Raw genomic sequence first — 72,089 nt, forward strand, 5'->3', positions numbered from 1 at the left:
ATTGTTTGGAGAATATAGAATTTATGCTCAAAATGTTTTTGCAATAAAAATAAGTGTCCCAACAAAAATGCTCTCTTATAGAGAATATTCAAGGAATGAAAGAAATAGAGTTGGGAGAGTATAAAGATTTTTGCCCCAAAGAAAAGAGTCTCGCAATAAAAAATATTTTGGGGGAACTTCGATTGACAAGAGATTAAAAATAATTTAGAAAAAAATATTTGCTAATCAAAGTTACTGATCAAAGTAGATGAGAGGGTATTTATAGTTTTTCTCATAAATATGACCATTGGAGACCTATTGGAGACTTTGGAAAGTTTAATTAAAATTTAATCCCAATTACCGCAGTTAATTTTAATGAACCCAAGAGGTTCAGTCTCCTGAACACTCACAAAGAGTAAAAGTGAATTCTTGGGTTCGGTTGACCGTGGGCAACGATCGGTCGGCTGAGTCAGGCGATTTTTCAAAGTTTCATGGTTTCGGTCGACCGAGTTGTTTTTGAATAACAAGTTCGGTTGCTCGAGGATAGTGGAAAAGTCAATGATTAGGGTTCGGTCGACCGTGAAAGTTATGTTCATTTTGGTTCGGTCGCCCGAGGATTCAGTCAACTATTTGACTTTTTGGACTACAGTGTGTTCAGTCGACCGAGCTGATTATAACTAGAGGGGTTCAATCGACCGGACTTTTAAATCAAGCCCAAAAATCTAACGTTTTTGTAAGCCATAATTTTTTATCTTAATTTATTTCTAAACCTTTTGTATAGTTTTAGTCTTTTTAGAAAAAAAGTTTGTCTTTGAAGAGTAAGATCTCCTAAGGTCAGTCTATGGCTATCTGAGTGTTCAAACACATCATGTAGATGCATGCATAATTACAAATAAGATAATAATAAAAATTTAAATGCAATTACAATACAAAACATGTCTTATTCTTTTTACTCTTCTTTTCATGGAATACGCCAGTATGATATGAGTTTTAAGTCCTTTATGGATTTCATCTTTCTATTTTGTGTGTGCATTTTGAATTGTAAACCTATTCAAAACACTAGGCACACAAGCAAAATTGTTGTAATTAGTATTATAATTTTATTTAATTGTTGTAATTGGTTTGAGGTTTGCAATGACCATATGGACTAAATGTTCACAAGCAAAATTTTCTTTTATACATAAACTTAATAAAATGCTCATAATACCTTGTGAGCTTACTCTACTTTTTTGCTAATTGCTTAAATATTTAGGACTTGTTTGGTGCCGTTGCTATTTTATACTTTCTGTTTTTTATTTTTATTTTTTGATAGTGAAAAAATAAATTATAAAAATATGTTTGTTTCTATTGTTAGTTTTTTTTTTTGTTTTTTTGTTGTTGTCGGTTTTCAATTATTTACAAAAAACTAAAAATTAAATTTTATGATTTTCAGTTGTTTGGACAACCTGTTGCCAAAAATTTTAATATCTAGAAATAGTTTTTTTGGATTAAATTATTCATTTTATTCACTTTTTAATTAAAATTAAAATTAAAATTAAATGATTGTATGAATTTAAATATAATTAAAAAACTATACATAAATTTCAAAAATAATAATAAAGTCAATTACAAAATACTTTTATTATTTTTCAATTATCATGTCTAATAAAATTTGTATTGTAAAGTAAAATTTAAAAGTAGAACAATTAAGTAAAACAATTCTAATAAATTTTATTTATATTATAATAATTTTCTTAATGTGTATTATTTGTAATTTTATTATTCTAGTAATAAATTTATAATATTTTGATTTAAAGATAACAATGAGTATTTTTTAATTAAGTTTTTAATTTGTATTAATTTGTATAGTTGTTGATTTCTAATTTTAGTTTCTATTTCTGATTTTTTTATTTTCATTTATATTTCCTTGTAATGTATATTAAAATATATATATATATATATATATATATTAAAAAAAAAAAAAAAACTCTTACATGGTTGTGACTTTCTAGCAGATTATCATAGGACGCAAGGTATCATAGGAGATTAGTAGGCGCAGACATAACAGCGTTACCAAACACCATCGCACCTCCTTGCTCTCCTCTGACTTCTACTCGTCCGGCTCTTCGATTTTCCAGGGGCTGGCAGATTCCCACGCGATGTAAATTACAATAGCGGTTAGGGTTTTCTTGGAGCGTTTTGGTAGACATGGATTTCGAGAGTAAGAGGATTCAACTGCTGCTTTCTGTTATTGGCATCATAATTCTCAGCTTCACAGGTATCTTTCTTTGTTATTACTATATCTGAATTTTAGTTTTCTGTTTATTCTGTGAATTTGATGTATAGAAGTAGAACTCAATTTCGGAAATCACGTAAAAGCATGCTCATCCTTCCAGTTTTTTGAGTGAATTTGTGGCTAGAGGCTCCTTCTTGGACGTGGGTGATAACTTCATTTCTCAATTACAGAACTACGTAAGTAAGATCAAGATGATAAATCGAATACAATTCCGTTTCTTATATGAAATCTTCCCCCGCCAACAAGTAACTACCATACCTACCACATTCCAAATAACTGATATTCCAATTGATTGTAACCAGCTTCCTTCTTTATTAGGGAGAACCAGTATCAGTTCCCACCCATGCAAAGTGGCGCTTCTCCACAAGTGAAAATTCAGGAAAATGAAATTTGAAATTGGCAACATATTCCCCAGTTGCCTCTCGTCGAGAAAGTCCAGCCCATGTGATTGAGATCTAAGAAGCAGTGTTGAATAAATTAATAGCAGCAAATGTGTTTTATTTTCTGCTTAGTTTGTAGGAGTTAGCTAGCATGATGTTAGTGGTGCCTAGAAATTGTTTACCATGATGTTAGTGGTGCCTAGGAATTGTTTAGCATGATGTTAGTGGTGCCTAGGAGTTGTTTAGCATGATGTTAGTGGCGCCTGTGCCTGAGTTGTTTAGCAAGATGTTAGTGGTAGCATGATGTTAGTGGTGCCTATTTTTGTGCTTGTAACCGTTTGTTTTTAGCCTATATAATAACCATTTCCTTATTAATGAAGTAGTAGAGTTTTCAATCCAACTTTGTTTCCCCTTGTTTTTAAATTTATTGTTTTCTTCTTCCATTTTACATCAATGGTATTTGAGCCAAGTTAGAGTTCTCCAATGGCTTCTAAAACCTTTGTGCAGCCAGCCATTCCATGCTTTGATGGTCACTATGACCATTGAAGCATGCTCATGGAAAATTTTTTGAGGTCCAAAGAATATTGGATAGTTGTTATTTCTGGAATAGCAGAATCACCAGAAGGTGTTGTGCTGACAGATGCACAGAAGGTGGAGCTTGCAGGACAGAAGTTGAAGGATCTCAAAGCAAAGAATTATCATGTCCATTGATGAATTGCAGAATTCTTTGTTGGTTCATGAGCAGAAAATGAATCGGCAAGACAAGGAGGAGCAAGCGTCACAAGCCTCGGCATCAAAAGGAGGAGGTCATGGACGAGGAAGAGGTAGAGGCGGCAATGATGGTAGACACTCAAATAAGAAATTTGAAGATTATGATTCTCAAGGGAGAGGAAAAGGCCATGACAACAATAGCAATCATTCAACGCCTACCAAGTCAAAGTTAGTAGACAAATCAAGAGTTGAATGCTACAGGTGTCACAAGTTTGGCCACTACAAGTTAGAGTGCCATACTAATCTAAGGAGAGATGGTGGAAAGCATTCAAATTTTGCTCAGAAGGAAGAAGAAGTGTCTTTGTTGATGGTTTGTCACGTGAAAAAGGAAACCCACCAAAAATTCTTGTGGTACTTAGACACTGGCTGCAGCAACTATATGAGTGGAGAGAAGTCTGTATTCTCTGAATTGGATGAAGCTTTTTGTGATGTTGTGAAGTTCGGTGATGGCTCTACAGTCTCTGTTATGGGAAAGGGAAAGGTAGCAATTCAAACCAACAAAAATTCTATTTAAACTATTTCTAACGTTCTCTTTGTTCCAGATTTGAGAACAAACCTACTCAGTGTTGGTCAGCTACAAGAAAAAGGATATGGAATCTCTATAAAAAATGGAGTCTGTAGAATTGAAGATGAGAAGTTGGGCTTGATAGCTCATGTCAACATGACATTCAACCGAATGTTTCCATTGTATCTCCATGACACCACTCACTTATGTCTTTCTGCAAGATTGGGAGAGAAGGAATGGCTATGGCATTTTCTCTATAGGCATCTTAGCTTTGGTGGGTTGAAGACTTTACAATAGAAGAATATGGTGACAAGTCTTCCTCAAATTATAGCTCCTTCTGAAGTTTGTGAAGAATGCGTTGTTAGCAAACAACACCCTAATCAATTCCCACAAGGGAAATCATGGAGGGCGAAGGCTACACTGGAGCTTGTTCATTCCAACATTTGCGGGCCAATAACTCCATGCTCTAAAGTAGGTAAGAGATATATACTTACTTTCATTGATGATTTTAGTCATAAAAGTTGGGTTTATTTTTTGCAAAAGAAGTTTGAAGCCTTTCTAGCCTTTAAAAGCTATAAAGTGCTGGTTGAGAAAGAAGTTGGTAGTCCTATAAAAATTCTTCGCACAGATAGTGTTGGAGAATATAACTCACATGAATTTGCAAGTTTGTGTGAGACTCATGGAATCAAGAGGCAGCTTACAACAGCTTATATGCCCCAACAAAATGGCATTTTTGAAAGGAAGAATCGTACTATTCTAAATATGGTGCGAAGTCTTTTAATAAGGAGCTGTATTCCGAAGAGCTTTTGGCCTGAAGCAGTTAACTGGAGCATTCATATATTAAATAGAAGTCCCACACTTGCTGTTCAAAATAAGATGCCAGACAGAGGAAGCATGGAGCAGACGGAAACCAGCTATTGATCGCTTCAGAATTTTTGGGTGTGTTGCATATGCCCATATTCCAGATCAAAAGAGAAGAAGCTGGATGACAAGGGAGAAAAATGTATTTTTATTGGTATAAGTGATCAGTCAAAAGCTTATAAGCTTTACAATCCTAACACTAAGAAAATACTTATCAGTCGAGACGTTGTTTTTGATGAAGATCAAATCTGGGAATGGAGCAAAAATGTAGTTGGAGAGCCAATTCCAACTAGTTTTGATGGAGAAGATGGTGATGAAGCAAACCAGCCGCAACAACACCTTGCTCCAGCAACTGATACATTTGAGAATCCTCAAAATGAAACTCCTGCAGCCTCTGAAGTCACTCTAACAACACTAAAAGCAGCACCTGAATCACGTTCTCATCGTGTTCGAAGGAGGGCAGCATGGATTTCAGATTATGAGGTAACTGAAGTTGATCAATCTGAAGACCAAATCACTCATTTTGCTCTATTTTCAAATTGTGATCCAATAGTGTTTGAAAGTGCTGTCGAAGAATCAAAATGGCAGAAGGCTATGGATGCTGAAATTGCAGCCATCGAAAAGAATGACACTTGGGAGTTATCTGATCTTTCAGAAGGGCGCAAAACAATTGGCGTGAAGTGGGTTTACAAGACAAAACTGAAGGAGAATGGTGAAGTAGACAAGTACAAGGCACGCTTGGTGGTCAAGGGCTATAAGCAAGAGTGCGGTGTTGATTATAAAGAAGTCTTTGCTTCAATTGCAAGACATGACGCAATCAGATTGGTGATTGCATTAGCAACTCAGAACTCATGGCCTATCTTTTAGTTGGACATGAAGTCGGCGTTCCTCCATGGAGATTTGAAGGAATTGGTATTTATCGATCAACCTCCTGGTTATGCGAAATCTGGAGATGAGCATAAAGTGTATAGACTAAAGAAGGCTCTATATGGATTAAAACAAGCCCTACGAATGTCCTTATAAACATACACTTTTTATAAAAGTTGAGGATGGAGGGAAAATGCTCATTGTTTGCTTATATGTAGATGATCTAATCTATAATGGAAGTAATACAGCCATGTTTGGAAGCTTTAAGAAATCCATGATGGCTGAATTTGAAATGTCTGATCTTGGCACGATGCATTACTTTCTTGGCATAGAAGTGTTGCAGTCTTCTACCGGCATTCTTATTTCTCAAAAGAAATATGTGGGAGAAATCTTGGACAGGTTTTAGATGAAGGATTGTAATCCTGTGAATACACCATCTGAGTTTGGTTTGAAGCTAAACAAAGATGATGGAGGAAAGAAGGTTAACAGTACTCTTTACAAGCAGATTGTGGGGAGCTTAATGTATTTGACTCCAACAAGGCTTGATATAATGCATGTTGTAAGTGTCATTAGTAGATACATGGAGTATCCAACAGAGATTCATCTTTTGGCTGCAAAAAGAATTCTTAGGTACTTGCAAGGTACTAAGGAGTTTGGGTTGTTCTTTAAAAAGGGAGAAAAGTCAGATTTGTTTGGCTTTACAGATAGTGATTATGCAGGAGATTCTGATGATCATAAAAGCACATTTGGGTATGTTTTCATGTTGGGAACATTAGCTATTTCATGGTCATCAAAGAAGCAATCGTCACTTTGTCAACCATTGAAGCTGAATTTGTTGCAGCAGCAGCGTGTGCTTGTTAAGCTATTTGGCTGAAGAAGATTCTTGAAGAGCTGCAGTTCAAAGAAGATGGGCCTACTATCATTTACTGTGACAACAGTTCAGCAATAAAGCTCTTAAAGAATCCTGTTCTACATGGTCGAACATATAGATGTGAAGTATCATTTCTTGAGAGATCTCACAAATGATGGAGTTATTAATCTGGTTTACTGCAGAAATGAAGACCAGATTGCTGATATTCTAACAAAGCCGCTCAAATTTCCAGCATTTCAGAAGCTCAGGGAGTTACTTGGTGTTTGCAGTTCAAAGGACTTTATCTGAGGGATGACGCTTTAAAGTTTAAGTCTTATTAAACTGATGTTATGTATGGAACATTAGTTTAAGGGAGGGTTTGTTGAATAAATTAATAGCAGCAAATGTGTTTTATTTTCTGCATAGTTTGTAGGAGTTAGTGTCAGCATGATGTTAGTGGTGCCTAGAAGTTGTTTAGCATGATGTTAGTGGTGCTTAGGAGTTGTTTAGCATGATGTTAGTGGTGCCTAAAAGTTGTTTAGCATGATGTTAGTGGTGCCTAGGAATTGTTTAGCATGATGTTAGTGGTGCCTATTTTTGTGCTTGTAACCGTTTGTTTTTAGCCTATATAATGGCCATTTCCTTATCAATAAAGTAGTAGTGTTTTCAATCCAACTTTGTTTCCCCTTGTTTTTAAATTTATCGTTTTCTTCTTCCATTTTACATCAAGCACCTTGGTTGCCCCATTTTACCATTTTTCTAGAAAAAACTGATTCTAATGTCAGAGGAATTGAGGATATAACATTTTATGTGGAGGTGTGATAGAATTGCTGGGCTATGCGGAAGTAGCTTTCTGGCTAAACCTTTAAAAGGTGGGAAACATGACACGCCGATTGTGTATGAGCAGCCGGAATTGGAAGCATAGTAAATCTGTTAGCTGCTGGGCTAATTTTGCCCTTGATTTGGATTAGCCCATAATATTTGAAAACTAATTTTTGAGAAGATAATGCACAAAGCTTATACCACTTTTAAGGCTGCCTTCACTTAAACCCAATCATCAAATTTGCACTCTCTTGATACATTTGCATTTTGTTTCCATTGGGATTTTCTAAGGTGATTTTCAACAACACCACCGTTACCTCTTTATCTTGTAATTCTTGATCCTGCTTCAAGGGAATGTAATCTTAATTGCTGTACCAAAAATGGTGTTATACAACTATTCTACCAATGGGATCATTTAACCCATTAACAGGTTTGCCATGTGTCATATGCCTTAGGAAGCATGTTCCAAGGCATCTATTTAGAACCTTTGACAGGCTATCAATTTGAGGATGGCAAAGCTGATGATAAATGCAAAGGTACTCCATATAGCTTGAATGGATGTTCCTAGAGTTTCTTAAGATAAAGATAGGATCCCTATCGCTTACATTACTTGAAGTAAGCCATGGAACTTGTAAACCTGCTTCATGTAAGCCTGTGCAACTGAATGTGTTGTATATGGATTTAGGCAGACCCATTAATGCCATCAATATTGATATCATAAAAAAATGATTGTGGCATAGGATGATGTTGTAGCAATCCAAGAGAAACAACATTCTACTTTTTATGTATTTTTCAGATTTGTCACTCTCCTAAAAATGGTTTGATGTCATGCTTCTCAAGTCTTTTCCAATAGAAAATGGATGAAATTCATTTAGTATCTACTTCTACCCAGAATGCCCTCCAATTGTACTTTTGTTGTACACTTTAATGATTTGTTGTTGTAGGGTGTCACAGACGTGGAGTTCTTGATGGCTAAAAAGGAATCACCCTTGCCAAAATCCTCCTGAAGTGTCAAGGAGTCATGCCCGTGCTGCGACAAGATTACACCAAATTTAGCCTAGTCGTACTAATCCTTATCCAAGGAAACACCGAAGTGTCTAACCTAGTGGTCAAGTATCACGACCCAAAGACCCTTGAACCAACTAAGGTCATCAGTAAGGAACCTAGACTGGAATAGTAAGGGACATTCTACTAGTAATGAGGGTAACTCTCATCCCCTCAGCACTACCAGGGTCTTAGATGATATCGTCCAACTATATAGCTGGCGAGTAAGAAGAACATACGCCCAAACATCCGAGCTAGAGAGACTTGCACGATCCCATTCCCAAATGGATCGTTCGTGGGGCTCCCAATCCCACACAAAAGTTCAGGATTCCCCTAAAGGATGTTAAGAGCTTGCCCCTGAGTGCTCCTTAAGTTTGCTCACTTAGTACCCATTAGGATACTAGAGGAGGTAGGACGCACACTTGGTGTTTCTCCAAGAATCATTCTTCGAAATATTCTCAGTCACATACGAGTATCATTAGGGATTTAATGATCATACATCTTAGATTCGAGAACACCACAATCAAAACTTTCCGGACTAGCCACAACGTCACATGGACATATTGAAATCATCTCTATGACAGCCGCATAGTCGCATCTAGTTAATTGACCATACCTCCAAGTCAATAATTATTCACCAAAACCATGTGTTAGGGTCGTAGAACTTTAAGGCCCTAACGTTTTCCCCTACTCAGTCTATCAATGTCCTTGTTGATAAACATACACGAACCAAGTCTCAGCAATACTTGTTGAACTCCAACATAAGAGGCTTCAACCAACCCCAAACTAAAACTATTCACAGTAGACAATCTTGTCTGTGATCCCATGGTAGACTTGATCCCAAACTGACCTGAAGTTGCTCGTGGCACACATCTTTGAACACAAGGTCTTCAACTAAACTCAAACCAAACCCAAATGCAGATTTCTTTGAACCACACACAGTTCTCTGAATCAATCCAAGACTTCTAACGTCCAAGGTCACAGTTCAACCACAAGCTAGCTGCCAACTAGCTTACCAAAATGTTCTTTAGATTAACACATTTCTATTACTCAAACTCTTGATCCTTCATATAGATACGTATTACAACCTTGTCTCTCAAAACCAGACTCTTTACTAGAGTTCCAAAGAGTGTTTACCCACACCAATTCACACAGGCAAACCACTTGCCGAATCTCAGTTGAGCACACGGGGCAACCAACCCAAAATCACATATGATCTAGGTTCTAAGATAACCCAATCCTTATACCCTGTACAATACCATCTTCTATCGATCAATACCCTCTCAAGGTCATATACCAACCTTACCATCCAAGAATAAATCCCATCTCAGAGGTTCTCCCAGTCAATACAGACACTGCTTGGTAGTTAACCAACCAAGTAACCATCAAAGCTCGAAATCAACAACCTAGTGCCAAAGTGAATCACCACCCTGGAGTCATCCAAGACACCACTCCAAAGATGGATCCACACCACACCTTGGAGTGTCTTCACAAACAGCCAATCTCAAAACCATAGGTTTACCTTGTCTAGATTGCCAACCAAACTCGAAGCAGACAAATAGTTCCAACTACGAGTCCCCACCAAATGAGTCTCCCCGAACATAACTCCAAAGATTAGTCCAATCCAAGCTCAAGTCATAGCCCAAGTGACAAACTTCAATATTGAAACCATATCTCCTGTCCTTAGACATCCAAATATCAAAACCCAAATTGAAGCCCAACGATTCACAATCTCTTGTTCTCGAACAAAACCAATCTCAACCATAGTTTGTCGTGGATACCATTCTAATATCTCTACTCAAAACCAATCTCAACCACAATTTGTTGTGGGTCCCATTTTGATATCACAACCTTTTGGCTTGAATTCAACCTTTTGGCCCTCTAGCTTAGTTGTTGCGCAAACTTGTACAACAACAACAAACACAAGAGGCCCTTTAGCCACAATAGTGCATGCGCTTGCTAGCAACATGGCTCAACTGCCCTTTGGCTTGGTTTGTGCTATACACAAACCTGCACAACAACAACAAACAAGAAAGGCCCTTTGGCCATAGCGGCACATGTGCCTGCTAGCAACATGGCTCAAATGCCCTATGGCAAAACTCGTTGTGGACACCCCAAATTATTCAGGGTTAATATAACAAAACCAAGCAGGTTTTATTTCATAAAATACAAATACAAAAAAAAGAAGAAGAAATACAGAAAAATAAAAATACAGAGAAATAAATTGTAAATTGAAAAATGAAAAAAATTAAACAGAAAAGGGAAAATAAAAATGAGGGGAAAAGATCTTTAGTTCTTCATGCTTGCACCTACACACATGCACAAAAAAATTTAGTTAGGAAAATCAAAATTTAAAATTAATTAGCTACTTAAGATTGATTGAACAAATTTAAGTTGATTAGTCAACTTGATTAGCAAATTAGTTTTAATTCTGATTGATTAATTTGAATTTGATTGGTTAATCAAATTTAGGGCGTAAGCCTATAAATAGAGAAATTCTGAAGAGAAAGGAGGAGAGAATGAAAAATTCATACAAAGGAGAAGGAGTACATCGGTGCTACAGAAGAAGAAGGTTAGCACATTGCTATTGTTGTTATTATCGCTACCGGTGGTAGCGACTGCAGTAGTTGTTGCTACATCTATTTTGTTCGTGGCCTCACATCGCCTACCAATGACGCTTCCCATGCAGGTGGTGATCCCTATTGTTCTTCTCTGTCTCTCTCTCCCCCCCCCCTCTCTCTCTTCTGCCGAATTGGTAAGACGCATCAACTTTGATTTTTTTTCCCATCCTTTATTTATTTATGTCACGATATTTATTTGTTTATTATTATATCACTATCAACCCATCATCATCATCTTATATATATATATATATATGTATATACCAACTGCCTTTGATCATTTTCTCTCTTTCTTTCTCAAGCTTGCTGACATCATTTTTCATTTCTCACCCATTTATTTATTATTCCCATCATCGTTATCATATATATATATGAGTGCATGTATTTTATATACCTGTCAATGTGTATACTAATTTTTTCACACATAGTTGGTCCCAAGCTCGGGTAAAGGAGGAGGGTTGCATTAGGTAGCTAACAGGTAGCATAAAATTTGTCAGATCACTATAATATGAATCCTTATCGAATATTTGCTGGGGCGTCCCCTACGAGTGACACGTTGCACTTGTACCACCCAGGTGTAGCAAAAAGTGGGCGAGGGTGGGCTAGGTCATCGCCCCGAAGCGATGTGCCGTGTTGGCGCCCGGGTATGGTGTCAAATATGCGAGGGTTCCTGCATCATTCTGGACGTGGGCAGGTAAAGACGTTAGTTTAGGAAATTAGGATTAGATTAGCAACTTGGAATATAGGGACACTTACGGGTAAAAGCATGGAAATTGTGGATACAATGATCAGAAGAAGAATTAATATAATTTGCCTTCAAGAAACTAAGTGGGTGGGGGAGAAAGTTAGAGAAATTGATAAATTATGATTTAAACTTTGGTACACTTGAAAGGAAAAACATAAGAATGAAGTAGGAATTATTATAGACAAAAATTTAAAAGATAGCGTTGTTGATGTAAATAGAGTAGGGGATAGAATTATAATAATCATGATGCTATTAGGACGAGATAATAAATATCGTTTAGTGCTTATGCTCCTCAAGTCAACTTAGCAGAAAATCTTAAGAGACAATTTTGGGAAGATATGAATAGTATTATACAAGGCATACCAGGGACTGAGAAAATATTTATAGGAGGAAATCTGAATGGACACGTTGGAAGGAATAATAAAAATTATGAGAGGATACATAGAGGATATGGATATGGAGACAAAAATGAGCTTGAGGAGATGATCTTAGAATTCACCATGTCATATGATTTTAGTATAATGAATAGTTGCTTTAAGAAGAGAAAAGAACACTTAATAACCTTTAAAAGTGGACAAAATAGAAGTCAAATAGATTTTTTTTTTTTTAACTAGGAGGGTAGGGTAGATTGTTTATCATGCAAGGATTGTAAAATTATTCCAGGTGGAAGCCTAATCACGTAACATAGATTCTTAGTGTTAGATATATGTACTAAAAAATGGAAGAAAAAGGATAAAATAAACCAATGTAAGAGAACTAGGTGGTGGAACCTAAAAGGAGAAAATATAATAAAATTTAAAGATAAAATTATCAAAGATCGGGGATTGGACTATAGGGGATGAGATAGATACTCTTTGGAGTAGATTAGCTAGCTCTATTAAAAAGATAGAAAAAGAGATTTTAGGTGAATCAAGGGGAAGATTCTTGAATAGTAAAGAAAGTTGGTGATGAGATAAAGATGTACAAAAAGCCATAAAGACCAAAAGAGTTTGGTATAAAACGTGACAAAAATGTAGAAACAGGGATAACTTTGAAAAGTATAAGGAGGCAAGAAAAGATGCAAAAAAGGCTATTAGTGAAGCTAAATACATATCATTTAATAATTTGTATGATAGATTAGATGCAAAAGAAAGGGAAAGAAATATATTTAAACTTGCTAAAGCTAGAGAAAGGAAGAGTAAGGACTTGGGAAATGTAAAATGTATAAAAAGTGAGGATGATATTGTCTTGGTTGAGGACGAAGACATTAAAGAAATATGGCGAAGTTACTTTAGTTAGTTGTTTAATGAAAACCAAATAGAAGGCTTAAACTTAGAATTGTCAAATGAGGAAAAGATTAAAAATATGAGATTTATTCGCAAAATTAGAGTTAACGAAATTAAGTTTGCGCTAAAAAAGATGAAAAATGGGAAAGTTATGGACCAGATAACATCCGAATTGAAGTTTGGAATTGCCTAGGTGATAACGAAATTATATGGTTAACTAATTTATTTAATACAATTATAAAAACTAAGAAAATGCCAGATGAATAGAGGAAAAACACTTTAATACCTATGTATAAAAATAAAGGAGATTTTCAAAATTGTAATAACTATCGTGGAATTAAACTTATGAGTCATACAATGAAACTATGGGAAATGGTAGTTGAACAAAGATTAAGGTTAGAAACGAAGGTCTCAGAAAATCAATTTGGTTTTATGTTAGGGAGATCTACCACTGAAGCTATATATCTTTTAAGAAGATTAATGGAAAAATTTAGGGAAAAGAAGAAAGATTTGCATATGATATTTATTGACCTTGAGAAAACATATGATAGGATACCTAGGGAAGCTCTATGGTGGGTTTTAGATAAAAAGGGTGTATGTAGTAGGTATACTGATGTTATTAAGGATATGTACGATGGAGTAATGACTAGTGTAAGGACTATAGATGGAGAAACTAGAGAATTTCCAGTCACCATAGGTGTACATCAAGGATCTGCTTTGAGTCCTTATCTTTTTGCTTTAGTGATGAACCAATTGACTAAGATCATCCAAAAGGAGGCTCCATGGTGTATGTTATTTGCACATGATATTGTATTAATTGATGAAACTAGGGACGGAGTAGAGACTCAGTTAGAATTATGGAGAGAAGCTTTGGAATCTAGAGACTTTAGGATAAGTAGAAATTAGACAGAATGTATGAAATGTAATTTTAGTAATGATAGGAGGAATATTGGAGACAAAGTTAAAACTTGATGAAGAAGAAATAATTAGCACTTGTAGATTTCGATACTTTGGATCTATTATGCAAGCATAGGGAGAAATTGAAGATGATGTAATGCATAGAGTTAAAACAGGTTGGGTAAAATGGAGAAGTGCTTCAAGTGTGCTATGTGATCGTAGAATACCCTTAAAATTGAAAGGGAAGTTTTATAGGGCAGCTATAAGATGAACTATGCTATATGGATCGGAATGTTGGGCGACGAAGAAACATAATATCCAAAAAGTAAAAGTTGCCGAGATAAGAATGCTTAGATGGATGAGTGTTATAACATTGAAAGATAAATTAAGGAATGAACATATTCGTAGTAAGTTAGGTAAGGGAGGGACGACTTAGATGGTATGGACACTTGCAACGTAGGCCACATAGTGCACCAGTGAGGAAGAGTGAGTGAGTTACCGTGGGAGGTAGTAGAAGGGGAAGAGGTAGGGGTAGACCTAAAATAACTTAGGAGGAGATAGTAAGGATTTAATATCCCTGAATCTATCAAAAGAAATGGTCCATGATCGCATAAATTGGCGGAAAATGATTCATATAGCCGACCCCACCTAGTGGGACTTAAGGCTTGGTTTTGTTGTTTATATATTTATATTTTTGAGTGTGTGTATTTGTACGAGTGTGAGTTAATATATATATGTGTGTGTGTGTGTGTAGTATATATAAAGTGTGTAATATGCATTGATGTGTGTTCCATATATATATATATATATATATATATAATTTGTATTGGTGTGTGCTCCATATATAATTTTGTTAGTGATTACTGTATGTATATATATACATGTGTGTGTTGGCGTATGTGTTTATGATATATGTGGTGTGAAATACATATAACAATATGTGCGTGCGTGCGTGTGTGATTCTCTTTTTATAAAAAAAAAATGTAGGAAAAATATTTTTGAACTCTGAAAAATTTTTTTAGTTATTTTGGGCTTAAATTAAAAAAAAAAGGAAAAGTAAAAATACCAAAAAATGAGGAAAAGTCTTTAAAAATCCCTGAAAATTTTAGAAAAATGTTGAAAAATTTCAGAAAATTTCTACGAGATTTTGATAAAAATATGGGATTGTTTTTAAAGACAATTTTTGCTTAAAATTTGATGATTTTACTTGATTTTTGTGTGTGCATCTCAATGATTTTGAAAAGGGTAAAGAGGTATTTCAGACCTCACTTATTCTAGTTCTGAGAGGGGGTTTGTCTAACAAGATCCCCTCGTTTGGAGGTCTTATTAGACATTCATAATCACACTTTGATTTTCATTTTCCTTTTAGATCTTATTTATTGATTTATTTGTTTGTTTATTTGTTTGCCTATTTATTTAATTGATTATTTTAAAGGGGTTAATTAAAATATTAGGCTCAATTTAGGGATAATTAATGACTAATTAGGTACCATTCGTAGAACGGGTGTGTAGGGGGTTCTGATACCTTCCCCTCGCATAACTGTACTTCTGATCCCAACTCTGGTAAAGTAGACTTAGACTACTAGTTCCTTAGCTAAGGATTAGTTTAGACACCAATCATTGAGTGGTAATTAGGTGATCTAACCGAACCTAGGTAAATAACAGGTTAGTGGCGACTCCATTAAATTTCAATATTATTATTTTTCATCATTCCGGATCCTTCTCTGGGACGTTGCGACACTCGTCATAAGGCCCTCTGGCAAACTCATCCCAATGCTCTCTTGCATAGATCATTGATATGGTAAAAACTGTAGATTGCGCAAACATGCTTTTGTCAATTCCACAATATTGGTCTCCAATTGCATTTGTTTACTAGAACATATCATATGAGCAATTGGGTTCCAATGAAGCCCCCAATGAGCAACATTTGTGATTCCCTTTGATTCCAAACCCATTAGGTAAATGTCACTGTTGTGATCAACACAGAGCTACACTTATGGGTTGAGGACATTTGTCTAAGGTGCTCACAACTCATTCTTCCCTATAGATCTAAGAATGTCACCTCTCCCTATGGGTACAAACTACGAACTTCTTAAGTTTCGTAAATATACCCTTGGACAAACTCCTTCCATTGTCCACTTCCACCAGATCTAAGAGTACCTTTGCTTGTGGAACGAGGACGTCACATAGTCTCAACAGACGTCATCACTGTGACTAACGCAGAGCCACACTCGTGGTTCGAGGAATGTTTGTCCAAGGTGCACACAACTCATTCTTCCTCATAGATCTAAGAAAGTCGCCTCTCTCTATAGGTAAAAACTTCTCAAGTTCTGTCAAGACACCCTTGGACAAACTCCTTCAATCGTCCACTTCCACTAGATGCAAGAGTATCACCTTTGCTTGTGGAGCGATGACACCACGAACTTTCAACAGATAACCATCCGAGCTCAAATGCCAAACATAATAGGACGACTCCCAAAGTGTGGTAACAATACCCACCTTAAGGGCACAAGATATTCTCATCTTAGTTTCCATCCATCAACCCTCATCCCTTATCAAGGGTATAGGGCACCATTAAGTAGCTTGACATTCACAAGACATCCACTGAAGGTCAACTCATGTTTCATTGCCTGCAATAGGTCACATGACGAGAGGGGAGCGTGGGACAAGAATCTACTCAAAGATAACTTGCTCCTTCCTCTGCTCAATGTCACAAACTGAATCCCTACAATCGATTCGATGCCAACAGTTTGAATCTCATTTTCATTCAAGATCAAGAGATCGGCTTTGGTACCAACTATCACGGACGTGAAGTTCTCAATGATCTAACATAATCACCCTTGCCAAAATCCTCCTAAAGTGTCAAGGAGTCATGCCTGTGCGGCAGCAAGACTACACCAAGCCTAGCCCACCCAACCATACTCATCCTTGTCTAGGGAAACACTCAAGTGTCTAACCTAGTGGGCCAGTCTTGTGGTCTAGGGACCCTTGAACCAACTAAGGACATCACTAAGGAACACGAACTAGAAGAGTAAGGGAAATAACTCACATTTCACTAGTACTGAGAGTAACTCTCATCCCCTTGGCACTATCGGGATCCTAGATGATACCGCCCAATTGTATAGCTGACAGTGGTGAAGGACGTACACCCAAATCTTTGGGCCAGAGAGACTCACGCGACCTTTTCCCAAATGGATCGTTCATGGGGCTCCCAATGCCATATGGAAGCCTAGGACACCCCTTAAAGGTGTTAAGAGTCCGCCCTTGAGCGCTCCTCAAGGTTGCTCACTTAGTACCCATTAGGATAATAGGGGATGTAGGATGCACTTTTGGTGTTCCCCCAAGAATCATTATCTGAAGTATTCTTGGTCACATAAGAGCAATCACTAGGTATCTAATAATCATACATCTTAGATTCAAGAACATCACAATCAGAATTATCCAGACAAACCACGATATCACAGAGACATACTGAAATCATCCCCATGAAAAATGCATTGTCACGTTCAAGTTAACTGACCATACCTCCAAAGTCAATAATCATTCACCAAAACCATGTGTTAGGGTTGTAGAACTCTAAGGCCCTAACGCATGGCTTAATTATTTCCTTTAGTTGGCCTTCCATTTCTTCTACCATGCGTACTTTGATGGAAATTAGATTTTACCAACACTGAGTGTGAATATTTTGTAAATGCAAGTTTTCGTACTAAGTATGCTGAATGGATTAGTTGAAACTGCTGAGATTGCTAGTAATGCTAATTATTCTGAGTAAATCTGGAGAGAGCATCTGCAGCTGCATTTTCTTTGCCTGTTTAAATTATATTTCATCATCATACCCTATGAGCTTAGGTGGTCAAGAATGATGACTTGGATTGTTAACCTTTTAATGTGTTAATCATGAAATGTCTTTCCAACCCATTATCCTGCTAGCCAAATTTATTTTTAATAACTTTGTGCCCATGGTCAGACTCCTCGAAGGGAAAATGCCACAACCATTTACCCATTAAAAATTTAAAGCAATGTTCTTAGACACCAACTTACCAAGACCCAAACTCCCCCCCTCTTTTTACAACTTCCCAACTAACCAAATGATCTATATTCCCCCCACCCTGGACTAAAGAAAGTGTCTCATGATCTTCTCAATATTGCTGGCTACCCACATAAGTATTCCAAGATAGACAAGAAATAAAGAGGAATACTAGCAAGGCAGGCCTGAATCGGTGTATTGTGCCCACCTAGAGAAAATGAACCACCCTTTCACCCACCCAACCTCTTAGACACATTCTCCACCGCAGGACCCCAAAACCCAATTGATCTAGGATTACCTCCTAGAGGCATACCTAGATAAACCAAAGGCAATCAAGAATACCGCTTGTAGCTAAAGAGGACAACTCCAAAGATCTAGAATATCCAAATTATTACAAGCTAACCCATTCTTCCCCAAATTTATTTTTAATTTAGAGACCCTCTCATATAATTGGGAAATAGTATGCACATTTAAAAGAGGCATGACATTGCAATATTACATTACAATTTCATCTTTCTTTTGAATTTTTTTTTGAATAAAAAATTCAAAATAAAAATAATCTTTTGATAACAAGTTGTTGCCACTTCATGAATACAAATTTATTTATTTCTTGAAAAAATTTAAAATTAAATTGAGGGTAATTAATTGTGAAAATCTATAGAGTACACTATCTACCATATTTAACTCTTTGTTATCCCTATTGTAATAATGCATACTCAAGCTTTGTTCATTATGCTTGTTATGTGATGAGATATGAGATATAATTAACATCTTTGCCATTTAATCGAGTACTTGACTATTTTGTTAATGTATTCCTATCATATGTACTAATTGTAACTATACTAATTTTGTAGTTACATGTATATTCTTTAAAATAAAAATTAATTAAATTAAATAAAAATATTTAATTATTAAAAATTTGTGGGCTTCCTCCTTTTAAGAAGCATAGTATAGAAATATATGGGCCTTCTACATTAAAAAAAATCCATTAACATTCAAATTAGAGCATTTGAAGCCAAAGAACACGCGTGCGCGCGCACACAGACACACACACACACACACACACACACACAGAGTAATGGTTGAAAACACACTACGTGTATGCAAGTGTTAAGCATGATATAATCTCAATTTTAAAAAATTTTAAACTTTTATGTAATTATGAATAGCTTCAAGCAATTACAGTTATGCACAGGTTGTTTTAACTTTTAAGTAGTTAATGTTTGCTATTTAGGCATTTATTTTTAAAATTACCATAGTTTTCATATATGTGCCAGTGAGGAAGATTTAGTTACTTTGAGGGCAATAGAAGGTGTAGGGGTTGTTAAACGTCCCACTCGGGAGTATATAGAGTCAGAGAGGGGGGGGGGGGGAATGGACTTCGCGTATTTTGATTTTCTCTACAAAATAAAATACTTGGCAAGATTGCAAGCCATTATATCACAATATAGAAAATGTAAATCATGCACAAGACAAATAATAAAGAGTATAGGGAGAGAAGATCAACACCGGTATTTTTGCGTGGTTTGGCACTAGGCCTACGTCCACGCCTTAGCACCAAGTCAAGGATTATAACAATCCACTAAGGATACTCTTTCACCGGCGGAGAAGCCTTACAACTTGGCAACAAATCCCTACCGCGCTCATCAAGAGCCTTTGGTGAAGGGGGAACTCAAGCACAGAGATTCCCAAAACAAAACTTGTGAGAAACAAGATAGAGACAAGCACACGCCAAAGAAAAATGATCACATGCATGCACAAGACAATATTTACGTGGTTCGAAAATTTTGCCTACGTCCACGGAGTTGCAGGGATTTCACTATTATCAGGGAAAAATACATAGAGCGACAATTACTGTTTCTCTCACTCTCAACAAGGAAGAAACAACGTGCACACACCCTACACACCAAAGCGAACACCTTTGGATTGTGCACACAAGAGCTCACCACACTCTACACGCTGCTGCACTTCGCTACGCCTCTCTATTCACATAGTCGAACATTAGAATTATATATCTTAGGGTTTACAATATCAGAACTTTCAAAATAGGAAAGTTCTGCTGAAATCTCGTATAGATGATCATTGCCGTTGACCTAGTCGCACCCTTGTTTCCCATGGTCGCAACCTGGTCGACCCTCGCGGGAAATCAGGAATCTCTGCTTCAGCATCCTCGACCTAGTTGCACTATTAAGTCTTGCTGGTCAAGATGATGGTCGAGCCTCTTAGGATTTCGTCTTTCAGGATATCTCAGAATCTCGACTTGGTCGCCCTTCAGGGTCTTCTTGGTCGAGCACTTGGGCGAGACTCTCTATTTCTTTAGCCAGGGTTGGGCCAACCATGGATCAAACATAACTAGGCTCCACAAAACCCAACAAATCTCCCACTTGGAGACTAGTTCAATCACCAACATCAACTGCAATTCTCTGAAAGAGCAATCCCTCATCCCTGCAACTCATCCTCCCGTCCTCAAGCTAGAAGGCCAACTAAAGCTGCACACAACTTCAGCTTCTCAATAGTGATACCCTTAGTCAACATGTTTGTCAGGTTCTTAAATTCACAGATCTTCTCAAGTATTACTAGGTTATCTTCAATAAGGTAACGGATAAAGTGGTATTTTGTTCGTATATGCTTCGACTTTGAATGAAAAGCCAAATTTTTAGCAAGAAAGATTGCACTTTGACTATCACTATGTAGAATGCCCATCTTCTGTTTCTTACCCAATTCATCTAAGAAACCATGTAGCCAAATCATCTCCTTTCCAGCTTCAGATGCTGCAACATACTCAGCTTCTATAGTAGACAAAGTAACAATCTTTTATAGATTTGAAGCCCAAGATATAGCTGTACCACCCAAAGTAAATACAAACCCCGTATTACTCTTTCTACTATCAATATCACTAGCAAAATCAGCATCTACATAACCTTGCAATTTTAAACTTGCACCTGTGAAGCAAAGACATGTATCTGATGAACCCCTCAAATATCTCAGAATCCATTTGACTGTCTCCCAATGTTGCTTTCCTGGCCTACTCATGAATCTGCTCACAACTCCCACTGCATGTGCAATGTATTGGCTTGTACACACCATGGCATACATTAAGCTGCCAATAGTTGAGGCATAGGGTACCTTGCTCATGTGGTCCCTTTCTTTTTCTGTCTTAGGTGACTGTTTTTTGCTTAGTTTGAAATGGCTACCCAAGGGTGTGTTCACTGGTTTAGCGTCATTCATGTTGAACTTGCTGAGAATTTTCTATGTACCATTAGCCTTGTCTCTAATGATCCTCATTCCAAGGATTTGCTTTGTATCTCTCAAATCCTTCATTGCAAACTGTTTTGACAATTGCTTCTTCAGATTATTAATCTCCTCAATGCTAGACCTTGCAATGAGCATATCATCTACATATAATAGCAGAATGATGTAAAAATTGTCGCAGTACTTAACATAACAACAATGGTCAGCTTCACATCTCTTGAACCCAATTCTATGCATAAAACTGTCAAATTTCTTATACTACTGTCTTGGAGCTTGTTTTAGGCCATACAAGCTCTTTCTCAGTTTGCAGACTAAATTTTCTTGTCCCTGGACAATGAACCGTTCTGGTTGACTCATGTAAATGTCTTCCTCCAAGTCACCATGAAGGAATGCCGTCTTCACATCTAACTGCTTAAGATGTAGGTTTTTAGCAGCCACCATTCCCAGTACCAGTCTAATTGTTGACATTTTTACCACTGGAGAGAATATTTCTGTGAAGTCAATGCCCTCCATCTGCTGGAATCCTTTGACAACTAATCTGGCCTTGTAGCGCTTGCTACCATCATGATCATTCTTTATTCTATATACCCACTTGTTGTGCAAAGCCTTCTTCCCTACTGGAAATTCAGTCAGTTCCCAAGTCTGGTTCCTCAACAAGGAATCCATCTCATCCTTCATGGCTAACTCCCATTTGCTTGAATTTTCATCTTGCAAGGCTTCATCGTAACACTCTGGCTCACCACCATTAGTCAACAGGAGATAATTTAGAGTAGGTGAATAACGCTGTGGAGGTCTAATGGTCCAGGAAGATCTACGGATCGCAACTACAGGTGTATTTTGATCTACCTGTGATTCTACATTCTCCTTATCCTCTTCACCCCTTTCTTGAACAGTACTTTCAGTCAACTCATCTAAGTTAACAAACTCAGATTTCTTCTAATCTATCTCTGTGACATCTGACACTACAGTTGACCTGCCCTTGTACATAACCTGTTCGTTAAATATCACATTTCTACTTATGATGATTTTCCTATTTTGTTCATCCTAAAATCGGTAGCCAAATTTCTCATCACCATAGCCGATGAAAAAACATATTTTAGACTTTGTATCAAGTTTACTATGAGCATCAGAATCAATATGAACATAAGAAACACAACAAAAAACTTTTAAATAAAAAAAATTTACCTCTTTATCACTCCAAACCTCTTCAGGAAGTTTGAAATTCATGGGAACCGAAGGTCCTTGGTTTATCATGTAAGCTACAGTACTAATAACATCAGTCCAGAAAGTTTTTGGTAGTCCAGTATGCAACCTCATACTCCTAGCACGCTCATTAAAAATTTTGTTCATGCACTCAGCCACACCATTTTGCTGTGGTGTTGCACGAATGGTCTTCTCCATTCTGATTCCATGAGCAGCACAATACTCTCTAAACCCTCTATTTATGTACTCTCCTCCATTGTCTGACCTTAAACATTTTACTTTTAAACCTGTCTCAGTATCAACCATAGCCTTCCACTTCTTGAAAGTGTCAAATACATCAGATTTATTTTTTAGAAAATAAACCCATACCTTTTTGGTTGCGTCATCAATGAAAGTGATGTAATGCCTTGATCCTCCAAGGGATGCAATCGGAGAAGGCCCCCACAAATCAGTGTGCACTAACTCCAATTTTTTAGCCTTTGGTGTCCTGCCAGTTTTCAAGAAACTCACCCTTTTTTGCTTTCCTAAGATGCAACTTTCACACAAGTCAAAATCAACGGACTTCAATTCTGGTAGTTTCCCTTTTGACAGCAGCATCTTCATCCCTTTCTCACTCATGTGACCAAGTCTGCGGTGCCATAAGCTTGTATCAATACTTGCTTCAGCAACATCGATTGTGTCTCTTGGACTTGAGATCATGTATAGAGTATTGGACTTCTTTCCACGAGCTAATACTCTGGTTCCCTTTGTAACCTTCCAAGTGCCACCGGCGAACAACATCGTATGCCCTTCATCATCAAGTTGTCCGACAAAGATCAGATTCCTTCTTAGGTCAGGGATATGTTGTACCTTCTCTAGTAACCAAACAAACCAATTGGGCAACGACATTCGGACGTTTCACATACCCACAACATCCAAGGCTGTGCCATCAGCCAAATACACCTTGTTGAAATCACTTGCAACGTCGTTCTGTTTGATTTCTTGGTGTGAAGTGGTATGAAACGAAGCTCCTGAGTCCAAAACCCAATCATCAAGTGGACTGTTTACTACAAGAAGTAATGCATCCTGTACCTCTTCTGTTACGACATTAGCAGAGTCATCTTCATTCTTCTTCTTGAAACTTTTGCATTGCCTCCTGAAGTGACCCGTTTTCCCACAGTTCCAGCATTGTCCTTTTTGGCTAGATCTCGATTTACTTATGTTCCGATTAGAATTTATGGATATTGATCTTCCCTAATTTGAATTTCTATCTTTACTTTTGCCTCTTGTCTCAAGGTTAAGGGCAGAACTAGATCCTGAGGTTTCACCAACATCCTTTCTGCGAATCTCTTTAGCCAGAACTAAATCTCGTATATAATTGTACTTCAGTTTTTCTTTTCCTCTGGAGTTACATACAGCCATCCTCATGGCCTCCCAACTGTTTGGCAACGAAGCCAAAATGATTAGTGCACGTATCTCATCATCAAAATCAATTTCTACGGACGACAATTGATTTGTGATTGTGTTAAAATTGTTCAGATGTTGTGCTACTGATGTATTCTCTGTCATCTTCAAATTAAATAGTTTCTTCATTAGATGTACCTTGTTATTTGCGGATGACTTTTCATACATACTAGACAAAGCCTTCATTAGATCTGTTGTGGTCTTCTCCTTTACAACGTTGTGTGCAACGGACCTAGATAGAGTTAATCTGATAACTCCCAGTACCTGTCTGTCAAGGAGAGTCCATTCCTCATCCTTCATGGTCGCAGTTTTTTCTCCTAGTAGCGGCAGATGCAACTTCTTCCCATAGAGATAATCCTCGATCTGCATCATCCAGAATCCAAAGTCTGTGCCATTGAACTTTTCTATCCCAGGTGCCTTTCTTGCTTCCTCTGCCATTGCTCTCACTCAAACCGAACCGTCGGCTCTGATATCAGTTTGAATTGGGAACTCAAATACAGAGATTCCCAAAACAAAACTCGTGAGAAACAAGATAGAGACAAGCACACACCAAATAAAAATGATCACACGCACGCACAAGACAATATTTACGTGGTTCGGCAATTTTGCCTACGTCCACGGAGTTGCTGGGATTTCATTATTATCAGGGAAGAATATAGAGTGCAACAATTACAATTTCTCTCTCTCAACAAGGAAGAAAGCTCACCACACTCTACACGCCGCTGCACTTCGCTACACCGCTTTATTCACATAGTGAAACATTAGAATTATATATCTTAGGGTTTACAATATCAAAACTTTCAAAATAGGAAAGTTTTTCTGAAATCTCGCATAGAAGATTGTCGCCGTCGACCTAGTCACACCCCTGTTCCCCATGGTCGCAACCTGGTCGACCCTCGCGGGAAATCAGGAATCTTGAACTTTAGCATCCTCGACCTAGTCGCACTATTAAGTCTTACTGGTCAAGATGATGGTCGAGCCTCTCAGGATTTCGTCCTTCAGGATATCTCAGAATCTCGACTTGGTCGCCCTTCAGGGTCTTCCTGGTTGAGTACTTAGGGGAGACTCTCTGTTTCTCTGGCCAGAGGCCCAAGCTTTCGCTCCATGGGTCAAACATAACTAGGCTCCAAAAAACCCAACATTTGGTTCACAAAGAACCTTCACCAAATGGTTCACAAAGAACCTTTACAACAAGATGATTGATTACAAAGAAAATACTCCTCAAATGAGCTAATATCAATTACAATCAAATCCTCACACTACTCTCTCAAGGAATGATTCAAACAAGATTAGAGAGCAAGAGAGATTGAGCACTTGTGAATGAATAACTAAAATGCAAAGTGTTAGGTTTTGAATACAAAATATATTTTTCACTATGGAACTTGTAAAATCACCAAAAACATATTAAACAAGTCTAAGGACTTGTATTTATAGCCAAATACCCTTGCTAGCCGTTATGTGGTCGTTGGGAGTAAATCCCAAAAGAAACTAGCCATTTCTAGCCGTTGGTGTGTTGTTCACGATGCGAATCGTCGACGAGTCTACCCCACTCATCGACGAGTCCTCACTAGTCGTCAACGGGTAACCCTCATTCATCGACGAGTCACCTGGGCTGAAAACTCATCTTGGCTACTGGAGTTGTTAGTTCAATCTTAATAAGCCTTTTTATGACTAAGTTCAATCTTGGACAAAGGTATAATAAAGATATTAAGTTTAATGAAGATTAATACTTGTCCAAATGAGTTTCTCCTTGAGTATAAGATATCTAGTTTATGAAAACACATTTTGAAGCTTATTTAGATATCTTATATGCTTATATGTCCTTTTATTAAAAAAATACTTAGCTTTCTTTGAGGCTTTAGGACATAAAACATGTTTTGACACAATCGGGATTAAGTATGAAAATGTTTATAAAACCAAGATGTTGACAACTTGTCCCATATGAAAACATATTTGAGTTTAGGATAATTTTGACAAATTCTTTGATTTTATACTCTGAAAACTATGAAAGTTGAGTTTGTGACTTAGGTAAAATCTTATAAACTCACATGTCCTAATATGCATGAGCAAAATGCTCAACTCTTGCTCAGAAATCATGTAAGAAACAAAATCGCAAGAGTTACAAAATATATTACCTCAAACACACACCCCATTACATATAATTCTACAATAAGCTCCCTTTGGTGTGCTTGAGTCCTTTCCGAGTGAGTGTCCTTTTGATATTTTCTACTCGACGTCAACTTGGTCCGATCTTTGTCTTTTTACCAATACTTCAAGTATTCGTCCCTTGAACCTATACAAAACATGATTTGCAAAGATGGAAACATTAGGAATGACAAATAGGTTAATATTATCAAAACATATTAATTATGATTATGTAGCCACCAAAGCTAACAATTTCCCCTTTTTGATGATGTCTAACCTATTAAGAATTTATTTAATCTTTTTATTTGAGTTTGTGCTTACTATGACTTATTATGCAAAGACAAGTTTACCTAGAACTACTAATGAGTTGTTATCATCAAAATAAGATAATTAAGTTCATGTAGCCATCAAGGTTAATAGGGGTAAACCCAAAATAACTTGGAATGAAATAGTAAGGATTTAATAACCCTGAATTTTTCAAGGAAATTGTCCATGGTCGCATAAATTGGTGGAAAAGGTTCATGTAGCTGACTCCACCTAGTGGGACATAAGGCTTGGTTTGTTGTTATAGGATGGTAGTACAAATTTTGTTTTGGTTGTGGATATTGATAATGATGGTTTTCGTGATTTATGACAAACATCTTATTGTTGTTGTTGTGGATAGCACTAGTTGCATGATCAGCCCGATTGATCTGATGTCTTCATCGGGTTGGTCACCGATCTGAGTTTCAAACTATGTAAATTACCATGTATATTTCTTCTGAATATTTGATTTTTGGTGTTAACATGTGAATGATGAAGGGCTTTTTTGAATTATAATAGCCCAAAAAACCTTGATTGAAGACTGCCTAAGATTTAAAAAAAATAAAAAATAATAGTGTGTGTATGTGTGTGCGTGTGTATGGAAAATGAATTAAGCTTTATTTTTTTTATTTGGGTTAGATTTTGTAATAATGTTGGAGATTCTGTATTTTTTAGTTTATGAAGCACTCTAGAAACTATGGGACAATAGTGAGTGATGATTGACATGCTTGTGTTTGATTCCAATAATTTTTAACTTAGAAAAAAAAAAGCAGTTCCTTTGATGAATGAATCCATGCACTTATGCTACTCGAAGGGGATCCAAACAATATTATACAAAGTAGAAAACAAAAAAAATTATACCAAATAAAAATTATGGACATGTGATTTTTTTTGGGGGTGAGGTGTAGTGGTATTCATCTTGTTTTGCCCATATATTTTGATATTTCTAATTATTTTCATGGTGAATTATAATTTGATGGATTCGTCACCTTCTAAAATTCATTTGAAATCACTTATGTAGAAGTGCTTTTCAAAAAAAGTGCTGGATTTATAAGTGCTGAACTGGAGAAATGTTGAAAGTTATAAGTTGTGTTTGGTTGTTGTTGTTGTTGTTGTTGTATATAATTACTTTTTAATATATTTTAAATTAAAAATATTAATATTTTTAATTAGCAATTTCATTAAGAATTATTTTAATTATTTATAATTAAAATTTAGATATTTTATATTAAAATTAATATTAATAATAATCTTCTTATTAATATATATATTTATAACATATTATTATCATATTAAATTATGATAGCAATAATATTATTAATTAAATTTAAAATTTTAATTTATTTATCCGAAATTGAGTTATAATGACTGATATGCATTTTTAACTATATTTTAAATAAAAATATTAAAATTTTATAAGAAAAAATTTAAGTGATAATTATATTAATTTTCTAATTAAAATTTAAATATTTTCTGTTAACCAAAATAATATAATATTACTTATTAATTAACAATAATCTTGTTATTAATGTATATTTATAACATATGATTATTACATTAATTTATGTTGAAAATAGTATTAATAACTTTTAAATTTATAGTTTATTTAATGTTAATTTAAATCTATAGATGGTTCTTTTTATTCATTCCATAATTTAATTATATTTTATTAGTAATTTATAGGTTATAATGCATAATAAAATAATATATGATTAATTTTAATTAATAATTTAATTAATAATTATGTTAATTGTTATTTTAATTGATATTTAAATATTTTTATTGATTAAAAATAATATAATATTATTTTTGATTAACAATAATCTTGTTCTTAATTTATATTTTTTTTAACATATGATTATCATATTAATTTATTTTAAAATAATATTATTAATTAAATTAGTATTTTTAATTTTTAATATTAATTTAAATTAATAGATGGTTCTTCTTTTTCATTCTAGAATTGAATTTTATTTCATTAATAATTAATATATTATAGTATATAATAAAATAATATATGATTATTGTCTAATGAATTTTTTAAATTATAAAATAGCCTTTAAATTTTCTTATATTTGTGAAATTGACCCCATCTATGAACAGTGTAACTCGTAAGTTGCTAAAAAGCTATCTTAGATTGCATCTCAAAATTCACTTAACTAGTTCTCAAAAAAGTGGTTTTAGAAAACACTTTTTGCAATAAGTGTTTGTTGTAGTACAAGCCAAACACCACTTTTTTGTAAAAGTTGTTATTTTAAGTGATAAGTTCTATAAGCACTTATTTTTTAAAGTGTTCCTAAGTGGGGGCTTATTTGATCTGTCCACATAATTTAATTAATTTATTTTATTCATAGTTACTAGTAATTAGGATTGGCATTTTGGAGACATAGAAGGGCTGCATATCTGCTTGTGTTGTGCGTGTGTGTAGACTAGTTGGTTGCCCATGTGTTGCATGGGTATTGTTCTCTCTCCCTAAAAAAGTAATATCATGATTTTTACATGCATTATTTTTTTTGACATCAAAGCTATTGTTTTATTATTATTTTTTGTAGTTTCATTAACCACATAAAAAATAATTTTGCTAAGTAACTATAAACTGAATTAGATGATTTAAATCTCAATAAGGTAAAAGCTTTAATTAGGACATTATTTTGTTAAAGTATTATCCCAGGTATTGATACTGTTGAGACTTTTGATCAAATGAATGACCTAACTCAAAGATAGTTCTGCCCCTCTATTTATAATATATATCAAATACATGCTAATGATCATAATACCCTTACTAACCCTCACTAATTAACATAACACTAACACACTTAATAATACTAGAAGACTAAAATAGCCATTAAAACTCCTCCTTAAGCTGCACCATTAACACTCCCCCTCAAGCTAGAGCATAGATATCATATGCTCCTAGCTTGTTACAAATAAATTTAACGTGAGCATTCACCCCCCCCCCCTCCCCCCAAAACCCACCCCCCAAAAAAAAGATTTGGTAAACAAATCAGAAAGCTGCATAATGACTTCACAAAAGTGATTGTAATGAGCTTATGCACAATTTTATCCTGGACAAAATGGCAATCAATCTTCAATGTGTTTTATTCACTTATGGAAGACCAGGTTGGAGGCAATATGGAGAGCAGCTTAATTATCACACATCAACTACATAGGCTGAAATGTGGAAAACCCAATTCTTCTAGCATGTTCTTCAACCAAATAAGTTCACACTTAGTGAGAGCATAGTTCTATACTCTGATTCAACACTTGACCTAGCCGCTACAGTTTATTTCTTACTCATCCAAGAAACCAAATTACCACCAACCAAGATACCTGGTTGTTGATCTTGGTCGGAAGGCGACTTGACTCAATCTTCATTTGTATATCCTTGAATATAAGTGTGACCTTGATCTCAATATGTGAGACCTCTCCTAGGTGCACCTTTGACATATCTCAAGATGCGAATTATTGTGTCCCATTGACTTGTCCTCAAAGAATCCAACAATTGACTTACAACACTTATTGCAAAAAAATATGTCTGGTTGAATGACTGAGATAATTCAACTTTCCAACAACTCATGGAGGTAAAAATCAGAAGAAAAGTGGCCTGAAACACTCCCACGCGCGAGCATGTGGGGTTGGGACAACCGGCAGTCGGCTGTCATGTGGTTATGGTTTAGAGGGTTTTGTTTTTGGCTATATAGTTGGTTTTGTGAAATAATGAAGGGTTGTGGTGGTTCTGAGAAGGGCAGCGATGGGAGGGCGTTTTTCAGCGTTAGCTCAGTTTGGGTTGGTGATAGGGTTTAGGTTGGATCTTGCTCTGCATGTTGAGATTCTTGATCAAATGAATGACCTAACTCAAAGATAGGTCTCTCCCTGTATCTATAACATCAAAGACATTCTAATGACCATTATAGCCTCACTAACTCTCACTAATCAACATAATAATATTATAATATTAAAATAACCATTAACAGATATGAAGAAACATGACAAAAAGAAAACACCATAGCATTTTTTGGGGACTGATTTTTATAAATTCGGCATTCCTAAAAAAGGAGAAGTCATACCTGCTACCATTTTCATAATTTAGGGTTTCTGCAACAAGACCACATCCAAAGTTAGGGATCCAAGGGTTGGAGGTAGGGATAGCAGAATATTGTGGGTAGGAGGATAGAAGGGGTAGAAAATGTTTGAAGATGGAGAAAAAGGGGAAGGCATAAAAGAGCATTGTGTGTTTTTGTAGCGGTAGAATAGATAATCTGAGTCCTAACTCTGTTTGTGCATTATTGAAGAAGTGGAGGAAAGAGATAGGGAGATAGATGTAGGGAGTTTGTGTATAATTGATATTTGGCGATGCTGAATTGGGATTGGGGAAAAATGAAAATGAAGATTTGACAGAGAGAAAGCTTGGGGGGGGAGGGAGTGAGTAGAGGTAAAAGGATGAACCTGGTTGTGAAAATGGGAGAAGCGGATGAGCCGCATTTGGTCGTTAGATGGATGAAGAACTTGGCCAGTTGGCTGTGAAAATGAGAGAAGATGAGCTGCACATGTGTTGTGGGCTTATCCATGTAGAGAAAAGAAGGCACACACAACAGGCTCCTTGAGAGTAGGATGAGGGAAATCCAACATCAGTAGGCTTCTTCTCTTCTCCTCTTTCTAAGTTTGGAAGAAGGAAGTTTGGGGGGGGGGGGAAGGGGAAGTCCTTGTGAACCAGAACAAAATGGATTGGTTGGTGCACTTGAACAAGTACACGAGTGTAATTGGGATTCTTGGGTTATGCCATCAAATGTTAAGGGAATGATGCTTAGTTGGAAAGTATTCTTGCATAAAGTAAATATGTGAACACAACTCATTGTTACGTGGAGTGCTTTGAAAGAAAAGAAGAATTTTTTGAGGTTGTTGAAATTTTTTTGATGGGCCATACTCTTTATTCTTTGGTTCAAGGGATTAAAACTGTTGAGAGATTCAAGGTTGTATAGAAAATCAATAGGGGAGATCTTAAAGAATCTCTATTTATTTATCCATTTGATAACTAGGAGAGATTCATTCTTCTATTTTTAATTTTGTTGACTAAATTCATGCCTTATAGCAGGGTTTTTTTTTTTTTTTTTTTGGGTTGTTCTGTTTTTGTGTTTTGAGTACTGCTTGCATTCCCCACTTCATCTTTAAAAAACTTTTGTTTACAAAAATAGGTGTCAAAAAACTTTATTCCAGGCATGTTGCACTAATTTTTTTGTTTTGTTACTCATTGTTTTATTGGGCTGCAAGGGTACTGTTAGTGTGTTACATATTTGAAACATTGGTCAACTTTTACCTTTTAATTGGGAACATTTTCTTCAATCGCCATTATGAATCTATGACTTACAAGGATCCATTCCATGAGTTATGTCTTGATTTGAATTACTTAAAATATTTTAACTATCATTCAATATTTGTCTGAATAAAGGCAACAATAAAATTTATAGAGGGCTACAGTTCCATTTGGATTTTGATTCTAAGGAAGCATTGACAAAATTAAGCATTAAGGGCTGAATGCTAATCCAATTTTGAATCTGTAAACCAGAATTAGAACTGAAGTAAACCCCTGAATACTACATAGTTTAAGTCGTTTGGCAAAATTCTGAATATGAGTATCTTTTTTACTATTTTAACCCTTAAATATTTTCAGGAGAATAAAAAATGAAAAACCTAAAGTAGAAAATTATTTAATTATAAATACAAAACAAGTGTATATGTTTTTTCATGTACAAATAATAAAAAAAATGCATCCTATATATTGCATAAAAAGAAAGAAAAAAAAATTTGACCGAATCAGCAAGGGGGTTGTCTTCGGTGGAGAGGAGAAAGACGAGAAGGGCAAATGGGTCAAATTAAGAAATAAGATTGTGCTGACCAAATCAGCAAGGGGAGGAATGCTGGTTTAGTTACAGGGCCCTTAGCACATATTCAAAGGTTAAACAAACAATACCAGTTTACTTAATATTAGACCATTAAGAGAAAAGCCTCTAGTTGGAGGTCATTAAGTGCAAACAAACGCCCCCTAAGAATGGTTTTGGTATGGTTCAAGCCTTTTTGCAGTTTTTGCATCATTGACAACCTTAACATTTACCATTGCAGTGGACAATGGTAAATTAACTCTAACTTAATTGGTGTATTCGTACAGCTGAGGGATCATTTTCCCTCTGTATCTTTTGCAAATTCAGAAAATATAGGGAGAATATACTATGAGGGAAATTGGTTCACTGTGAACTTATATAATATATATGTATAAATAATATGAGGCTGCGTCTTTTTATTTTATATTATTTTTGAGATCCATAAAAGGTGTGCTTACATATTCTGTTCTTTATAGCTGAAAAATGTCGGCAGCTGGTTGGGGAAGATGCTTCATCCAAGAGTGGAAAGTTTACCTTCTTAAATTGCCTTGACATGGGCTCTGGAACAGTAGCATGTACTGTGAAGGAAGGTGTGAAGCTGTATTTCTACAACTTCAGAGCTGCCCATGTTGAGAAGGCAAGGCTCCGTGCAATTGAGGCTGCAGTAGCCGATGCATTATCACAGGGGCTGAATGCCAAAGATGCAGCCAAACAAGCACAGAAAGAGGGAGCAAAGGCAGCAAAGCTTGCTACAAGGCAAGCCAAGCGCATTATAGGGCCTATTATTTCCTCTGGATGGGACTTCTTTGAAGCAATTTATTATGGCGGTACTTTGACAGAAGGGTTCCTGAGAGGCACAGGGACCTTATTTGGCACCTATGGTGGTGGTTTCTTTGGAGAGCAAAGGTTTGGGAGGTTGGGATATCTTGTTGGAAGTCACTTCGGCAGTTGGGTTGGAGGGAGAATAGGTCTAATGATTTATGATGTAGTCAATGGAGTGCACTTCTTGCTTCAGTTTGGTGAAACAGTCGAAACTATAATTAACGAAAAGCCCACGTATGAAAGCCCTGAGGAATCCTCTGTCTATGAACCCATTGCCTCTGTAAGTTCTGAAGATCATGAGGAATCCCATGTTTATGAAACTCCTGCATATGAAACTCCTGCTTACGATAGCTCTGAATCATATGAAGAATTCTAAAGATCTTGCCTATGGTGAGTGCATTGGGCGTTTAACTTGATTCTCTTGATTTACACGCTACTCTGTTGAATCTAGATGTAAGATAAAACTGTTTTTCTATGACTAATTTAACTATAGAAATTAATCTGGTTTGTAAACATCTGACAGGAGTCTTTTAATCAAGTTCTCATAATGGAATGACGCAGTTGCATAGCAGCTCCTATAGTTGATTTTTCCTCAATTCCATTACTTGGGACACTCTTGAGTTCATACACAGAGGCCCGACCGCCCAAGGGAACATTATATGGGCTATTAAGCATACTCCTTAAGGCCTATCGGAACTTGGAAAGTACTAGAAAAAGGAAAGAAAATTTAATTTTTTATGTTTGGTTGTTAAGAAAAGTGATAAAGAAAAAAAATTATATCAAATCAATGAATAAAATTATGATTTTGCACATCCTTAACATTTGGTTTTTAAATTTTTTTAATTAAGTTAAAAACAAATTCATTTTAATGGTATTTGATGTAGAGAAAAAATACAATGAAAAATTCTTTTTTCTTTCCTTCTCAAGCAAATTTTTTGATCCAAATTGACCTTTATCCTATGTTTGGAGAGGTTTTGGATTTGAGTTTATAATGAATTTTAATAAGATGTGATATAAAATTATATTAAAATTAATTTAAATACATTCAAACCTTAATCTAAGTCTGAAAATTTACTCTCAAATGCAGTTTTAATGTTAATGGACTCGGAGCTTGAGAGAGAGCTTTTCCTCACTTCTTTGATGAAATTGATATTAGTAATGACAAATTTTCTACCATAATTGTCACCCTTTAAACTCCTTCGAAACTTTTGGCCCGAAACTCATTTTGAAGTTGGACTTGATTGGACTTGGCCAAGAAGAATCTCAAGAAAGTAGACGAAACAATTTGCTGAAGCTGCTATGTGCCACTGTTGTTCGGCTTGAAAGACATGTTCCTCAACAATTTATTTATATCTTAGGTCGGCTGTTTACCCTCTATTGTGGACAAGCTGTCATGTTCTAGAACAACTAGGAATAGGGAAATGAAATTGAATTTATGACTTGATTTTATCATACTTTTCGTTCAAAATTTTATTTTATTCCTTTCTTACTCTCATTCTATTTACAAACCAATCACAATGTAAATGCCTTTTTTTTTTTTTCCTACCGAGAGTAGGGAATCACTTCTTTTTGGGGCGTTGTTTCATCAAAATTTATCATTTCATTTTTTTTTTTTTATTCACGTGGGTACTCTAGTCACTGACGAGCCCTTAGGATCCCTCGGTACGACACCAAACCCACAGGTTGGCGACCTCCCCCCCTGATGTGCCTCCCAATGTTAAACCGAATGCTGTCACGACTTATTCACACTTGGGTTGATTTTCGGGAAGCGGCCACTCTCCCATGGCCCCTCCTTTATGTCATGCGGGTGGGACTCCCTGAGGGGCTACAAAGTGCACCAAGACCTTGTCCCCACTGAGAATCGAACTTCCAATGCTCATGTTATCTCCGCCTGCTTTAGCACCGTGCCATGTCCGTGGGGGCAAAATTTATCTTTTCATTTTAGTAGATTAGTTTGAATTAGTTATATAAAAAGTTATATTATTACTCTAAAGCAAATAATGATATGAAACATTTTATGCGTCCATAATAAGGAATAGAGATGAAATAATTATTTTCAAATTTCATTATGGAGATGTTTATTTTTTTTTTCTTATTACACGTTAAATGAAATAATTAGGAATATATATAAAAAAGCAATTCTTTTAATTCTCAAAATTTAAATTATATTCGATCCAACCTAATTCAGATCGGTTGAACTGATTTGATTTTTGAATTGTTGGTTTATTTATTTTATTTTATCAAGAAAAACCAAATTTTTAAAAAATCAGGAAAAATAAATAAAATATTTGAGTTAGTTTGACTCGGATAACAAAAAAAAATGGAAAAAAAAAAACCAAAAAATGAAGAAAAGTCTTTAAGAATCCCAGAAAATTTTAGAAAAATATTGAAACTTTTTTAGAAAAATTCTACAAAATTTTGAAAAAATGAGGGAAAGACTATTTTTTGCTCAAATTTAATGATTTTTTTTTATCATTATCTATATATATATATATTCTATTTTGTGTGTGTATGTGTGCGTCTCAATGATTTAACAAATGATAAAGAGGTATTTCAGACCTCATATATATTACTTATGAGGGGGATTTATCTAATAAGAACTCCTCCTTTGGAGATCTTATTATATATTCTTAAATCGCACCTTATTCTATATATATTTTAAAATTTTAATTAATTAATTAATTCCTTTTAATTAAAGATCATTAGATTCAATTTAGGGATAATTTATAATTAACTAGGTACCATTCATAAAACAGGTGTACAGGGGGTGTTAGTACCTTCTCCTCGTATAATTGAACTCTTGATCCCAGCTCTGGTAGATTATTGGTTCTTTACTTAAAATTAGTCTAAAAGATCAATCAACGAGTAGTAATTAGGTGAATTAACCATACGTACCTAGGAAAATAACAAGTCAGTGACGACTGCATCAAATTTTTAATATTATTATTACTCATCATTCCGGATCTTCTTCCTAATCGAATTTTTAATATTATTATTACTCGTCATTTTGGAACCTTTTCCGAGAAGTTGCGACAGATAGTATCACGTATAAATTATCTCTTTCTTTTGTACTTTGAATCCAATCAAATTGATAATAAACTAATCAAAGGATAAAAAAAAAAAAGGAAAAAGAGCTATGGGGCCACTATTTTTAGGTCAGACAAACAATATGTGTGTTCATGGTTGTCAAAATTCGTCTTGAAGGAAGGGCCCAAAAGATGAGAGGGCTGTGTTCTGATCTCAATGTCGAGTAGTCGCGTTAATGCTCCTTTTTCTTGAACAGTGAGCAGTGGACCAAAAGAAAAAGATGGACTCATGCTTGTACTGTGGGATGTCAACATTCTTAGAGGTAACTTTTCTTAAGTGGGTTCTTCTCAAAATTCTAAATTTTAATTCTTAGTTATACAACTAGTTAATTCATCAAAACCCATGTCCTCATCAATGTCCAAAACCACATGCATGCATGTGCACAAGAAATTTTGCAGGTGTTGGAGAAATCCCAATTATTAGGGTTTTTAATTCTGATTTTTGAACTTTTTTAGGTCTTAATTAAAAAAAAAAAAAGGTTGGGAAATTGACGATCTCTTGGTATGAGGCGTAGACGAATCTTCAATGAAACTTAAAAAAAAATAAATAAATTCATGTTTAGTTCAACATGATTAATACTAATAGACGAGTACTCTGATCTAACACAGTGACAAGAACTACGTCCAAAAGACAGATGTTTTAGTATTAGAAAAATGATGCATACCTTTTTGATATTTAAATGAAATGACACTTAATTATGTATATATATAAAAGCAAATGTACTGATATAAAAGCAAATGTAAGTTAACGTGTTGTTCTTTTGAATTGTTACTTAAATTGTAAAAAAGATTTGAAGAAATGGGCATATAGCCAACGAATATTCGATACATTTTTTTTATGCTTGCATCTTCTTCTCACAAATGCATTTTATGACCGTGCCAATTTTGTACTAGTCGATACAACCATTTATATATAATTCATTCAAAAATGTCGTGTATCTGAGTTTTTTTTTTGGTATTATTTTAACTTCTCCACTTGCCATTTAGGGATTTAATCGTGTTATTAGTACAAATATCTAAAGAATATTTTTTTTCCCTAGAGATTCATTAAGAAAGCAGGGTATAAATCTTTATTTCACTTTTGCTGTTGCTTACCAAATGCATACAACCATGCCCAAACATGCCCATCTTAAAGCCTATTCATGAGTTCAAATGCTCAACATACACAAAACAAGAAGAAATCTAATCAATGAATGTAAAAAGAAGCAAATGGCCAACATTGACATGAAGAGAGTGATGTTATCTTATGCCCACCATTGAAATTGAAGTGAAGAAGAAAGTGAAAACAATAAATTACAAATGAAGAAGAAGAAAATAGAAGAGAGCACTATCTCATATTGGGGGAGTTGAATAATAACCAATGGTAGAGAGAGCCAATGATGACATGAAGTGTCAACATATTTGCTCGCACTCACTTAAAAAAAGGGACCTATGAAGAAGACATGCTGCAGGTGAACTATTCATCTATGAAAAAAATAAAATAAAAGTAAGTTTGCAGATGGACCGCTTCAATTCAAGTGCAATCTGATGGTTTATGTGATGGGCATGTGTCATACATTATTGTGGTTTTGTCCCTTTGCTATATATAATTAATTGATGTGGGAGTGTGGGCTGTGCAAGGAGATATGAACATTGTCACAATGATGTTTGTATTATTTTATTACTAGATTTTTTGGGTTTATTAGCAAAATATTTTGGGCTAGATTGGTAGTGAAATTTATTTTTTATTTTTTTTTATAAAATATAAATTTTTGTGGCCTATTATTGATTTTTTTCTTAAATTTCTGAAATTTGTATTATACAAATAGAAAATAAAGAATTTATTTAGTTTCGAGATTTTTTGAGTTTATTAAAAAAATATTTTGGGGGTGATTAGGTTTTGAAAATATTTTTTATTTTTATTTTTTTAAAAAATATAATTTTTTTGGCTTATTTTTTTTAAAAAATTCTGAAATTTGTATTACACGAATAGAAAATAAAGAATTTATTTAGTTGTGAGATTTTTTGAGTTTATTAAAAAAATATTTTGGGCTTGATTAGTAGTAAAAATATTTTTTATTTTTTAAAAAAATATAAAATTTTTGGCTTATTTTTTAATTTTTTTTTTGAAATTTGTATTACACGAATAGAAAATAAAGAATTTATTTAGTTGCGAGATTTTTTGAGTTTATTAACAAAATATTTTGGGCTTGATTAGTTGTGAAATATATATATATATATATAATTTTTGGAAAATATAAAAAAATTCGGCTTATTTTTTAAAATTTCTAAAATTTGTATTACACAAATAGAAAATAAAGAATTTATTTAGTTGGAGATTGTTTTGAGTTTATTAAAAAAATATTTTGGACTTGATTAATAGTGAAAAATATTTTTTTTATTTTTTTTTTAAATTTTTGAAAATTGTATTACGTGAATAGAAAATAAAGAATTTATTTAGTTGCAAGATTTTTTGAGCTTGTTAAAAAAATATTTTGAGCTCGATTAGTTGTGAAAAATATATAAATTTTTGGCTAATTTTTTTAAATTTCTATAAAAATTTTTGGCTTATTTTTAAAAATTTCTGAAATTTGTAGTACACAAATAGAAAATAAAGAATTTATTTAGTAATTTCTAGATTTTAAAGAGAGTAGTACAAAAGATATAGATATATATATATATATATATATATATATATATATATATATATATATTTGCTAAAAGAGGGCGACACCTCTATTTATTTATTAATATACCCTCACTTTTGACGGAGGAATACCGTGGTTATAAGATAAAATAACACCAGCAACCAATCAAATTAGGACAACAAAACTAAAACATAATTAACAAAGAAGATTAAAAACATAAACACAACCAAACTCAAAATAAAATGCACCAAACAAAACTCTAGAGGTGAACTAACGACGAACGGAAACGATACCCCACCTATCCATTCGAATAATACATTTCAGATAACGTGATAGAAAGTGTTGTTTTTCGTAAATTACATTATTTCCCATTTCTTATTCTTTAGTAAGAAAATCAGCCACACTATTGCCTTTCTTATATTGATGCATTACCATGACGTTCATTCCTTCTAACTCTACCACAAATTCCTTCCAAAATTCTCAAAGATACCATAAAATACATCTACCTTTTTGAAACCAATCAATAACAATTCACGAGTCATTTTCAATAATCACATTAAAATAATGCAAATGTTTGTATAAAAGATAATTTGAGTATTTGTAGTCATGGATCTAGGGGGCTCAAATTTGGATTTGTTTAGATTTGTAAGATATTCAATAGACAAATCAAAGTACAAGATCCAAAGTTCATGCTTTCATATGTAAAGTTAGAAGTAAAAAATTTAGAAAATAATAAAAATATATTTTTTCAGTTTTTTTATATACATTTTAAAAATTGAGAAATAAGGTGATATTTTTGTAATTATTTAAAAATGTAAATACAAATAAAAATATTTACACGAAAAAAGTGTCAAAACTTTTTGTTGTTCACTTATTTTATATAAATATTATAAAATGAAAACTAGCTAATTTTCTTGTTATAGAAAACTAAAATTGAAAACAAAAATATTTTCCACAACTAAACATACTTTTAATTTCTTTTACCTCTCTATTATCTACAAAAATATTTATTTTTAAAATTTTTTAAAATAGAAATTTAAATTGTAAAATAGTTGTTTGTTTTCAAAATACTTGATGCCATATTTTTGTTGCAAATATTCACTTAAAAATATAGTTTTCATCTCACAAAAACTTAAATTGAACATTCATACAAACTGAAAATTTATAAACAAAATACAAATATATTCACATTTAACACCAGTAATAACTTTTGCATTTAACATTTATCTACCAAAAAACCTTTGTTTCATATTTGTTTCCTTTGAGAATGTGGGTTGTAACATCCGGAAAATAATATGAATTGGAGTAATTCTAAAAAAGTTAAATTAATTATTATGAATGAATGAATGAATTAAGTATTATAAGTGGATCTTCTTGGGGAAGTTTCTTCCTTAGGAAATCAACAGGAGCTAGACTCTGCATGCTCTCTCTCTCTCTCTCTCTCTCTCTCTCTCTCTCTCTCTCTCTCTCTCCTCCATCTTCCTCCTTTCTCTCCTCATTTTCTCGGCCAATATTTGGCCGATCGTAAAACAGAAGATACCGCTGGGTTTCTATCTTTTAAAAATGAAGAAGAATGATTTCTCTATATTGATTCACACACAATACAAGGATTACAAGGGTATATATACAAAAGAGAAATGGAAAAAAGGGAAAGTAAATATTTTGCTAAAATGGAAATATATATCATTAATACTCTCCCTCAAGTTGGAGCATGGAGATCCGTAATGCCCAACTTGCGTAATAAGTTTTAGAAATGTTCACAACCCAAAACTTTGGTGAAGATATCGGCAAGCTGACTGTGGGTAGGAATATGCTTCGTGAAGAAGAGGTCAGCTTGTAACTTGTCACGAACAATATGACAATCGATTTCTATATGCTTGGTACGTTCGTGGAAAACAAGATTCTAGGCAATGTGAAGAGCCGCTTGGTTGTCACAATATAAGAGCATAGGTTAAGAATGCGGTACGCCGAGATCATGTAAAAGAGTTTTGAGCCATGTAAGTTCATAGGTAGTGGAAGCAAGTGCCCGGTACTCAGCTTCGGTGGAGGAGCGAGAGACTGTAGTTTGTTTCTTAGTGCGCCAGGAAATTGGACTAATGCCCAACTGAATAAAAAACCCAGTGGTGGAGCGGCGAGTGAGTGGACAACTAGCCCAATCCGAATCAGAATAGGTTAAGACTTGAAGAGTGTTGGCAGTAGGAAAAAATAAGCCTTGACCTGGAGATGCTTTAATGTATCGAAGAACACGTACAACAACATCATAGTGCGGTTTTCTAGGCTGGTGCATAAATTGACTGAGAATATTGACTGGAAATACAATGTCGGGACGAGTGATGGTAAGATAGATCAAACGTCCAACGAGTTGTCGAAACGAGCTTGGATCGGAGAGAAGATCACCATCAGCATTATTGAGCTTCAGATTTTGTTCCATGGGAAAGTGGGCAGGACCAACACCCAGATGACTGCTATCGGTGAGGATGTCAAGAGCATATTTGCGTTGGTTGAGAAAAATGCTAGTGGGAGAGCAAGCTACTTCCAGGCCAAGGAATATTTCAATTGGCCAAGATCCTTGAGTTTGAATTTTTGAGCGAGCATGACTTTGAAAGTGCTAATATCAGAGAGATCATTGCCTGCCATGAGAATGTCATCAACATAAATAAGCATAAGAGTAAAAGACCGACCCCGAGAGTGGGTGAAAAGAGAGTGATCGACCTGAGATTGGGTGAAACCCGCAGCAAGTAAAACAAAAGATAATTTAGAGAACCAATTACGAGAAGATTGCTTGAGGCCATAAAGGGATTTCTGAAGATGACAAACACGAGTCTCCCCCAGTTTACAATAACATGGGGAGGGATCATATAAACCTCCTCATTGAGGTCACCATGGAAAAAAGTGTTGTTGACGTCCAATTGAAGTAGACGCCAATTCCGAGCGGGCGCCATTGCAAGAACACACCTGACAGTAACGAGTTTAGCAACAGGAGCAAAAGTATTATGTTAATCCAAACTTTCTACTTGAGTGTATCCCTTGGCCACCAAGCGAGCTTTGTGTTGCCCTATGGATCCATTGGCCTGGAGTTTTGTTTTGAACACCCATTTACAGCCAATTGGTTTTTTTCCAGGTGCAAGGTGTTGAAGAACCCATGTATTATTGGTTTCTAAGGCTTGGATTTCAGAAGTCATGGCATCACGCCAATGGGAGTGTAGCACAGCCTGAGAATATGAGGTGGGTTTGGGATGTTGGGATATAACAGAAAGAAAAGCCAAATGTTAAGTAGAGAAACGATGATAAGATAAAAAAGAGGAGAGACAATGAACGTTACCATACCTGAGGGACATCTTGAAACTTGTGAAGCCGTGGAGGACTTTGGTAAAGCAGGGCAGATATAATCAGCTAAGTGAGAGGGATGGGTGACAGCTCGTTTGGGTCGTGAAGAGGTGGGTGGAGGGGGTGGTGGGGGGGGGGGGTTGGAGGAGAAGTGGGTAAGGGTAGGGGTGTTGAGGAGGGGACCAAGGGAGAAAGGGAGAGAGATGAGGGGCTAGGGGTTGGTGTGATTGGTGGAGGAGGTAAAGTGTAGGAATGATGTATATTAGGAATAGGAAGAGGAAGGACTGGAAAAGATGTAGGAGTTGGAGAGGTGAGATGATAGGGAAAAATATTTTCTTGAAAAGTGACATCACGGGAGATGAAAATTTTTTTGTTTTCAAGATCGTAGACATGATAAGCCTTATGATGAGTAGGATAACCTAAGAAAACACATCGAAGAGCACGAGGAGAGAATTTATCGTGATGTTGGCGAGTGGTTTGGGCATAGCTCAAGCATCCAAACACTCGCAAGTGTGCATACAAAGGGGGTTTCTGAAAAAGAAGTTCATAAGGGGACTTATGATTGAGGCTAGGTGAAGGAGTACGATTAATTAAATAGGTGGCTGTCAGAATGCATTTGCCCAAAAAAGAAACGGGAATATTGACTTGAAAACGTAAACACCGAGCCATATTAAGAAGGTGACGATGTTTACGCTCGACAACACCATTTTGCTGTGGTGTATCCACACATGTGCACTCATGAAAAATGCTTTGATCATGGAAAAAAGGTTTGAAGTGGGGTGGATAGAAATTCTCGACCATTATCAGTGCGTACATGCTTAACAGTGCAATTGAAATGATTTTTGACCATGGCACAAAATTTTTTAAGGCAAGTGAAAGTATTAGATTTCATGCGCATGAGATAGACCCATGTAGCATGTGAGTAGTCATCCACAATTGTTAAAAAATAATGTGCACCAAAAAGTGAAGCAGTAGGATAACCACCCCATATATCACAATAAATCCGATTAAAACAAAATGTGCTCTTATGTGTATTCAAGGAAAAAGGTAAACGAGTGTATTTTGCTCTAGCACAAACATCACAAGGCAAATGAGGAGAAGAAATATTTAAGGTTTTCGACATACATGAAATGGAAGGGTGATCGAGACGTTGATGCCAAAGAGTAGTGTCAGAAACACGTTGAGAATGGAAAACTGAGGGGGAGGGGGGTTTATAGTGGTAAACCCCATCACGTACTTCACACGTTCCAATCAGCCTCCTCGTCGATAGGTCCTGAAAGACACAAAAGGTGGGAAAAAATATAGTAACACAATTGAGATCAGTGGTAAGTTTGCTGATGGATAATAAGTTAAATTTAAATGAAGGCACATAAAGAACATTAGAAAGAGAGAAATTAGGAGAAAATCGCATAGTGCCCATATGAGTTACAGGAACAATGTCACCATTTGGAAGCTTAATGGGGCATGGCTGATTGAGAAGCTGAATATTATTAAGAGAAGACAAATTGGAAGTCATGTGATCGGAGGCACCTGAATCAACAATCCATTCAGTGTTAGAAAGAGAAGCAGAATGACAAGAGGCGAGGTTACCAGTAAAATGGCAGAGTTGGTGTTTAAGGGTGATAAGGGATCCAAGAGCCGACGACATTGTTCGCTGGTGAGACTAGGGATAACAATCTTAGAATAGGTTGAAGAACCGGTGACAGTATGTGTAGCCATTGAGGGATCAGATGCGTCCATAACGTCAGATAGTTGAGAGAAATAAAATTGTCGAATCGTGTTGAAGCCGAGCTCTGCGACGACCAAAAAGGAACCTTCGATTTAATAATTGTGCCATAAGAATTGGAACTAAGAGATCTCCTAAGCACACGTCGAGAACGTTGGAGAAGACAGCCGGAGTAGCGGGTTGCAGAGGGAACTGAGAACAACCAAAAAACTGAGAGATAATGACCAACAAACACCTGAGCTACTGGAAATCATTGAAGCTCCACTGGAAGGCCACTGGAGATAATGGAGAGCGATGGTAGATGCGGCAGATGCAACAATGTCTGGCCGCGGGTGACAGGCTTAGGCAGATGCATTGGTCGAAACGAAGCAGGGAGCGAGGGTCAGAATACGGAGATGCAGCAGGGCGCTGCAGGCTGTGATGGTCTGTGGAGTAGATCTCGACTGGTGACTGTTGCTGGTGGAGAAGAAGAGCTGGAAAGGATATCGTGGGGCTGATGTGGTTAGTGTGGCAGCGAGGAAAGGGTAGAGAGAGCTGTGGCCAGCCGAGAGAGAGCTTGGGATGACTTTGGGCGTCGGATAGAAACCAGCCGGAGACAATGAACAGGGCTAAGAACGGTGAAACGACGCCGGAGATTGATGAACAGAGGCGAGCCGCGATCGTGTTCAGACGAGCCGAGCAAAAATTGGAGCAGAGCATACACCGGAGCTGCAACAGAGGAGAGGTTGCCCAAAGGAGACGACGAGAGAGTGTTGAGATAGGGCTCCTTTGGGCGAGACAATACCAGCGAAGACGAGAGACGGCCGGAAAGAAGAGGTTGCCGGTGTTCGTGCTGCTGTGGATGTCACTGGTGGCCGGAGGAGGTTGCAGCAGCAGGAGGGTGGTCGGTTGGAGTTGTAGAGGGTCTCGGGTGGTCTATGCAGAGACTGGAGGAGTGATGAACGTCGGAGCAGACAAATTGAGATATGAATGCTCGATGTACTAAGAGACAGATGGAATCTACTGTAATCAGAGAAACCAGAGACGAGATAGGAGATCTGAGGACTGACAGAGAATAGATGTGGCCGGGAAAAAAAAACAGAGGCTTGCCAGGGATACTGAGAGATGGAGGAACAGCCGTGCGAACGCCAAAGAAGACGACCGGAACTAGAGAATCTGAGAGATGGAATTGATACAAGCTGTCGGAGATGGAGAAACGACTTGCAGGAAACGGATGGGCGTGCAGCGGCGGCGATAAAAAAAGTTAAGAGAAAACTAGGTTAAGAAAAAAAATTTATTTTTTTATTTTTCTTGCTCTGATACCATGTTAAAAATGGAGAAGAATGATTTTCTCTATATTGATTCACACACAATACAAGGATTATAGGGGTATATATACATAAGAGAAATGGAAAAAAAGGAAAGTAAATATTTTGCTAAAATGGAAAGTATATATATCATTAATACTATCTCCGCCACCGACATTTCTATCGGACATATTTTCTCAATTTCTCCTTAAATCTGCTGATAAATTGACGATCGAACACCACCACTAGGGGTGAGCAAACGGTTGGTTTGGCCGAATTCAGTTAATTAATCGAATTAACCGAAATTTTTGGTTAATGAGAACTGTTAACCGAACCGACTGAATAGAGGGGCCTCACTGAACTGAACCCGATCGAATTACCTTTTCGGGTAATTCGGTTAACCGAATTTAACCAAATTAGTTTAAAATTAATTAATAAAAACATAATATAATTGTAGATTTTTTTACCAAATACTAATTAACATATTAACAAATTAACATATACTAATTTATATTTAAATTTTAATTAATTATTAAATTGGTTATTTTAGTTAACCGAATTAGCATTCCTCTTAACCGAACCTATTAACCAATTAACCGAACTTTGTAAAACTATAACCAAACCAACCGATCTTGTGTTCTTAACCGAACCGAACCGACCAATTTCGGTCGGTTTATTTGGTTAATTCAGGTTTCCCCGAATTATACTCACCCCTAACCACCACGGGGTCCCTGTTGGTGTAATTCAAGAAACCAGGTAAGGGGGAATATATATTAAATCAGATTTTTATGAATTAATTAGAAAATGTAATATGTTATGAATATACGTATATATGTTTTTGTATGAGTTTAAAATGCCAACCGTTTTAATTACGTTTTTTGAGGTTAGAGCTGTTTATTTAGATATGTATATGTGAAAATGAATTGATGAAAGTGAATGATATTTTCAGGATAATAATGCAAAAAGGAAAGGTATATTTTTTAGTATATAAATGTTAAATGTAGGTTGACTTATTTTACAGGAAATATATATATGAATTTTACTGTTAAATAGTATGACATGAGTAAAATAGAAATTTGTGTGGAATTATGTTAAATGTATGAGATGGAGGATATACAGGAAATGAACTGAGTATGAAAACGATATATGAAATATGCTGCATGTGAGTGTTAATGCAACCATGGAAATAAAAACAACTGAAAGATGCTGGGTAGCAGATTAGCGGATTTCTATGTGGACTAACACAAAAACAGCTGAAAGATGCTGAGACTAACACAAAAACAGCTGAAAGATGCTGGGACTAATACAAAAATAGCTGAAAGATGCTGGGACTAATAAAAAAATAGTTGAAAGATGCTGGGATTAATACAAAAATAGCAGAAAGATGTTGGGACTAATACAAAAACAGCTGAAAGATGTTGGGTAGCAAACTAGCGCATTTCTATGTGGATTAACTTAAAAAGAGTTGAAAGATACTGGGACTAACACAAAAATAGTTGAAAGATGTTGACTATGAAATGAAATGAAAATGAGAATGAAATGGAAATGAAATGTGCAACGTGAACAATGTGAAATGGGAAAAGCCACGTAAAGTGAAATGAAATTAAATGTAAAAGAAGAAAACATGAACAGTTGAGAAATGTAGACTAATGACAAACAAAATAATGTATTATGGTAGTATAATTATTTATGCTAGTAGAACATGTTACACTTGGGTGGAGCATACTCTTCACTCGAGAGCTTGTTGAAAAAGGCGAGTGCCCTGGTTAGTATCAGGTGTAGTAGTAGGCTGCATAACGTATTAGGACAGAGGAAAACTATTTGTATAGGCGGGTAGATTTTCCTATTCTCGAGAGCCTTTGCTGGTAAACTTTTGTATGAACTGTGTGAGTACGAGATTACTTCTTCACCTGAGGGCTTATTGAGTAAGGTAAGTGCCTTGATATGCTTCAGTTGTGATCTTCAGGTTGCCTAAAGTATCAAAGCAGAAGGGTGCTACTTGTATGGGCGGGTAATCACCCCTATCCTTAGGTTTTTCTCGTGAGTAAAATATCTTACATATGATTGATTAGATTTAGAAAATGATTTCAGAAGTTATGTTAAGATTTGCAAATGTTGAATATTATGTTTATTATAATCACATGTTGGCCACACGCTATTTTAATATATCGTTTCTTCCCTTGTTGAGATGTGTCTCATCTGAATACAAATTCATCTTTTTTAGGACCTCCACATGATCGAGCTTAAAGAGCTCGGAGTTGTTATAGTATTTTTGAGTTAGAAAGAAAGGATATAAGCTAGATGATATTTTTGAGCTGTATTAAGTTTTTATGTTTTATGTTTTAAGTTTTCTGAGTTATGGATGATTGTGAATACTGGATGTTGGAGATATGTATATATATGTAGATGCAGGTTGATGGATGAATTATTTGGGATGTTATAGTTAGAAACTGGTAATTTTATTGTTGGAGGATTTTATTTATGTTTTCCGCTACGTAAATGATAATAGAATGTTAGGTATCAGGTAAATGAATGGATGACGTGGCACCTAGGTCCCACCAGGCGGGTTCGGGGTGCCACGAAGCATGATTTATCCAGGTATAATGCATCGGACCGGATTTTCGGGTTCGGGGCGTTACATGGGTAATAAGTATTTTTAGTACAGACATCTCATAATTCACTAGTTCTTTTTCGGGCTTTCAACTTTTCAGTAGAGATATGTACCCAGATTAAGATATACGTAAGTTTACCACTATTTATCGGGAAATTATATAGGAGACCTCCCCCTTCTCGTGCTTTTATGCTTGTATTTTAAATGTTAGACATGAGACAAATTGATCCTGAATACATTCATTAATATCATAGGAGGATCTATTTTCAATAAGTGTATAATTTAGGAAACAGACACACAGACACGTGGAGGAAAAAGTCCCTTGTATAATTTCTCCCATTTATCATACAAAATGTCTATTAGAATTGAATGACAACCCTTTTCATGCCTCTCTTAAAGATGCATATTTAAAATTTCTGATTTCCCATTAAGACAAGAAAATGCTGATCTAAGAAGAAATGGGACATATGTGGGTGCTTGTGGACAATGACCCTTTATTGTTTTTTGAAGAAGACATTCTATTAGAACTCTAATTTGCAGAGGTCATGCTAGTCAAGTGGCATCTAAAGCAAGAACTAATTCCTTTCCCACTTGGGTGTGGGTCAAATGGCATTTTGAATGACAAACTATACACACACAAATACACTTGCTCCTTCATTTTTTATTTTCTAAAATTTTTTTATAACTCAAAATTCGTACTTGAGAATTCTTCTGGATCCCATCATTTGACATCAAACCAAAAGAGGACATAACTAGTCACACAACTCTCTTTTGATAAATTAATAATTGATCTTTGATGAAATAAAAATTTACGACCTCCTATTACCTCCAAGTCTTATAGTTTACTCGGATCCACTTTAGCCAATCCTTAAGTAAAATCTGTTCTTTCATTTAAAAAAAAAAAAAAAAAAAATATCATCATAAACATTACTAAAAAGTCATCTTATATCAAAACTTTTTAGTTGTCATGGTGTTATTAAGTGCATTTATGGAAAATTTTGTGGCATACAAAAAGGAATAAATTATACAGATTGTATAAAGATTTTGATCATATATGGTATATTAATCAATATATGTTACTTAGATTTAAATAGAAAACACAAACCACACAATATGATTTTTTTTATTTATTAAAGGAGGGCAACACCTCAATTTATTTATTGATATACCTTCACTTTTGGCGGAATAATACCATGATTACAAGACAAACATTGAGAGATTACAGATAAAAATAAAATAAAATTAAAGGCCTTATAAAAACAACATCAACAACCAACCAAAATAGAACTACAAATCCAAACAAAACTAAATAAGAAGCAAATCTAAACAGGCCTATCAAAAACAAAATATTAAAATAAACTAAAATAAAAAAAATCAAAAAATCTAAACCAACCAAACAAAAATCGAGAGGTTGAGCTAATGACGAAAGGAAGTGAGACCCAACCTATCCATCAAAAGGATACCTTTTAGAAAATGTGGTAAAAGATGTTATTTTTCGTAAATGACATTGTTTCCCATTTCTTTTATAGCGAGAAAATCAGTTGCACTATTGTTTTCCCTGTATTGATTGATCATCGTGAAGTTCACTCCTTCTATGGGTATATTTTTATGTGAAATCAAATTCAATTAAGTGGCCAAGAACTTTCAATTTATCAATATACAACAGAATGAGACAACTTAGAACTAACATTATAATTTATAACTTTTAGTGTGAACTGAGTGATTCCATGCACTAACTACATGATGATATTATAAACGCACAAACAAATACATCATTATTATTTTTTTACAAGCAAATCATATGAGATCTAGTGCCATCGATTTAGAGAATGGGAACATAAGAGATAACAAAATCTCATCTCCGCATCTTTATTCGACAATCTCCTTCTAAGTTTGTAAACATTTTAATAGTTAGAATTTTGAATTTATTAAAGATTTAGATTCGAATTTAAAGGGTATGTGAAAAATAGAAAAAGATAAGAGATGAACTACCTCTTATTGTATAATAAGTCTAGTAAAAAAATTGGAAAAGAAAAAAAGAAATGAAAATATATATGTAGAATACTATTGATCATATTCAAACTCTAAGACTCCATTTAGGTGAATAATTTTGTTTGAAAAAATAAAAAAAATTATTTTATGTTATTTCATTTTTATACTAAATGCTATTGAGAATAGAAAATTATTTGATACGATCAAAAATGAAGAAAAATTAAAATTAGAAAGATGCAAAATCAATTTTTTGGTAATTAAGTTATTATATATATATATATAATTTTTTTATAAACTAAATATGAAAAATTAAGGGTCTAAATTTTTATTTTCCTTTTAGCATTAATTATATACATATAAAACAAGAATTTCATACATATATAAATATGTCACCATCATTACAATGGAGCTTTCACATTGATCAAAGAGCAGTAAATTAATTAATTGCTAGCTGGGCATGCATGCCTCGGCATTGGGATCATATATAGTTTTGATCCCTACTCCCAAGAAAAAAGAAATCATGTGTTCCAAATAAATAAAATGGGTTGTATTAATATTATATATATACACACACACCCATGTATGTTATCGGCATGCCTAATACGGGTGTTTCTTAGTTTTGGATTGTGATAAAGATTGAACATTATAAGTAGAAAAATTAAGAAGAGTCATGATTAATTATTTACAATATTGTTATAGTCATGTGTAAGATTTATGTTCACTAAATTACCATTAAGTAAAATTTTACGCTTATTTTTAAATATAAAACTGGGCTAGGATTTTATGATCGTCCGAAGATTGAATCCGGGGAACTAGGGCATTTAGGGTTTAGGGCATTTAGGGTTTATTTTTAAATATGCATGGAAGGATATTTTTGGAATATGATGCGCACAAATGCACATTCGAGGCGAGTAATTTAGTAATATAGTTAAAACCTACCCATGATTATAAGTAATCATCCATGCATCCTTTTAATTTCTACACACATAAATTATATGGGTTGTATTAATATTATATGCCAAGTTTGAGAATTTAAAATTTTATGTGAACCAACTCAAAAGAAGACAAAACTCGACCCCGCATCATTGGTTTGTGGGTCCAAGAGCTTGCCCATAAATTGAGACCTCTTCCAAAGCCCGAAAGGCCGTGTAGACACTGATGACCCTGTCATATTGAAAAGATTTGAGAAAGAGAAAAGCAAGAAAGAGAAAAAAAACAAAAACAAAATCAAAATCCTTACCAAATAGCTTCATAGTGTCGACATGGGACGCCAGGAAGAGCTTTTGGTTCAAAAAGTGTGTGAGATGTATGAGAAGCTTATATGCTTGGACTCTCTCAAACCCTCAAAGGATGTCAACTTCCTCTTCACGCAGCTTGTGGCCCTTTGCATGCCACCCTCCACCATTGATGTAACCAAGCTCAGCAAGAGTGTGCAAGAAATGAGGTCCAATCTCATTAGACTTTGTGGAGAAGCTGAAGGACACCTTGAGTCCCATTTCTCCATCCTCTTGGTTTCTTCCTACCAAAACCCCATTCTCCATCTCAAGCTCTTCCCTTACTATCAAAACTATCTTGACCTCACCCAACTTGAGTTCTCCCTCTTGTCCGAGCACTGCACTTATCTCCCTTCTCGGGTCGCTTTTATCGGCTCTGGTCCCCTCCCCCTCACCTCCATAGTTCTCGCCTTGAACCACCTCTCGTCTGCCTCCGTCCACAACTACGACATGGATGCCTCGGCCAACTTGAAGGCCCATCGGTTGGTGTCCCCTGATCCCAACCTCTCGAAGCGAATGTTCTTCCACACAACCGATATAATGGATGTCTCTGAAGGGCTCAAGGACTACGAGGTTGTGATCTTGGCAGCTCTAGTGGGGCTGGAGATTAAGGAGAAGCTTGTGATCATAGATCATTTGGCGAAGTTCATGGCCCCAGGGGCTCTCCTCATGCTGAGGAGTGCTCATGGTGCCCGAGGGTTTCTATATCCCGTGGTCAATCCTCGAGATGTCCGAGGGTTTGAGGTTCTCAAGGTATTCCATCCCACCAATGAGGTGATAAATTCTGTTGTGGTTGCCCGCAAGTCGTCTCCAATGATTTGCCCTGCACTCGATCGTAAGCCTTCAACTATGTCAAGATGGAAGCATTGTTTTCCGAAAGATGGGAAAAATAATGGAAGAATTGGGTATTGACGAGGGGATCAAGCAAATAGTACTTAGCATGCATGATGATCCAAACTCAATTGCTCTTTTGATCTATACATTTTCTAGTGATGCTTGTTCTTGATCTATGAAATTAGATCTTTATTTCTATGATTATGCACATTTGCAATGTTGCGACTTTAATTTACCCACCATCCATTATATGCGATCCGTTTTGCTTTCTGTCTTTGAATCTATACTTTCAAGAAATAAAAAAAATACATTTAATCAAGTTTGAAGTACTTTTAATTTTCTTTATAGATTTTACAAATTAATTTTCTCTGTATACTAATTAATGTATATATAATCATATATGCCTAATTAATGTCTGCATCCATTCATGCAAGCCTATTAAGGTTCCTTCATGATCATAAAAGAAAAATGATTTTTTAAGTACTGATATAAAATCCAAAATAAGCTAACGTATTGCCCTTATTTTAAATTAATATTTAAATACATTTTTTCATGGTATGCATCTTCTTCTTCTTTCTATATATATATATATATATATATATATATATATATGTATGTAGAGTAAAAGACATTCACCTTCCTTAAAGTTCGACAAAAGAGACAGAGACATCTTCTCAGATTTCAAAAATTCCATTGATTCCTCTCCACAAAAGATTTATTTTTATTTTTATTTTTTACAAAATATAAGGGAAGATTTTTTGACAAACCTAAGGGAGGTTTATGAAATTATTGAAACTTCAAGAGAGGTCTTTAGGATTTTGGAAAATTTAGGGAAGGTTAATATGTTTTTATCAAACAAACTGGCGAGGTCAATGTCTTTTGATTATGACACACACATATAATACAAATTTATCAAGTTGTCATTAGAGATCGACTAAGAAAGTTGTATATGAGTATTCTTCCACTTAACTATAAATTAAGAAAGACTAGCATCACTTTTTAAGAATTAAAAAATGCAAACTTTTGATGGAAACTTAAGAAATGCCAGCATATTTTATCTTTTTACTAATTAACCTATAAAACTTTGATACATGTTATTAACGTACAACCTAATAGTTTAAACTTTTAGGTAAAATAGTAATTTAACATAGTATCAGAGCTGGTTATCAGGAGGTCTTAGGTTCTAGTCTTGTTGTTTATGTTTATTGTCGTATTTTTTTTTAAAGTATTCTATTTCCTACCATGTGGGCTATGTGTAACGACCCAAATATTATACCATTTTTTAAAGAGATAAATTACTCTGATACCCCTGTTATACCTGCTATAGCATCTCAGACCTCATATGGGTACTGAGGTATCCCTGTACACAAATTGACACACCTATGCAGCGGAAAACATAAAGTCACACATCCATATATACAATATCAGAATTTAGTGTTTCCAAACCATATATACATATTTACATATCACCCCAATATCATTTGCTCAAAACATAATCCCCTGAATACACTTACACTATAAGTAGGGCAAAACAAATGATCTCTCTATTTGCGAGCCTAATCTGCTCGCCTAACTGGTTTACCTGAAAAATGTTAAATTGTTGAGATGAGACGATGCTTAGTAAGTGGAAATATGCTATATTACTAGTATGTGGTGACCAAATTGCATAAATACTATAATGACAATAACTGAAACTGTATAAGTTGGCAAATCAATATAAAGTATAATTTACATTTATTATAGTTTAAAACATAATTGTATCATCTGGATTTTCTGCTTTTCATACTTCTAATATCATACTATATTTGTTGAAAATTATGTAAATCTGTATACATATACATAACTGGAAATTTTCCCTAGAAAATTGTATGTCATGATTTAACCCATCATGACAGGGTTGTGAGGCCCGTAGGCGGGACTTAATCCTGGTTGGCCTACCAGGTATGTCACTATACTCCACCAATCCTTAGTTCGGCCAAACTGCGTCCTCTCCTAAGCACGAAATTGGAAAACTACCTCATTAAACCGAGCCCCCTCAACCTAGAGTATTGGGGATACTGCAAACTCTTCTGACAACGGTTGACGTAATTCACATACTATCTGAGATATGTGGTTGCACTCTGATATGAAAATAGCAACGGTACCGTGCTCTGCTAACTAAATTTGTCTGAATTAATTCATCAGCGATATGATACTGTATATACTATTACTATATTTACCCTACTATTTCATCATATTTCCAAAATAACCATAACACTATAAATCTGATTTGTAAATGTTATAATATCTGAATAAAATGACTGTATGTCTGACTGTATAATATGTAGTCTGAGTGTTATGGTTTTGGAAAACATGACATTCTATAATTACTGTAAAATGCTGGTTTGAAAAATATTTGTAATACTTGTTTGATAAATATCTTTCTAGTAAATATCCGTCTATATATGCATATATTGTAAATCATGATATTTTGGAAAAAAACTATATAAATTCTATATCAGACAAATATCCACTCAGGCCACACAAATAATAAAACTCATATTTTAGAAAAACTGGATAATAAACTGATATATATACACACATACATAATTTTCTGATAAACTTGCTAAAATTCCTAACATAGCATATTTCCCTTACCTAACTGGTTGGGAGGCTCGCCTCCAACTTAATCCTCATGCTCACAGCGTACTATTCCCCAAAATCTTGAAATAATACATATTTCCAGTAAATCAACTATATTACCCCAAACCTACATGTAAATTTTCTGGATTGTAATTTACCTGGGCTCCTGAAAATATTCACTGGGGTTCCCAACCCATGTCTGTAGGGTCCCAAAACATCATATTCCTGAAAATATAATACTCAAATTTTACTTCACAAAACTCTAGTATATTCGCATGTAATACTAAATCTGATTTCAAATGAACTAGGTAATACTGAAAATGCTTAAATAATCCATTCACCCTAGTTTTGGGATGGTTCCCAAACTTCTCAAATCGACATTTCACTCCAGTTATGTTATAGAGAATCTTCCCAGGATTACCGTGGTATCTTATGATCATCGAATCAGGGAGAGACGGAGCCGAAAACTTAGAGAGAAGTGAGAGAATCCCATTTTTAGAGAGAGAAAGTGAGAAAGAGAAACATTTTCTTCGCTGAAACCTGTTTCTTGCATATTTATAGATGTCTTGATGAGTGGCCTGGTCGACAAGCCATGTCACCTTGTCGATGAGTCCGAGAAGGGGTTTCGTCGACGAACCCTTACTCCTTGTCGACGAAATTCAGGTCCTAAAATCGTCCTCTCAGTATCTTCTCGTCAACGAGACACATGTTCACATTGACGATCGCAACAGCCTGTTCGTCGATGAATGCTCCACGTTCGTCGACGAGACCCTACTGACTTTCTTAGAATTTTCCTTTACTTCCTCATTTCTTTTATTATTTAATTACCATAAATTCTCTGAGTCTTTACACTGTGATGCATCTTAAAATCTATTAATGGTTCATATGATGAAGAAATATAATCTATAAACATAAAGAAAATCAAATGCAAAACACTAACATGAAGAGGCTGATGATAATATATACATAATTAAAATTAAAGTGAAAAAAAAACTAAAAATAAAATAAATGTAATAACCCAAAAATAGTTATACAAGATTAGCGGGGTGATTTAAAAAAATAATAGTAATTAATTTATTAATTAAATTAAAATAAAAAAATTTCAAAAATAATAATTTAATTTTAATTTTAATTTTAATTTTATTAATTAAATAAATTATTATTATTATTATTATTATTATTATTATTATTATTATTATTATTAAGGTAAAGCTAAGCTTCAAGAAGCATCTGAACTAATTTTCAGAAGAAAGTCCAGCGCCCTCTCTCTGTAACTCTCCGTATCTCTCTTCGTTCTCTCTCCCACTCTCCTCAAATTTTCGTTGATATTTGCTAGATCAAAAATTAGAGAACATTGTTGGACTTCATTCTCTACCGCCGACATTTCTATCAGAGCGGATTTGTCGTAGGAGCAACGTAGATATATTCTCTAGGATAAGCAAAATTCTCTCTCTTACCTCAATTTTTCTTAAATTTTAAGCCGAATTGATGATCAAACATCACCACGAGAATCTAGGGATGATTTTTTACAAGTCGAGCGGAGGGGATTTCTAATGGGATCGTCGTAGGCATTTCCCAAAATTAGGATAAGGGGCTAATTATTATTTAATTAATGTAGATTTAGAAATGCTAGAATATTGGGCATTCTGAGGTTGAACTAGAGTTATTGAATTCAGGGTTCGGGTAAGAGCCGCAGGTGTAATTTCGAGACCCTACAGGCACACTTCAGGAAACTCGGTAAAGGTGTTAAATATTAGTTTAAATGTCAATTTGGAATATATGGAGCCTAGGGAAGGTTATATGGGTATTATTTTGGAAAATGAGTTAATTAATCTCGGGAAATCGTGAATTGCAGGATTTGAGTTTCGGGCGTTGGTGGCGTAGGATCTGATTTTTAATGAGACTCTCAGTAAGTTAGGTAAGGGAAATAAATTATAGCAGTATTTTTGATATTATTGATTGAATGAATATTTGAAAATTGAAATTATGATATTTTTCCATCTGAAATTTGTACATTATAAAAATTAGATGAAAATTGTGTGGCTTATGATGTATATTGAAAAATGTGAAATTTGATGATGAGTATTTTCTGAGAAAATGATGAAATGAGAACTATCAATATATTTGCTAGAAATGATGAAAATGATATATAAATACGTGCATAGAAATGATTTTTTTTATTTTATGAAAATGGGAAAGTATGAATACTGATTTGAGTATGTTGAGAAGTACTGAAAAACGTGAAATGAGTTATTTGCTAACATGAGAATGAAATGAGTGTGAAAAGAGATATATATGTATTATTATGAAATGAATTTTGAAATGTGAGAATATTGCAATGTAAATTTTGCAATATAAACATTGAAATGTCGGAGTTGAAATATATATGAATATTAAAATGTAAATATTGAAATGAGTATACTGGTAAATGTGAACATTGCAAAGTGCAAAAGCTGCAATGGGATCATTGGAAATATGATTGATGAAATGCCAATACTGCATAATGATTGCGGGTATGAGGTAATGATAACCCTAATGGATGGATATGCAAACCTTAATAATGGGTTGTGATATTGAGCACGGTATTGTTGCTAGTAGTGTTAGTGCAACCACACAGACTTGTGGAGCGTGTGGCTTGACAGTCGACTGAGCTGTGTAGTAGAGCTGTTGTACTCCCTGAGTCTGGATCTGGGCTATAGGCTGGCAAGTCATACTACAGCTATGGGATATGTGATATGATATTTTGATCTAACCAAGTGGCCTAACTGCGGTTAGATCCAACCTTTGGGCTGCACAACCCTGACCATGGGGGGAAGCATGGCGTGGTAAATATCCTCAGAGCAGCCATGAGTTACAGACACGAGTATATTGGTTATTAGGGACACTCATGAGTTAGATGAAAATGGAAATGCAATGAAAATGGAAATGAAATGAAAATGGAAATGCAATGAAAGAAAATGTGGGAATAACTAGTGTGAGTTAATAATATAAATAAATGAGGTGAAGCAAAACTCTCTGCCTGAGGGCTTACTGAGTAAGGTGAGTGCACTGATAATTATCAGTTGCAGATGAACCCGAGTAATCAGGTAAGGTTGCAAACAATATTAGGGCAGAGGGAAGCTGCTTGTATGGGCGGGTAAGCTTCCCTATTCTCAAGAACTTCGTTGGTAAACATGAGTTGTGTACGAATGATTTTGAAAACGAAATTAAAAGTTTTTAAAAGCTTGTAATGTATATCTATACAAGTATGAAAATGAACTTGTATACTTTCTCAATTGGAAATCATTTTAATGAGTATTTTGATATAACTAAACTCATATTGCCACACACTGTAAATAATTTATTCCATCTTATTGAATTGTGTCTCACCCAAATTATCTAAACTTTTCAGGGAACAGAGACAGACCAGGTGATAGGGTTCCAAGATAGTGTGGAGCAGATACCCTGATATACAGGGTGAGTGATGAACTAGGGAGGTGTAATTCCCCTAGGGTTGTGTTGTTTTGGGTATGACTGAAATGCATATGTTCATGTATAATGATACTCTGGGTATTGTATTCTGAATAGTTTGTATTTTATGACTTCCGCTATTAGGTTAATATAAATGAAATGCCTGTTTACCTAGTGCTTAATGCGGGTCGATCATGTGAGTGGTATCAGATGTGTTTACGTTGCCTATGTGATGTGTATGATTTAATTTTTATTGATGATATAAAAAAATTGGTACGAAAATCGAGACATCACAGTTTGGTATTAGAGCCTAGGTTCTTAGGTTCTGCAGACTTTAGGTTACAGCGGAATGATATACCAGAGTATAGGAATGGGTTTTGAGGTAAATAGGAGATGGTTAGGTTGAAATGTGAGTTAGTGATTGTTAGAGGATGAGGTGAGAATTTAGGATTCTATCTTGCGGCCTAGAGACAAGAATACTAGGGTTGTTTTTGTGTTTTTCTTGGGGTGACGATTTTAGGAAAACCATGGATACTATCGCTGGATTTTGTTTCTGTGTGGTAGGACTGAATCTTAAATAGGGATTGAGAATGCAGAGATAAATTGTCATATGAGAGTAATTTATAAGCTATAGTAGTGTATTGGTTGTGTGATAGTAATTGTATGCTGAGACTAGTTGTTCCCTTTGCAGGATAGATCTGGAGAACAGTAACACGAGTGCAGGAGGTGATGGAGCAGGACCTTCCAGTATGGGTGGCGGAGACCCTGACATAGTATTGCGTAGCATCACCCAACAGGTGATGGCTGAGATGGCTAGGAGTTCGGCGAATCGAAGCTGCACGATCGAGCAGTTCACATGTATGTGACCCCCATCATTTATTGGAGGAGTGGACCAAGTAGTAGCAGAGAATTGACTCCAGGAGATAGAGGACATATTGGTAGTCCTCTCGTGTACAAATGGGTAGAGAGTGTTATTTGCCACATTTAAATTAACTAGGGAAGCAAAGTGCTGGTGGAGGTTGGTGAGACTACTGGAGGAGCGGAGGCCTGACTGTGTAGCGATGAGATGGAGTCTTTTTAGGGAGATTTTCTTCGAGCGGTACTTTCCTGCTACTATCAGGAGTGCGAAGGCATCAGAGTTTCTATATCTGACACAGGGGCCTTTGACGATGCAGCAGTATACAGCGATGTTGACCCTATGGGTCATGCCCGGTTTTGATTATGACAAATACTTATTATATATCTAATGGGTGTCTGAGAATATGTGCAGGAACCAAAACTGTCAAAATCATAATACACATGCACATGGAGAAAATGAAGAACTGAAGACAAATCTTTTATTAAGTGTTGTAATTTATATATTCCTCTTGCACATTTGGTATGTAATAGTAAATTAGGTTATTTGGTTTGTAATAAGCACACATAACACATGCATGGTTTAATCTGTAAGCTCAAACCAAATAGTGACCTAGAAATGACCTTAGGGCTTTCCCTTCGATCGACCGACACCAGATTTTTTCGGTGTCTTAATTTTGGACACAAATGACCCTAAGACACTCACTCATGCATACATATGTTTGAATATTTGACTTAGGTAATTGCATGCTTGAAAAAAGACAAAAATGTACAAGTCTAGTACTTTCGGTCGACCGACCCACACAGGTCATTTTCTCCTCGTCGACCGAAACCGTTCCGGGTTAACATGTTGACCACGGTCCGGTCGACCGAGACCTTACAGTTCATTTGACCCCGGTCGACCGAATCATTTGGGAGTCAACATTTTGACCTCCCGGTCGATCGAGAACTTTTATTTTCCAACTACTTGGTCGACCGGAGGGTCCTCGGGAGAATTCTCAACGGTTTGGTCGATCGAACCAGGCAGTTCAAAATGGCCCGGTCGACCGAACCTCAAAAATTTGGAAAATCGCCTACTTCCGGTCGACCGAGCCCTTAGTTAAAAAACTCCATGGTCGACTGAACCATATGAGTCCTGGTCGACCGAAACTGATCTGGTCGACCGAACCTCTCAGGTTGCCATCATTTTTACCGCAGGTTAAATATTTTTAAAAAGGGTTAAATTGATTTAAATGTCATTAAACTTTTCCAATAATCCCTAATAGGTCCCCAACGGTCAAATATTTTGGTATGTCTATATATACTCCTTCATTTGGGAGAACTAAGTGTGGATTAGCAAAAACCAAAATCAATATTTCTCTCTCAAGCTAAATATTTCCCATTGCTTATACTCTTTCAAAATCCACTCAAGCTTAGCTTCTTCATCTATCTACATCATTTGTAAGTGTATTGAGTGTTATTGCTTAGAAGGTTTGCTCTCTCACTTGTTGTGTATTTGAAACAATATTTCTTTGAGAGAGTAACCTAAGCACTTTAGGTGGCTTTTCTAATAAGCCTACCCTAAAGAGACTTGTGTTAAACTTCCTAGTGTTGCATTCTCATTACAATAGCTTAGGAGGTTTGTATTTGTTTTTGGCTTGCAAAAATATTTTCAAACCTAGTCAAATATCTTTTGAAATCTTTATTGAACTATTTGAGAAAAGATATTTGTGTTTGTTACATTAATCTTTGTGACAATATTTATTCAAGTATATATCTTTTGCTGAATACAAAGATTATTCATTTTGCAATCCAAGCATATACATATTCATGAGATTGAGATATTCTACTGATTGACATTCTTAAGGCTTGTTTGATATTCTGTGTGAACACGTTTGATTGAATATTTTGAAATACACAAATTATTATTGACACTCTCACGTGCGTACTACACTGATAGAAAATCTATTTGAGAGTTGAACTACTTAGACCACACTGAGCTTACATTATTAAATCATCTGTGGTGTTTGTGATTGTGCGCATTTGTGGTACAAATTTACTTTACGTGAAAGCACCCATATATTGTACCTTTTAATTGTATATCTGAGAGATTCTAGGCGTGGCCTGGGGGGGCGGTAATCCAGCCCGGTAAGGATTGGTGTGAAGGTTGAGGTCAGCCCTGTGCTAATTGACCTGGTTAAGGTTGAGGTTAGCCCTGTGATAATTTGACCTGATTTGTATAGGTGCCGCTCCACCCGTTTAAGTGAGCAAGCTAGTGTGATAATCCTTGTGCTGGTTAGCCAAGGCGGGGACGTAGGCAGTTGGCCGAACCTCGATAACATATCTGCGTGTCATCCTTTCTTTACTGCTTTCTGGTGCTTGTGTGATTGTTTAAATTGCTTTATTTAATTTCTGGTATATTTATATTATTTGCACTAGATTGACCATAGGCTTGTGAACATACTGCTGGTAGGAGGAATACCTAGGAGATAAATTTTAAAAATACCAATTCACCCCCCCTCTTGGGATCACGATAAAGCTAACAAGTGAGATTCATTGAGCTGTCCCGATTTGCTCCGTATTTGATGCCAGATGAGGAGAGGAAGGCGAGGAAGTTTGAGGAAGGACTGAGGCAGAACCTGTATAAGTAAGTGATAGGCTTTCGGGCTTAAACCTTCTTAGAGATAGTAGATAGAGTTGCAGTGATTAAGAGCGGCCTACAGAGAGGCGCAGCAGCACAGAGCCAGGGGAAGAGGCCTGTGCATTTCAATTTTTAGGTAGGGTCCAGTCGAGGGCCATAGAGGAGGTATGATAGCAGAGGGGGACGACGATAGGGAGAAGGAGAACGAGTAGTACAGGGTAGACAGATGCTTCCTCCTTGTCCTAGGTGTTACAGGAGACACTCGGGAGAGTGACGAGTGAGGGAGGTTGTTATTATCAGTGTTGTTAGACCAAGTAGTTAAAGGTATTTCATTCCAACTATGTTTTGATGACGACAACCCATTAGAAGTACTTTAAGGTTACTAACCTTTTTCTTGAAGTCTTGTTCAATTTCACAGAACGGCACCAAAGCAAGCAAGTTTCAAATCAGCCAAAAGCAACATGTGACATGACCGAAGCTCACCCACTCAAACCAAAGCACTCACGGACTCTACATAGTATGCAAGTGTTCTAAATATTGAGTGTGAGAGTTAGAGAGATTGTTTTTGTAAATCCCTTGTATATGGAGTGACTCAATAAAATAAGCAAGAAATGGGCATATCACGCACACATCACTTGAACAACAGGCACAGTCCCACACACACACAACAAGATAAGTAAAACTACATAAGATGTCTAAAAACCCTCAAAACATGTTTTACTAAATCTAAGACATCTTATAGTGAATCAGGGATCATTCCTCATAAATGAAGAAGGACCTTTTTACTTCGAACTTAAAAGGATTTTTAAAGTAGTAAGAGGGGCCTTTTTGACGAACACAAGGCTTCGTCGACGAGTACAACATAGACCCTCGTCAATGAACACAGGGTTCTCATCGATGAGAATATACCGAGAGTATCTAAAAGTTCAGAGCACCCCTCGTCGACGAATACAAGGGATTTTGTAACGACCTCAAAATTCTTATCATTTTTTTTTTATATACAATAAACATTCCTATGCAGTGGAAACACAAATCATAAAATCATTTATACATAAACTGTACAATACCAGAGTCCAGAATATACTGACCATACAAAAATATCCCTCCAGTGTCATTTATCTAAAAACATTCACTACTCTGACAAAAACTCACCTTATAACTAGGGTGATCTGAGCTACACTCTATTCGCGAGCCTGATCTGCTCGCCTCACTGGCTCACCTGAAAAATGTTAGAGTAATGGGGTGAGTCGACGCTCAGTAAGTGGAAATATGCTATTACTAGTGTGTGGCAATTAAGTTAAGGATAATTTTAAAAATAATAACTGAACTGCAATGAAATAAATCATCTGTAAAACATATCTTTCTTTCACAATTTAAAACATATTGTATCGTCTGTTTTTCTACTTTTCATACTGGTAATATCATACTATACTCATCGTATACTGTAAAACTATAAACACACACACACACACACACACACACACACACACACATATATATATATATATATATAAAACTATGCTTTTATCCCTGGGACTCTATACGTCATGATTTGACCCCTCATAACAGGGTTGTGTGGCCCGTAGGCGGGACTCTATCTGGTCGGCCCTCCAGATAAGTCATCATGCTTTACACTACCTTAGCCCGGCCAAAATGCATCCTGTCCTAAGCTCGGGATTGGCTACTACCTCATCAAAATCGGCCCCCTCAACCCAGTGTATTGGGGACCTGCATACTCTCCGAGCGCGGCTAACGGTACCCACATACTATCTGAGATATGTGGTTGCACTCTATCTGTATCTATCAGCGGTACCGTGCTCTGTAATCTATATCTGTCTATGTATCTTTCCTCAGGGATCTGATACTATATACATATATACATATATACTTTTTTACTATTTTTATCATGTTTCCAAAATTACCATAACTTTATCTTTCTGTACTGTAAATACTATATCTCTGTGTACTGTATCTATAGCATCTTGATGCTACCTCTGTATATCTATCTATGTATTCTATATATATACTATGTCTGCATGTTTTGTATGTTATGGTAATAGGAAAAACATGACATGCTATAACACTGTATATATATATATACTGTTCTGAATATCTATATACATGTATATAGATATATGTATATATCTGTTTCATGAAACCATTCATATAAAAGCTGTATAAACATGTACATTTCTCTGTGAATATAAATCTATATCTATATATTCTGTGTAAACCCATATACTGGAAAAACTATGTAAATTGTATGTATTGTCAATAACTATGTATTTAGTATAGTATGATACATCACAAAACTATATAAATTCTTTATCTCATGAAAATCTACTCAGGCCACACAAGCATTTAACTCATATTCTGTATAAACTATATAATAAACTGATATGAATATATGTTTATAAATTCTCTAATAACTTTATAAAAATTCCTAATATAGCATATTTCCCTTACCTGAACTTTGAAAAGCCCCTATAAAAATCTGGCTTTATACCTGCAGGATTCCTAATCCAATATCCTGAAAACACAATGTCTCAGAACAAAACATCAGTATTTCCTAGTCTACATAATTTCCTATAACTGCCATAAAGTCAAAAACTCAATAAAAGACCTTACCCCGAATTTGGGATGAAATCCAACTTCGTTTTCTTGACGATCCGCTCCGGCAAACTTGTAGAGAATTCCACCAGGAGCGTCGTGGTAGCTTCGGATCATCGATCCGGCGACTAGTGGGGCCAAAAATGAAGAGAGAAGGGAGAGAGAGTCGTAGGAGAGAGAGAGAGAGAGAGAGAGAGAGAGAGAGAGAGAGAGAGAGAGGCGTTGGAAATGAGATAAAATCCCGGATTCCATATATATATATATAAACCAGGGGATTTCATCGACAAGCCCGTTCTTCGTCGATGAGTCCTTCACAAATTTTGTTGACGAGGCCTTGTATTCGTTGACGAAATTCAGGCTGCCTTAGAACCCCTCTCGATATTTTCTCATCGACGAAGCCTTGTGTTCGTATGAAATTTCTTAACCACTCGTCGACAAAGTCTACGGCCTCCTTCTGTTTCTATATCTATTTTCCTCTCTCTTTAATAATTGAATATCAATATTTTTGGGTTGTTACAGATTCGGTGACGAGGTCTGTACAAATTTCGTTGATGAAGACAGGGTTCTCGTTGACAAAAAGAAACCGAGACTTGTCTGAATTTAGAACCAACAACTCATCGATGAACACAGGGCTTCGTTGACGAATTCACTGAAGAGCTCGTCAACGAAGGTCGGGCTGTAGACTTCATTAAATGCAGCAGAACGACTAGTTTTGCTCTTGTCTTACATCAATAAATGCCTAACGGCTCTCCAGCGCCCAGCTCGCCCATTTGGTGTTTAAATAGGGGTTTTGCGTTAACTTCAAAACAAGGAAGCTCATTTAGTTATTGAAATCATTTATTGTGCATTCACTCTAAGGTTTCTTTGTGGAAATCACTTGCCCTCTTGCTCTTGCTCTTGTTTTACTCCATTGAAAAAGAGGATATAGTGTGAGGATTTTGTTGTGATACTCATCTCAAGAGGAGTATTTAATATTGTATCTACCTCTCATCAACTACTTGTATAGAAAGGCCCTTTGTGAGCCATTGTAGTGTATCTCTAAGTGAGTACCATTGTAAAAGCACTTTGTCAGCAGTCGTGTGTATAGGCTTTTCTGCCCGAAGGAGGATCGTATAATGAATTTTGGGAATCCTTGAGTTGGTCTCAAGGCGTGGACGTAGGCAGGGTGCCGAACCACATTAATATCGCCGTGTTAAGCTTCTCTTCTCTCTTCTCTTTTTTATATTGCTCATTCATTGCCATTTGCTTCACTTTTATATTGTGATATAATACACTTGTTCTTAGCAAGATTTTTGTGATTATAGAAAATTTGCATATCTGCGAAAAACGTCTATTCACCCCCCTCTAGATGCTAAACCGGGCCAACAAATGGTTTCAGAGTGCCAGTGGCTACATATTTGGAGTAACTCCCTGGAGAAAAGATCAACATGGCTGATATATTTGCCCAAGGTCAATCCGTGGACCATCCCCCCAAATTTTGTGGAGCTAACTACCCAAAATGGAAAGATCGAATGTCAATCTTCATCCAAGCCTATAACTACCGAATGTGGAACCTCATCACTGAAGGAGACTACACCTTTAAGAACGAAGAAGGCGATGACATTGTTGACTTTTTGAGTCCAATCCCTGTTTTGATAAATGACAAACCACAGTATCCCACTTGTGTAACTGAGTGTGAACAAGTTTATATTTCTGTAAGCACAAGTGATGAATGCAAAATGGAAGTCGTAAAGAGCACTGAGAAGAACACTAATCGACATATTCCATGGAGCATTGAGGAGCAGAAGACACGAAGACTTTATTTATTTTTCTGGGTTGTAATAGTAATTAGGGTTGAATGTGCATGCATCTTACATGATTTAAAATTGAAACTCTACCTGACCTTAGATTGACCATAGGACCTCCAAATAACATGAAAAAACTCTTTTCATAAAATGTCTAACTTATACAAAGGTTTTAAATGGTTTTAAAGTTAAAAGAAGGCAAAAACTAAATTTTTCAAAGGGGTCGGTCAACCAGCCAGTCAACTGAATGTTAGAAATGAGAAATTTTCTCACTCAATTGGATCTCATATCAAACCATGTTCAACATGAAAATTGTGGTATTTTCCCATAGCTTGAGTTTGATACCAAGAAAGTCCAAATTGGAGTTACACAGAAAACGTTATGGCCAAAACACTGAAACGTGTCCGCAAGAGAAAAACTCCCTTCATGTTTCTTCCGTTTCATTGATGGACACTTTTCTCAAACCAAAAATCATTATCTTAAAATGTGTCCAACATGAAAGTTTTGGGAATTTATCTTATCTTTTATTGATATAAAGAAAATCCAATTTGGAGATGTGTGGAAAAAGTTATGGCCAAAATACTGAACAATGTTTGCGTAGAAAAGTCGAGGCTGGTCGACCGAAACTCGCTGATTTCAAGCCTCGGTCGACCGTACCTTGAGCCTGGTCGACCGGCCTTCTCGGGAAAGTGTCCCAACGGCTGAAAAACAGCTAGTTTTCAAAATAAAAATATATTTTAAGGTCCCAACGACTATATAACGGTCATAAGGGGTTTTTGCCTATAAATACAACCCCAAAGCACTTGAAAATTGTTGGAGAATCCCTTTGTTAAATTAGTTTATCATTCTTTGATTCTCCCACACTTCTATACCCCATTTATTCTTTAAATTCTCATTTTTCTCCTACTCTTCTTTTATTTGAAAATCATTTTGGGAGAAAATATTCTTGAGGGTTTTATGTGAAGAGGCTTGAGCATATATCATATACATATATATTGTTTGATGGCCTTCTTATTTCATTTGTGATATATTTTCAAAGATTAAAATATCTCCTAGTCTCTTCTTTTGAAAACCATTTTTGGGGAAAATATTTTTGGTGTTATATTTGAAGAGGTTTGAGCGTATAGCATTCTCTATATGTATATTGCTTGAAGGCCTTTCTATTTTTCATGTTTTCAAGGATTAAATTTCTCCCATATTCTTTTATTTGGAAAAATATTTTTTGGAGAAATTTATTGTGAATAATGTCTTGAAGGCTTGGGCTAATATTCTTGCTCATATATTTTGCTTGAATGCCTTCTTGGGATTAATTTTACTAAGGTCAATCATTTTGAAGAAAACCCTAATATTCTCCTACTCTTATTTTGACATACATTTGTTGGAGAATTTCTTTGGGTTATACAAGAGGGAGCCTTGAGCATATATCAATTTAATATATATTTGCTTGAGAGGCTTCTCCTTCTATTTTATAAAGGTCAATCATTTTCCAAACTCTCAAGTTTTACTTGAAAAATATTTTGAGAGAAAACCCATACTCTACATGAGCTTCATTTCAAAATCATATGAGAATGCATATTAGATTTTAATGTTGTACATCTCTGCTTGTATTTCAGAAGCATATTTTATGTACAAAATGATTTTATTGTAATGGTTCGGTTCAGCCCGTTAATTGAACTGGGGAGTCTCAGCCCCGCAAGTGAGACCGGTTCGGTTCAGCCCGGAATTGAACAAGGGAGTCTCAGCCCCGCAAATGAGACTAGTTTGGCTCAGCCTAGTAATTGAGCTGGGGTTTTCCTCGTCCCGTAAGGAGAGGATGTAAAAGGCTTTTGCTCCACCCGGTTAAGTGAGCAGGTATAGTGGAATCCTTGGGGGTAAGCCCAAGGCGGGGATGTAGGCTAGTTTGGCCGAACCTTGATAACAAATCTGGTGTCTCTCTTTCTATCTTATTTAAATTCTTGCATTTTAATTTCAGCATGCGTATAAATGATTATTTAATGTCGAAATTATTTTCATGCACACATTTGATTTAAATAAGATACTGCACATGTGTATGTTTGCTTTTATTCTTAAACTTGCTTTACATACACGTATACATGTTGAATGGGATATGATACTGTAATGAATCGGCAAATTGTTTAAATTAGCCAAAAAGTTTTTAAAACCCAATTCACCCCCCCTCTTGGGATCACACCAATTCCAACAATTGGTACCAAAGCCTCGTTGCAAAAGGCTTAACCGTTTATGCATAAAGATCGCAACGGCTCAACTTTTCGGTGTATCCCAATTTTGAGGGTTAGCGCTCTGCAAATCCTTCACTATTTTATTGCATAGATTTTACTGTGTTAAATATGAAAATATTTTTGTATAATCAAATGATTGGTGGATTTGGAAAGTATTCGTGTTTGTTATGCTTATCATATCCCATTGAAAATGTTTTCAAATTTCAAATTTCCCAAATTTTGAAAATGAATTAAATTTGCATGACATGTGTTTTAATGCATATCATATGTGTGCCATGCATAATTTTTTTTATGTGCCTTAGTCACTAATGCCTTTGTAAGTTCATTCTTTTGAGTGCTAAGGTCCTTTGGGAATCATAAGAGGTATAAGGAACCGAAAGAGAGATGACACCACTCCAAGCTTAAACGATTAAGAAGGAGTAAAACTTAAAGGTATATCTTTTCTCCTTCTAATATATTGAATAATTCATAGTATGATTCACATGATATATCTTATGTTTGATTTATTTGTCGTTGTGAATCATATGACATTTATATTAATTTCTTGTCATGATTTGTATGATATATCTTGTGCTAAATCTTTGTATAAATCATGATAAATCTTTATGATAATAGCATGATGTCTTATGAGGTGCACTTGAGAAGAATATCTTATTAATACTTATAAGATTTTAGGATATATATATAAGGAATCAAAATGCTTTAAATGATTAAATAGAGTTGCATGCTTAAAAGATTATATTTTAGTATGCTCTATTATTCTACTGAGAACCCTAAGAATTTTGTATTGACCTCTTCGACGGTTCTCTACAAGTTTGCCGGAGCTGATCGTCGGTGGGGCTGAGTTGGAAACCATCCCAAATCCAGGGTAAGACTTTCTACTCAATATTTGGATTTTTGGCAGTTGTAGAAAGTGTTATATGCTTAGAAATACTGAACTTTAGTTCTGGGGAATGTTGTTTCCAGGGTGTTGAGTTAGGAACTTTGCGGGTGCGGGGCAGATTTTCTTAGGGGCTTTTCAGGAATCAGGTAAGGGGATAAATTAAGCTAGTTCTTTTTGAGAAAATGTATGTATATATAGCATTTGATTTCAGGAAAGTAGATATGTATATATGATTTATATTTGAGAAAAAACTATTGAAAATGATGGTATGTTGAATATGCGGAAAATCTGTTAGCGTAGCATAAGTATAAAGTGTTATGAAATATTGTTTTCTGGAAATGTGATTATAATATGGATTTTTATAATGGAAAACTGGTGTACGGGCCGAGATTTTTATATATGTTTGCCGGCGTACAGGCCGGACTATGTGTATGATTTGCCAGTATACGGGTTGAGCTATGGATATATTTTTTCGACGTACGAGCTGTGCTATGGATGTGGATTTCCGGTGTACGGGCTGTGCTATGATATGATTTTCTGGTGTACGGGCCGAGTTATGGTAAAATGTGAAATACCAGCGTACGGGCCGATGATTTTCATGATATACATATATCTGCAAAATGATATGATTGATTTGATAATTAATGATATGAGATATCCATGTATCATAGTTTTAGTATATGTTATATGATATCAGAACCTGGTTGGCTTGATCTAGGCTAGCACTTGCACGGTACCATTGCTATGTGTCCATAGTCATCATGATCATGATATTTGTGTTAATGCCGCTGTACGGAGTGGTGTGAGATTGGATAGTCGATGTGGTTTTTAAGAAGTGTGAAAGCGCCCTTGGTGTACGGACTAGGTCAGACAGACCCATCAGACTTACAGACTGTACTTTTGACTTGGTAGTGGTCGGCCAACCATTGTCAGGTCCCCCCTTCGGGCCACATAATCTAGTAATGTGGGGGTAATACATGACAACAACCAGCTAACCCACCAGGAATGTTTTTGGTATTATTATTATATGAGATGATATATGTTTATGAAAATGCAGTATGTTCTGCCATGTTTTGATGATATATATATGTTTTTCCATATTTGATATAACAATTACTGAATATATTCTGTATAGTGTATGTATAACACGGAATACTCATGTTGCCACACACTAATATTAATTTATTTCTCTTACTGAGAGGTGTCTCACCCCAAAATTCTATAAACTTTCAGGTGCCCCTGATAAGAAAGCGGGTAAAGCCCCGCTGATCTAGTACGGTAGATCTGCCCTTCTAGAATGGTGAGTATTTTGATAGGGTCAGATGTATTTTGTCGAAATGGCCCTAAGACATCTTTTTGGGTTGAGTGTTGTGTATATATATATATACAGTGATTGTAGTAACTCTGGTATTGTGATGTATAGTATAATGAGATGTATATGATTATATGTTTCCTGCTGCTTAGGCTTCCGTTTTGTGTTCTGATGTATTCCTAGTACCCACGGGTCCAGGTGAATTATGATCTACTGAGTTGGGATTTGTGATATTGTATTTATTATATAAAAAAATGTGGAAAACAAGCAGGTCGTCACAATTTATCCTTGATTATTGAAAATGTTGCACTTGTAGATACTCTCAAACACAACTTGTTAAGTATTAGTCAGTTGTGTGATAAAGGGTTAAACATTACATTTCAATCCACCCAATGTTTAATAAATGATTTGAACGGAAAAACCATCCTTGTAGGAAAACGTGAATCCAACATATACACAATTGAGTTTGAGGACATTAAAACTTGTGACGTTAGATGCTTAGCAGTTACCAATGAAAATTACTGGTTATGACATAGAAGACTAGGTCATGCTAGCATGGATCTACTTCATAGACTATCATATAAAGAACTAGTAAATGGACTACCAAAAGATAGTTATGTAAAAGACAAAGTTTGTGATGCATGTCAATATGGAAAACAAGTTAAAACTTCCTTCAAAACCAAGAAAATGATATCCACCTCAAGACCTTTAGAGTTAATTCATTTTTATTTATTTGGTCCTAATGACATAGCTAGTATTAGTGGAAAGTTGTATGCCTTTGTTATAGTTGATGACTTCTCTAGGTTTTCATGGGTAATTTTTCTTGCAAACAAAAGTGACACTTGTAATGCATTCATTCATTTTTGTGGAAAAATCCAAAATGAAAAGGGATGTCAATTATTCACATAAGGAGTGATAGGGGAAGAGAATTTAGAAACAAAGAACTAGAATATTTTTGCAACGAAAATGGCTATTCACACAACTTCTCCGCACCAAAAACTCAACAACAAAACTGAGTAGTTGAAAGAAAAAATCAAACACTCCAAGAAATGGCTAGGACAATGCTCAACGAACATAACTTGCCAAAATATTTATGGACAGAAGCCATTAGCACAACTTGCTATGTTAGTAACCGTGTCATCATTAGATCCAAGTTAGGAAAAACCCCATATGAGATATGGAAAGGTAGGAAACCTAACATTTCACATTTTAAGTTTTTTGGATGTAAATGTTTCATATTAAATGATAGGGATCATTTGGCTAAATTTGATTCAAAATATGACGAGGGATTTTTTATAAGATATGCCATGAATAGCAAAGCTTATAGGGTGTTCAACAAAAGAACTCAAACTGTTCAAGAATCAACCCACGTTGTGTTTGATGAAACAGACCCTCACACATCCAAAACACCTATTGAGATAGAAGAAGATAATCAAGTCACAACCTTTAGAATTGAAAAAGAACTTGAGCAACTTAAGTTAAATAATGATCAAGATAGAAACTGTCAAGACACAAACATTGATCATTAAGAATCATCTCCTCAAAAGCCTAATGAATCAGAAGATGAGAATCATGAACTACCTAGAGCTTGGAAATTTGTAAAAAATCACCCAATTGATCTTATCATAGGTAGTCCATCCCAAGGAGTTAGCACTAGATCTCACCTAAGAAGTGGATGTAATCATATTGCTTTCGTATCTCATCTAGAACCAAAAAACTTTGAGAAAGCTGAAAATGATGAAAACTGGATAAATGCCATGTAAGAAGAACTAGACCAATTTGAAAGAAACAAAGTATGACACTTAGTTCCTAAACCCAAAAATACTACAATAATAGGCACCAAATGAGTGTTTAGGAATAAGAAAGATGAAGATGAGAATATTGTTAGAAACAAATCTAGATTAGTGGCCCAAGGGTATAATCAACAAGAGGGTATTGATTACGATGAAACTTATGCCCCTGTGGTGAGACTAGAAGCTATTAGAATGCTACTTGCT

At 35.5% G+C, this 72,089-nt stretch overlaps 2 protein-coding genes across 4 annotated transcripts; both read left to right on the top strand.

Annotated features, from left to right (window-relative positions):
• Positions 1 to 1,944: 1,944 nt before the first annotated feature.
• On the top strand, positions 1,945 to 33,524 carry LOC131153393 (uncharacterized). 3 transcript variants are annotated; one of them, XM_058105666.1, is made up of 3 exons: positions 1,953 to 2,236; positions 32,608 to 33,343; positions 33,477 to 33,524. In XM_058105666.1, exons 1-2 carry the CDS (start codon positions 2,167 to 2,169, stop codon positions 33,327 to 33,329), a joined length of 792 nt encoding a protein of 263 aa, XP_057961649.1. In that variant the 5' UTR covers positions 1,953 to 2,166; the 3' UTR covers positions 33,330 to 33,343; positions 33,477 to 33,524. The 3 variants fall into 3 exon arrangements, with proteins under 3 accessions (XP_057961648.1, XP_057961649.1, XP_057961650.1); XM_058105667.1 differs by lacking the exon at positions 1,953 to 2,236 and adding exons at positions 10,850 to 10,926; positions 11,044 to 11,109 and having other exon boundaries at positions 32,608 to 33,524; XM_058105665.1 differs by having other exon boundaries at positions 1,945 to 2,236; positions 32,608 to 33,524.
• Positions 33,525 to 50,755: 17,231 nt separating this feature from the next.
• LOC131153625 (nicotianamine synthase) lies at positions 50,756 to 52,035 on the top strand. Its single transcript, XM_058106057.1, has one exon. The coding sequence runs from the start codon at positions 50,871 to 50,873 to the stop codon at positions 51,792 to 51,794; it is 924 nt and encodes a 307-aa protein (XP_057962040.1). The 5' UTR covers positions 50,756 to 50,870; the 3' UTR covers positions 51,795 to 52,035.
• Positions 52,036 to 72,089: the final 20,054 nt, after the last annotated feature.

The sequence above is a fragment of the Malania oleifera genome, chromosome 4 (assembly GCF_029873635.1).
Source record: "Malania oleifera isolate guangnan ecotype guangnan chromosome 4, ASM2987363v1, whole genome shotgun sequence".
Taxonomy (NCBI): Eukaryota; Viridiplantae; Streptophyta; class Magnoliopsida; order Santalales; family Ximeniaceae; genus Malania; species Malania oleifera.

Bases quoted from the DNA above. Each gene is read 5' to 3' on its own strand.
- LOC131153625 (XM_058106057.1), top strand. From the start codon at position 50,871: ATGGGACGCCAGGAAGAGCTTTTGGTTCAAAAAGTGTGTGAGATGTAT.
- LOC131153393 (XM_058105665.1), top strand. From the start codon at position 2,167: ATGGATTTCGAGAGTAAGAGGATTCAACTGCTGCTTTCTGTTATTGGC. The intron at 2,237-32,607 runs GTATCTTTCTTT...TGTTCTTTATAG, and splicing joins CATAATTCTCAGCTTCACAG to CTGAAAAATGTCGGCAGCTG.